Source organism: Scleropages formosus, chromosome 13 (assembly GCF_900964775.1).
Source record: "Scleropages formosus chromosome 13, fSclFor1.1, whole genome shotgun sequence".
NCBI lineage: Eukaryota > Metazoa > Chordata > Actinopteri > Osteoglossiformes > Osteoglossidae > Scleropages > Scleropages formosus.
In genome coordinates, this window is record NC_041818.1 from 17,465,780 (window position 1) to 17,536,804 (window position 71,025).

The 71,025-nt window shown below is 46.8% G+C and overlaps 3 protein-coding genes across 6 annotated transcripts; 1 reads left to right on the forward strand and 2 right to left on the reverse strand.

The window, feature by feature from the left end:
* Positions 1 to 1,248: 1,248 nt before the first annotated feature.
* On the reverse strand, positions 1,249 to 4,919 carry thg1l (tRNA-histidine guanylyltransferase 1-like). 3 transcript variants are annotated; one of them, XM_018756316.2, is made up of 7 exons: positions 4,712 to 4,919; positions 4,149 to 4,381; positions 3,698 to 3,874; positions 2,992 to 3,164; positions 2,588 to 2,676; positions 2,226 to 2,333; positions 1,251 to 2,142 (listed from the first exon to the last, which is right to left on the reverse strand). In XM_018756316.2, exons 2-7 carry the CDS (start codon positions 4,373 to 4,375, stop codon positions 1,978 to 1,980), a joined length of 939 nt encoding a protein of 312 aa, XP_018611832.1. In that variant the 5' UTR covers positions 4,376 to 4,381; positions 4,712 to 4,919; the 3' UTR covers positions 1,251 to 1,977. The 3 variants fall into 3 exon arrangements, with proteins under 3 accessions (XP_018611833.1, XP_018611832.1, XP_018611831.1); XM_018756315.2 differs by having other exon boundaries at positions 4,149 to 4,394; positions 4,712 to 4,918; XM_018756317.2 differs by lacking the exons at positions 4,149 to 4,381; positions 4,712 to 4,919 and having other exon boundaries at positions 1,249 to 2,142; positions 2,992 to 3,066; positions 3,698 to 3,764.
* Positions 4,920 to 5,027: 108 nt separating this feature from the next.
* lsm11 (LSM11, U7 small nuclear RNA associated) lies at positions 5,028 to 7,089 on the forward strand. Of its 2 annotated transcripts, XM_018756314.2 has the most exons (5): positions 5,028 to 5,623; positions 5,726 to 5,865; positions 6,168 to 6,251; positions 6,393 to 6,629; positions 6,711 to 7,089. In XM_018756314.2, the coding sequence occupies exons 1-5, from the start codon at positions 5,167 to 5,169 to the stop codon at positions 6,714 to 6,716; spliced, it is 924 nt and encodes a 307-aa protein (XP_018611830.1). In that variant the 5' UTR covers positions 5,028 to 5,166; the 3' UTR covers positions 6,717 to 7,089. The 2 variants fall into 2 exon arrangements, with proteins under 2 accessions (XP_018611830.1, XP_018611829.1); XM_018756313.2 differs by having other exon boundaries at positions 6,393 to 7,089.
* A 3,872-nt stretch (positions 7,090 to 10,961) lies between these two features.
* Positions 10,962 to 37,458, reverse strand: clint1a (clathrin interactor 1a). Its single transcript, XM_018756483.1, has 12 exons — positions 37,239 to 37,458; positions 23,462 to 23,566; positions 22,271 to 22,367; positions 20,710 to 20,818; positions 19,664 to 19,828; positions 18,763 to 18,940; positions 18,234 to 18,477; positions 17,352 to 17,448; positions 16,343 to 16,414; positions 15,208 to 15,473; positions 14,057 to 14,243; positions 10,962 to 13,066 (listed from the first exon to the last, which is right to left on the reverse strand). The coding sequence occupies exons 1-12, from the start codon at positions 37,277 to 37,279 to the stop codon at positions 12,681 to 12,683; spliced, it is 1,947 nt and encodes a 648-aa protein (XP_018611999.1). The 5' UTR covers positions 37,280 to 37,458; the 3' UTR covers positions 10,962 to 12,680.
* Between the last annotated feature and the right edge of the window lie 33,567 nt (positions 37,459 to 71,025).

Sequence of the window (71,025 nt, forward strand, 5' to 3'; positions counted from 1 at the left end):
CAAAAACCACTTTGTTACTCAAGCGCATAGGCTCTTTTTTTTTTTTTAAAGTGTGTTTTCCCCTTCCATCTCAGCTCTGCAACACTGCTGTTAAGCTACATGTAAAATTGCAGATGTACACAAACCTCCTGGCTTTTTTTTCCCTGCCCTTTTCGTTCTTGTGTTGAATTCCTGCCAAAATTTTGCTTTGGATACATCGTCACAGCACTCCTCCACATACCCAGCTGGATGCTGTTGTCAGCACTACTCATTACAGGTTTGCTTCAGCATGGTGGGATTGTGGATATGCTTATTATTGTTATTGCACTTAAACTGCCAGGTCAACATTTTAAACTCAAGACAACTTACAATTTCACTCACTTATATAGTTAGATTACCTTACTGGAACAATACTAAACATATACATTGTTCAAGAATACTATTGCAGTGCTCCTCCTGGGAGCTGAACCAGTAAACATCACGTAAAGAAGTCCTACAGTGTCCCGCTGTTCGGTTACCACCTGTTATTGCAGAGTCCATATGAGCATTCAGGGATTGCTCCAGAAAATAATTTCTTACTCTGAGGTCCTGTACTTCAATATTAAGACAATTCAAAAGTATCTCAGCTTTGATTTTACAAATGAAAAATAATTTTAATAACTGAACATTTCACATACAACAATTCACATACAGGGCAGAGCAAATGCTAGGCAGTAATGGTAACGTAATGAATAGCTTTTACCCTCCTCTGTATGATATGCAATTTTCTTATGGAAGAATTTAAATGTTCAAAGACCAACTGATATTCACTGGAAGTAGATCACTACACCGTACTGGACAATTCCCATACTGATGCACGGCCAACCAAGTTGCTGACGCATCCACAGATGCATCTTCATTTGGAAGCAGTTGGCAGTTTGATTCACTGAATCAGTTCCTCTTGCTTCCTGCTGGACCTGCACCTCTTGGCAGTGAGACCTTCGTACTTCCTGTGATTTCATGTTTCTGCAGCAGCTCTGTTAGCTTTGCATTACAGTGGAAATGGTTCAATCGTTAAACTCTGTTGCAGGATTCTATGGATGCACTGTTTTATATGATCTGATTCTCTGTGTTACACCCACTTTCATGTACTAATTGAAATCTGACACCATCTATCACTCATTAATAAACACTTCCAAAAGCAGAGGCATTTTAGCAGCCACATCTCTTTTATAAAAAAAAAAAAAAAAAAAAAAAAAGGACATTTCTCCTTAGTTCTTTACTCTGCAACAGATGGACAAATGATCTTCCCTCCAGAGGCAAACTCACCATGGATTAACTTTCCACAGAATCAGGTACAGCAGAAAACACAAGCTTTTATTAAAAAAGAAACTTGCTCCTTACATTTATTTTTGATGCCGTTTTGAAAGGTTTACTTTTGTCACACTATTTTTGATCTGCATTTTCTGAGCCTTTGTGGGTCTTCATCTAGATTACTATACATACTATGGCTAAAATTTTGTCATGCCAATTAATAAACAAAATCTATACCATTATATTCAATATAACTGAATTGTATGACATATTTGCATATAACCTGAAACTGCAGGGGAAAGTTTTTTGTTTTTACTATTCATAATTATGTCTACACTACTGTTTATTATCAGTTAAAAAAGGGAAACCAAAAGTTGACTTTTTGCTTTCCATGCCTGGTTACTTCTGCCCATTGCACATGAATTCTCCAGTGCAACTTTCAATCAGGCAGTTCCAAAAGCAACATCACTCTTAAGAGTAAACTGTCACTAAATTTTACATGCTCACTCAACAAGTCCATGTAGACAAATTTCTCCAGCTGGTTGGTGTTCTGAAGCTGATACAGAACTGCCGATGTGCAACACACCAGTGCTAAAAAGGGCACCAAAGTAATCCCCTCTCTGAGTTGTCGTGCTTCATAGTTGCCATTACACCTCTGAGTCTTGTATTTAGGTTGCCATGAAATGCTTACTGCAGTGTGTTCAGCTAGCAGCAGTCATCTTCTAGAATGTTTGGATGCTCCTCCCAGAACTCATCCCCAATGAAGTCACAGTGATGTGCAGTAATTATATTCCTAGTCCTTGTCACTGTCACCTCTTTCTCACTGTCTTCATTTGGCAGTTTTACATGTTTCGTTGTGGTTTCATTGACCTAAAGTAACGAATAAATGTGTCAGTGTTATATTATGATAATAAGTCCATCTTAAAAGGCAAAACGAGTACTTGTTTCTTTACCTTATCCCAAATGAGGACTGTGCCTTTTTTGTAAATGAGTGGCTCGTTGTTGTAGTTTATGTTGAACTCCGAGAACAATATTTCATTTTTATCTGCTGCCAGAGTGCCCTGAAAAAAAAAAAAACATATAACATCATAACACCTAAAAGCAGCAGTCAGTTTTTTCATTCTGTACCAACTGAACTGGTAATAGATGCGCTACCTACAGTGTCAGTCACCAAGCCCCCATTCAAACACCAGTGACCATGCAACAAACCGATCAAAGGTTATAAAGTGATGGTGCCGTTCACGCTGAATAAAAACTGGGTGAGATCATTTATGCAGCACCTGGTGACTCAAACCTGTCATTTGGCCGTTCTCACCTTTAATTTTTCTTCTGCTTCAGAAGTGGTCAGCCCCCCCTTCTGCACCAAATTCCAAAATACTGTATTGTACAAGTTATTAATATGGCCTGAAACATAAAACATATCACTATTTTCATCAGAGGAGAACACATCATTGGCAATGGTGTGTGTAAACTGTTCCTAAACATATACATTTTAAGAAGCCTATTAAAAGCAAACTATTATAAAAGAACATTTATTATTTTGTTACTTAACTGAGGGTTTAGCCAATTTATCTTAAAACTTTACTCACAGAGAGCTGGATATTTTACTGGAGCAATTCCATATTAAGAATATTTGCCAAGGGTTCATTACAGTACTCAGACATATCCTGAACTTGAACAGACACTAGGACCCTGAAATGATATTAACTAATCACTCACAGTCAGCCTGCCTCCAGCTCAGATAATCCCTTAGATTGCGATTGCTGGGGTAAAGGACCACCCTGCCGTCAAAACCTGGTGGGTACAGAAGCAGCTGCTCTTCCCCAAAATAATCCTTCCAGTAGAAAACGTATGCAGATGAGAACTGGGAGGCAACGTGTGTCATCAGTTTGCTGGGGGGAACAAATGGGGGGAGAGAATATGTAAATGAGGTCACCATCACCATGCAACCTTTGGCATCTGAAATTTGAGCACTTCTTTGCTTCCGTCTGTGGGTGAGATTAAAGAAATATGCAACAACCTCTGGCCATACCACACATTGGATTTTGAAAAGTCTCCTAAGGATTTCCTTCCAAGAAACACTCTATAGCAGTTACTCAAATCTGACAACCTGGATTACATGGAGGATTTGCCCCACCTCAGCAATCAAATGACTGATAAAATCAATGGACTGCATAACTTAAGTAATATTGAGCTCTTTTCCAGGAGCAAAGCTGACAGCTGTTTATGTAAACATGCATGTAAAGGAATAACAGCTAAAGAGATTACCGCTTTACTGTTATTCAAATCAACATTTACTGAACTTCATATGTGAACTTTGTTGGGAGCAAGCAGACGATATATATACTGCACTGTACATCAAATTTATCTATTATCTTTGGAATGTAGAGAGTTAGTTGTGACAATAAAGGTGCCATGTGAATACCTGGCTCTTCTCTTGAACCAATTGGAGGACCTCTTGAAGACAAAGCTATACTCATCGCTCTGCCCATATGCAATGACAATGTCCTCCAGCTCCTCCATTACTGAGCGGGCGCTGCGGGTCATGAGGCCCAGAGCTCGGTCATCGTTGGGCTTCACAAAGTTGTGCTGCTCTGCAAACCTATATGGAAAAACTACAGTCTCAGCAGAAAAGAATCTGCACCCTCAGCAGCTACTTAATCTGTCTGTCATCTGAGATGGAGTAGCTAAAACCAGGAATTCTGTAAAAGCATCACTCTATAGTGCTGTTTCCGCTTAACGATGGGATTTACTGAAAATTTTGAAGAAATTCCAGTGAGGACCCAATAAATATACTGTATAAATAAAGAGACTTCTTTACACAAAACAAAAGCTGCATCACAGCTGTACCTGTGGGGCTGAAGAATGGGTCTCACCTGTGGAAGTTACGCCCATCCAAACGGACCACGATGTAGCAGTTCCTGAGACACGTGTCGTCAGTCTCAAAATTACGAACATACTCGAACTTGCTCTTGGCCATGGCAGTCGAGGAGGAGAAACTAACTGACCCCTCGAAGGCAGACTTTGCTACAGCATCAGCTGCTCTAGAACACCGTGCGGAGAATAAAGATGCTCGGAGATGATGGGCCAGGTGCTTCAACATGGGCTGCTGTAAAGACACACTTGTTGTACAAAGCAACAGCAAGTTAAATTGCTTGTCTGTGTTATACTGCCCCAATAAATTATATTATAAAGGCAATGAATCGAATGATTATGTTATCATAGATATTAATCTAGATTTTTATCAAGTCAATGAATATAGCTACCGTCGGGAAATTCAAATTCGTATCACTGATCTTTGAGGTGCATTTCAGTTACCCACTGAAAATAAAATCACAAATTCAGACTTAAAACATCAGTTACTGTCTATATACATGATAATCATAAGTTCAAGTACAGATTTCCCACACGAAGTGTCCTGATAAAGCAAGGTACTTACCCAGAATTACAGTGAGTTAAAACACTCGGCTGTATTTAATGAGTCAAATACTATACGTCGCTTTGAATGCAGAAGTCAGACAAGAAATGAGTAAAATAATAACGCAGCCATAATAATTGCTAAATCTCATTGACTAAATATATGGCTTTGATTGAACGAGCGCCATGCTTTCATGGCGGTCCGTCTGTTTTTAGAGTCCTACTGGAAAACGAAATTTAACAGAGTGGTTCCGGGATGAAACATGTTGGTCAAAACCTATTGTAAAATGCAATAAATGCGTAACTCTTCAACTAAGTATAAATAATGTGATTATATTGACTATCTCGCTCATGAAAGCTTTAGTAAAATTCTATTTTACTGAGAGTGTTTCTAGAACGTCCTCTGGCTCCCCCTGGCGGGCAATAAAGCAGTGGCGGACCGATTTCCCATGATCCTCAGCTGCGGCTTTTTTAAACATGGATGAAGAAGAGAGAAAAATGGAAGGAAATCTGTGGACAGAGCGTGAGAAGGATAAAGAGACATCATGTGCGAGAAATCGTGATGAGGCAGATAATGCGGACATTGACTCGAAACTGGATGTGAGTTCGGATCAGTTTGACCCCCTGCTGGCGCTCTACTCCCCCGAGATCCGCCTGCCGTACCCCAACATCAGGTGCTTCAACAACATCTCCGAATATGAGAGCTTCCTCAAAGGAGGCCGCGGCAGAGCGAAGCCGCAGAACGTGGAGAAGAAGAGACGGAAGGCCCAGAAGGGCGTCGCGGACCCGGAGAGGATCGAGAGGCTGAAAAAGCTTATGGTGAACGCGGCGCCGGCGGAGGAGCAGGAGGAGGGCGAGCCGGGGGGTGGCGGCGCTAGCAGGAGGTCTGTTCGGATGAGGAAGGCGCCCAAAAACGTCCTGACGAGGATGCCGTGTATGTGAAACTTCTGATGTTTTAAGGTATAATGTTGTGTGTACTGTACGGTCAGTAATGTCTCACGCCTGGCACTGTGACTGTGTCGTTTGCTATGTGCAGTGCACACCGGAAGTCCGCTCGGCGAACTTTTCCGCTGCGTGCAGGAGAGGATCCGGGTCAAAGTTCACATCCGCACGTTCAAAGGGCTTCGCGGCGTCTGCTCGGGCTTCGTAGTGGCCTTCGACAAGTTCTGGAACTTGGTGATCCTCACATCTCACAGTTTTCCTGGTTTTCCAACCAATATCGAATATTAGAGCTTCAAGACACGATGTGCTTTTTGCCCTTTAGAGAATTCCACGTATAAGTTTTTATTTCTTTAAATTTTAACAATTATAAACAATACAAGAACATTAGTCATAAAATAATTAAACCTAGCCAGAGGGCAGCACAAATAAATAGACAATAAATTATAAAACACATCAATATAACCAAAAATATTCCAGTAATTCACAGTCTTAAGGCAGTGTAGAAGTGTGTGCTTATTCCCCACCTTACGTGGCAGGCCATGGTGGATGTAGATGAGACCTACAGGAAGCCGCTGCTGGGAGAAGCCATTCACCATGAGCGTGCGCTCACTGTCACCAGGGTAAGAGCTCCATGCTGTGCTCTGATGCCTGTCTTGGACACGTCATAAGCTGAATCAGTGTGGAATTTAATGCAAGTCATTAGCTTTTTGACACACCCTCACCACACAGCCCATTAAAGCTTTATTATTTTTTTTTTTTAGCTGTTTGACAGGTTGAAACTGCAGGAAAGCCCAGAGTTCAGGTTGGCGCAACAGAAGCAAGCCGTCCTCAGGGACACGGAGGAAAAGACCCTGGCATCTGAGACCTCCGTGCAGGAACCCATCCCTACAGATAAGCCGGGAGTGGGTGCGTTAACACCCCGCGGCCAGGGACCGAGGATGGAGGAGGTCCGCAGCTCCACGTCTAAAGAAGGACACGGAAAGATGTGCGCATCCAAGGTGGATTACCAGATGGTGCACACACGACACATAAACCAGCTATTCATCCGAGGTGAGAATGTCCTTCTCATCAATTTACAGCCGTAGGATCAGCCTCTCAGGAACACCATGCTGCTGTTCAACGGAATTTCAATAATAAGTGAGCTTCAGTAGTAAGTATCACTACTGGAGATACCCAGAAATTTAAACATTACAGAAATAAAGTGATAGATGGTCTCAAGCAATTTACCAAAGGCCTCCTGATTTCAACAAACACATATTACCCATGTAGGACACATGTATTGGTACACAGGTGGATTTTGTTATAATGAACTGTGACACTGGTTGACAGTTTACACCAGGGTGCTCCTTATGTTCTGTAGAGTAACATGTTTGATTTAAATAGACTATACACTGCTTACTTATTGCAAGTTGGTACAGCTGAGGTGATTTAGCCTTATAGTAAGCGGCACATCTTTTCAGAAATTCAGGTGTAAATCCTCCCCCCCCCCCCACTTGGAAATCACTATTTTCTGTACATCCTGCATCGGGAATAAATGCATTATTTTTATACACAGTAAAGTGAACCTATAAATACTAGTTGTTTGTGTTATTTTGTGCCTGTCTATAAGCTCTTGACTATGTGATGCTATCTTGTTGTTCAGTTGTATTCCATCCACTCAGTAACTACCGTGCAGGGCTGCTGTGGTCTCCAGTCTTTCCCATACACACAGGGCAGCCCCACACCCTAAGGAGAGTTTAGTGACCACTTTCTATTTTTCAGAAGCTGAGTGATTGTTTACAAATTCTTTTTACACATTTGTATATATGACTTACAGGCTAACAAAATGCCCAGCAGAGTGAACTTATTGCAGTGGAGTAAACCGCAAACTAAATGACTCACCGCTAGAGGGCAGCATTACAATACAGTAGGGAAACTATCCGGTTAAAGTATTTCTTTAAAGTAATATCCATAAACTACATGAGACTTCCTGTAATGCATAACTGGTAATAAGTGTTAATTTACTGAATCACCATATTAAACAAAACTGGGAAGTTACAGCAAAAGAATCTGAACGCATAGGAACCTAAATCTGACAATGCCTTAGGGCAAATCTAGGCTTAAACTTTTCCCTGTTCACACAGGCAAGTAGTGTGTAGAATGTACTAGTACTTACACTATCACTTATAGTAAAACATAGTACTTCATCAAACTGTTATATTGCATTTGCTTAGTGACTCAGGAATTGTTTCAGCCAGGGGCGCAGCATTGAAGTACAGCAGCACGAACTTCATTTCCAGCATTGTGTAACGTGGTAATTTTAGGTCAGTGTACATGTAAATGCTGCGATGGACTGGTGTCCCATTTCGGTTGTGCCCTCCTAGCCTAGCGCCCAATGATTCTGGGATGGTCTCTGGACCACCAGGACCCTCACAAGGACAAGTGGTTAACAGAAATGGGTGAGAGACGTGTAAAAGCTGAAGACGTGGCCTCACTGCCACGGAGAAGAACTCTCTCCGAGTCTGTTAATTGATAGTAAAATCATGACCCATCTTCCCCAGAACCCTTCTTGTGAGATTTAACTGGTAAAAATATATGCATTCAAAAACCAACATCAGGGGAAGGAAAGAACAACTGTCTCATTTAATTCCACCACCCATTCTGATAGACATGGCGATATGGTCCCAATGGATTTCAAAAACGCTGCATGAATTATTGAATTTTTCAAGTTCCAAGTTGCAAAAGGCATTGAGATGCCATTATTGTTCTTGACATTTCTGATTGTGATTACACTTTAATGCGTGCATTACCCATAAACACACTACTTATGCATCTCATTGAATTTTCAAAGGCTGTGCTTTCCCCTCAAAACTTTGAGGTTTCTGAGGCAGCGGCAGGCGTGTGCGAACACAAGGTTTCTCCATTAATGTCGCATCTTCTCAACCATTTTCATTCAATTTTTGGCCCTAGACAAAGTACAACTGAAAACAGCATTAACTGAAATGGTCAAAAAGGTCAACGTATGCCAGAGACACTAGACTTAAAATCAGTATAAAATAGTACGACTTTATTCAATGCAGTAGGTTATTAGCATCCATCTATTCATTCAATCATTCATTATCAGTAACTGCTTGTTCACTACAGGGTCATGGAGGTCTGGATCTGGAAGGACAGCGTATGAGGCAGTCCAGAGTGTTGCAGTGTAGGCAATGGTTGAGAGGAGACCCAGAGGTCAGCCAACCAGCACCAAGCTATGCTTAGTTCACGACCTGCTTCAGAGGAGAACTGTACCCTTAGTAAGCTTTGGGCCGGGAAGGGTAGAAGGGTTCTGCGGAGAGACCAGTGACAGTGTTCTCTGTCAAAGAAAAGAGTGAACAACATGTCTTGGGGGTGAGGGGAGTGTATAGATCAGTAGAGAGATGAGCTCTGTACCTGAACCTTGTTCAGAGTCCACACTTCAGCACATTGTAGGCCTGCTGTACAAACATTTTCTCCTGAGGCAAAAAACATGGATGTAGAAAAAGTTTATTTCAAAAGGCTCCTGTATTTCGTAAACACACCGCCGTTGCCCTTCATATTTGCATATTGCCCTTGTTGAAGGCTGCTTACACAAACTCACCTGAAACACACTCTTTGGACTGTGGGAGGAAACCAGAGCACCTGGAGGAAACTCACAAACATGGGGAGAACATCCGGACTCCACACAGACTGGGATGCGTTCGAAACCGCAGCCTCGCTGCGTTACTAAGCCATGGGAATTGGGAACGAGACTATCGCTTTTGTGGGCCATGAATGGTGCGAATCCACAGCGCCGACTTCAAACCACTACCATCTTCTTTTTCCCTGTCATCACGGGCAACGTGCAGAACGACATCTCCTGGGGCAAAATCACATTTGCACAGGTCACTGAGCAGAAAGGGCCCCGGCCTTGGGGGCCACTGCTCTTAGAGCCAGAATGCACAGAATCCCGGCAAAAAATACAGATGTCAACAGAGCAGACTGAACTAGTTGCAATGAATGCAGCGGCGTCCTCCTGTACGCAAAGGTTCCCTTTCTTCAACGCCCCTTCATTTTCACACTCATCAGTCACTTGTCCTCAACCTGAAAGAAAGGGAGAGAAAAGAAGCCAACAGGGTAGACAGACATTTGGTCCACGATTCAGAACCACAGGCATTACAGCTGAAGGATCTGGATAGGTCACCTCGTTCTTCAGACCCAACAGGTTCTGGAAGGCCTTCGTGTGTCACGTCAACAGTTGATCCGCTTCCCAAATGGCATGTGACAGCGACACATTCCGCCATGTTGCCTTGCATGTGTAACACCGCAGGCTGGAGCACTTGCCCACACCCCTTTCATTATTGATGCCCCGCTGCCTCATTAGCAAGCTGTGTGTTCAGTATGCACCCAGCAGACGAATGCAAATGTGTGTGTGTGTGTGAGAGAGGAGCGGGGCCCCCAAGGCGATGTCGACATGGACCCTCTTGCTGCTCCAGTGACGCCGGGCCGCATCGGAGCCCCTGTCCCAGGATGACGACTCAGTGGCAGAGTGGCACAGCCCCTGTGCTCTCCCATACACACACCGACAGCAGCCATCATTCACGTGACCCTTGACGTCCACGTACGGGACCAACCTGTCACCTGTCCCTCTGAGACCAAACCTCCAGCGGCGAGGCAGGAGAAACGATGTACTGGACAGAGCAGCAGAGACCATGATATTGGGCAGTGTGCGGAAAGCTTCAGGTTGAGGCTGGACATGTCGGAAACACCTGCAAGTGCAGCAGGAGAGTTTCGCAATGGAGTGTCTCACGAAACCGCTTGACCACAGGCTCCATAGCTACTGCGGAACACCCCCCCCACACACACCCACACACACACCCACACACACACACACACACACAACTCTGACCTGGGAAGTGGCACCAACAGTCATTTAGCAGGGGATCATGGTTATAAAAGCCTTGTGTTATTGTATATTAAATGTTGCCACACTTGTGAGAAAGTGAGGAGAAAAAAGGGAGAAATACAATCAGCTACATTCACTACCACTTTTTCCCTTGTTCAAATAAAACATTTGACATTAAACATCCATCCTCCTCCTTTCTAGCCACCCATCACCCTTAACTTGCCCTTGATTTAAAACACAATACAAAGGCTTGGAGCAGAAATAAATAAGACATGTTATTTCTATTGTTAACAGTTTTTCAAATTCAATCAATTTCCTCGGTCTGGAAAAACCAAGTACTATTTCCACTGAATTTTGTCACACGGTTCCATTTTCTTACCTACTGACATGATGCTCTTGAGCAGAGAATCAGAAATAAGCTTAAACCCATGTTTTAATTAAACTTTTAATGTTAAACATAAAAGATCATTATGAGTACAATCAACACAGGCTTAATGGGTTGAAAGATTTCCTTTTTGTAGGAGAGGCATTTGTTTCTTTTACAATTTGCATAATCTAATAGTGTTTTTAGTAACGATCCCTTTCCTACAGTACACACCATGGATTTTAATTGATCATACAGATTTTTTTGATTCAAATACAAGTACTGAAACAAAATAACCACACCCCTTCAGGAAAAGAAGTATTCTTAAAAAAGATAATAAAGTAAGATTTGGTCATTTATAACATAATGCCCGAGGATTTCATGGAAGGCTACTATGTGATGTAATCTGATCTGATTAAAGAACAGTAATAAAATAAAAAAAATTCCCCATAATCCCTCAGCTGACCATACAGCAGTACGTGGTGTGCGAAGCATACGCACCGTGCGGCAGCACGAAGACCACCCGAGCCGAACCTACGTACGGTAGCTTTCCACATTCGCCGCTTATGGACACACCGCCAGCAAACCCTGTGTGCAACCAGTCCCCAGACGCAGCAGGAAAGGAAAGAAACGAAGCCCCCACAAAATGTCAATCCGAAGCCGCCCTGCAGTTTAACCAAGTAGAAAGGCGCGAGAACGAACGTGCACATTTCTGTCGCTGTGTATAATGCATATTCAGCCCGGGTCTGCGTGTTACGTGTCCATGAACTTCGCCGGAACTCCTCGCGCGCCCCGTGATGAATACTGCGTTGTTCCGTCAGTCTTCACGGACGTCGTTTCCTTCGAGGAAAAGGCCATGGATTCGCCATGAGGCACCCTGTGCTGCAGTGAGACCGCAGCCCCCAGGCAGAGCTGCTCCTAACTCTACTCATAATCATATTTGGATGTAAAACTCTGATCATATTTTGCGTTAAAAAAATAAACCCTTCAGAAAGGCCATAGAGGTTGCTAGTTGTGAAAACAGCCTTTCAGTTTTTATGCATTCATTCACTCACTCACTCTTTACATGTTAATTTCTAATATTAACAAACCCCTTGTGGGAGCAGTATCTGAATAACAAGTATAAAGACTATTTTGATTATACATGGCAAAATAGGAAAAGTGGTCTGCCGGAACCGAGTCAACGACAACCCCCCCCGCAAAAAAAAAAAAAAATTAAATAAACTAATAATTAAGGTTTACCTTTTCCTTCAAAAGTTTGCTCTCCAGTCCACCGTATTGTTCAAGATGTATTTAATAAAGCAATAATTTACTTTGTCTGCACATGGGAAGGTATTTACAAATTGATCATGATTCATTTCCTAAATGTGTGAAGCTCAGGCAGCGTGAGGTAAAGTGACAGGAAACAGGGCTGGATGTGGGTGGGGCACAAAAGAAATTTCTTGTTTTCCTTCAGTTCCACAGTTTGCCATTTTTTTTGGTTAGTACTGCCAAACCCCTGCAGACATTTCTGAATATTCCATATTGCCTTACTGGAGAGAACAGCTCAATATGCCAAGATTTTCAATACATCATTCATTTCCCCATACAGCAGTCAGCCCAGGTACACTTCACTTCTCCATAAAAAAACAAAAGAAGAGATCCTTGGGTTGGACTGATGCGCGTCTATGAGGTCCAGGAAGCGGAGGGTTCGTGGCGTTGGCGTTTCTTTGTCTGCAGCTCATAGGGTCCTTCATAGTCGGACGGTCAGATCAACCACTCCCTACCCTCATACAGCCTCTCCCCTTTTCTCTCTCCCACACTTCATTTTCCAAAGTTGGTGAAGTTGGCAAAGGCATCTTGTTTTGGTGGTACGATAGAAGGGTTCATGTGAGCCACACCCATGGCAGGCATGCCCATGGTACCCGGGAGGCCCATTCCAGCAGCAGGCATGCCCATGTTCATTCCCATGTTCATGCCCATGTTCACTGCCATCATTCCTTGGCTGCCTGGCATTCCTGCTCCAGGGGTCACGCCCATGGTGCCCATTCCAAGCATACCTGTCGTCACATTGGGCGACATGCTCATTGACACCCCCCCACTCTGCATCATGGGGTTCACAGGCGCTCTGACCACGGTGGGCGTAGGCTGCATGTTCAGGTTCATTCCAGCAAAGCTCTGGGCAACCATGCCGACCTGTGGCTGGACACCTGAAAGACATGCGTAGCCAAGGATCACAAACTCATAGCTACAGAAACACTAACAGTGCAAAAACAAGGTAAATAAAATGAGGGTCTCAACAAACATGTCTTTGCTGGGAGAAGAATGTACACCGCTCATCCGGGCTATACTACTTATTTTTGCCTTGTTTCAGTTTGAGATTCCACTTACATCACATCTACTACACATATACCTTCCTTAAACAGCCTGCAAAGAAATTTTAAGAAAATTTTTAAAAGCTGGTCTTACACTATTGTTCCTGTGCAACCGAAAACCTTCCAGCTGCACCGACAGTGGCGTCTTACAAAACCTGACCGTAGGGACAACTGGTCTGGTGAGGAGGACCTTCTTTATAAAGCCTTGAATGATGTTACTGAAGGTCAGGCAGGCTTTTCAGCCTTTTTTTTTTTTTTTTTAGTTCTCTTTTTACAGAGAAAGAACAGATTACAAATGTTCCTTTTAAGAAATAATGGCATTAGGGTGTTTGGAATCAGGACATCTGTCTTATGGAGAGATTCTCAAGAATGAATTTGGTTCAGGTAAAACGAGATGGGATTTCATGGAAAAGGATCACGGATGGACAGTTTCAGATTGGTTCTGCTGGGTTCACCCCTGACCTCTGGGATTCCCTAAGGGGGGGGTGGGGAATCACCAGACATGTCTGTGTTTCCAAGAGCCCTTACTCCCCTGTGGTGGGGCTAACTCACAACTGCCTGAGAGTAGAAGGCTGTCCTGGAGCCTCCAACCCACATCACTGGAAATACCATCAGTGAATATATGGTGTATGCAATAGTCCACATGAAAATCTGCAAAAAGATTATTACATAAGGAGGACATCACCCAAGACTGATGCACTTACAGGACTTCGCTGTTTATCAGAGAGCTCAAAAATCAAACTGAACTCAAACAGATGGAGCCTGGCTCTACACGGACCCAGATGTAAAGGCCCGTTTCTGTGGTACTGGCTTGAAGCAGCTTACCTTGCTGCTGCATCATGGTGTTGAGGCTGGGCTGCGCCTGCTTGGGTGGCTGGGATCCCGGGGACAGGAAGTCGAGGCAGATGTTGACGCTGGGATCCGACCATGTGGAAGGCAGCGTGGCCTTACCAGGTGGCTTCTGGGCCCCGCCCTGCTGGGGCAGCATGGGGCTGCTGAGGTTCTGCAGAGGCTGTAGGTAGAGTGCCGAACGCAAGTGTGCATCACCATCTGCCTCCTCTGCACAAGAGCCATCGCAACTACTCTAGGACCACCTAATGCTTTTTAGACTAAAATATGTACAAACCCATAAAATGCATTATTTCAAGATTACACAATATGCAGAAAGACATTCCAAACCCATCTAATTATAGTTAATGGGGGTGAGGGTGGAGGAGGGGGGTAAACAACTTTGAAACAAAACTTGACATTTAAAGTAGGTCAAACTTTTTTTTTTTTTTTTTTAAAACATGTAAATAACATCTTTGCATCCGGTTTTTGTTATAATTTAATGCTATTCTGACAAAGATGTTTCTCCTCACTTTACCATTTGCTAGTGACAGATTTCCCCTGGGGGTGGAGATGGCGAGCATCTGGAAGTGTACTGATGCTGTATTTTAACCCTTGCTCTTCACTCATTCCTCCCTAAGCCACTGACTCCAGATCTCACACAGACAGAGCAGAGAAGTGTGTAAATCTCAAATCCACTAATATTAGGGGAGGTTGTAAAACTGGAATTCTCAGCTATAGTATGAGGAGAGCTGGGCTACTTAGTTCTTTAATTAATGAAAGAAAAAAAAAACTGTTAAAAGGGTTCAGTAGAGACTGAGTATGATGAGATGGGTCACTGTCTAGCTGGACCACACTGCACACAATCAGTGTCAGATGAGCTATGAGAGAGGAATTGGCAGTGAATGGGGTCAAGTCCCAACAGCAACTCAATGTTAATTTAAACACTGGTGGATTTACTGTGCAGTAAATGAGAGAAAATGAGAAAAGCCTAATAAAGCGTAAATGGTTTTGCGCATGAATCAATGTTCAAAATAATTACAGAACTCGAGCCACAAGTTTGTGTCACACCAAATGAGCAAATGGTTACTGACAGCTGTGCCTGTAAGAGTCTTTTTTTTTGAGGGACACTGAAAGGGAACTGGTACCTGTGATTTGGACACAGTGAGCCCAGGATTAGTGCCCATGCTCTGGGAACTGCTCATGGTGAAAGTCATGCTTTGTGAGGAGCTCAGGGTGGGCTGGGAGGGCGCCATCAAGTCAAAGAGGTCGGCGGAGAGTGGAGCAGGCGCCGGGGCGGCTGCTGGGGTGGGCTGTACGCCGGCAAACAGATCCGTCCCTGTGGGGGCCCCTGGCTGGCTGCTGGGGAAGGCATTCCAGTCCCCAAAGTCGCTGCTCCCACTGGGCACCGTGGCTGCATTGGGGAAAGAGTCAAGGAGTCGGTTACAGAGCCGGCACGGGGAATGCAGACATCACACAAGATGATCGTGGCTAAACTACCCCTCCCCAGCGGCCAAATGCCACGGAGAAGCCCTTATTTTCTCCGGCTCAATCTGAGCCAACGTTAAGGGAAAACAAGGACGTGAGAAACAAGTCCTGTTATCGGTTGAGGAAGCACCCAAAGGTCCGGCCGACAGCAGAAGAACAGGGCCCATAACCCTGGCACACCGCTGCGGAGCCCAAAGCCCAACCAGGGTAAGAGTATTCTTAGGGTACAGGGCATACAGATCCAGGGTCCAAGGGCAAGAGATCATTAATGAGGGAGTGACAACGTCATTAGGTTGTCTCAAGGCAGCTGCTTGGAGAGCACGGGAACGGGACTATGGGATTGGCTGCTCTGCGCCTGCTGGAGTGCTCCTCCCCCTACACGGTACAAGGTTTGGTCAATCATGTCTAACGGGATCTGAAATGTGTCTGTCCTCATTACCCTCTGCAGGTAGTGTCTCCACGGGGGACTACACCCCCTCCCCCTCAGTCCCTCATTCATATTTCAGTGCTTTTCTCAGGGTGGCCACGTAAACAGCAGGCATGTGTCCAGGGAGGTGGGAGGACATGTTCCAGTCCACCTTCACCTCCCCAAACGCCACCCAGCAATCTCACCTATGCTTCACCTCATTCTGTGGCCGTAATCGACTTTGACAATTGTTCTGTGTCTCACACCCGCTGGTGTGTTAGGTATGTGTAAGCACGTTGTCTTTTTTCATTGCGCAAGACCCCGTTTAACAAGGAACAGTGGTGATAATGAGGGCGCTGCAGTGGGGGGGGGGGGGGGGTCACACCTACCGGCTGCTGCTGGGAGGCTGGCCGAAGCTGCGGGAGACGAAAAGTCAGCAAAGCCGCCAACGAGCTCTGAACCTGGGGGGATGGAAACACACAGCAGAACCCCGGTGAACTATGGCGTGATCAGCTCCAAACACCCTTATGTTCAGTGTGACACACAGCTTCATCTTCACACACACACAAAATGCAACGTAACAGGAAAGCAGATGTGCCTTCTTTGGTATTCGCCCCTCCTAGCGCTGGTCAAGACAATTTGGGGATGAGCAGGGCTTTAGGGCCAGATCGGGGGAGACATTACACAGCTGTCCCGACTGCTGCTGAGGCAAGGATCCGACATGGTGGGCCGCCAACATCTGCTCGGCACTCCACATCCGCAAGGGACTGCTTTAACATCTGGTCCGTGTGGCTAAATGGCCTCCTAGCTGTGACACACGAGGCCCCATCTGGAGCACTTAGCGCCCCCCCCCCACCCATTCGCCTGGCTCGCTTCAGGAGTCCAGGCCACCAGAACCACTAGTCGACGCCTGGGGATCGTCAAGCTTTCTGCTGTGTCGGATTTATTTACATATTTATCTATCCAGCCCCTTTCCACAAAACCAGCTAATCGCTGTTCCAAAGGCTTGTGTCTGGACTCAGTACATTCATCTGCACCACCGTCAACGGAATGCATTCCTGTGCGCTGTTAAACGCTCAAACCATTTGATAGATGATGTAATAACACTTTGGCTGTCCCTGGGATTAAATTCATTCCATCTACATTTGTACTCAACACTCTACTCTCCACAAAAGGACCTTTAATTTTGCTGCTTCCTGCAAGACAAGACAGTGCCAAAAAAAAAAAAAAAAAAAAAACCATTTCAAATAATTTCATAATATATCATTTCCACTCAAACGATCAGCAGAGTAATTCAGAGGAAGAACACCCAGCGGTAACCCAGTTCCCACCCTGCGTGTCTCTCAACGCTGACGACCGTGGATGACGCACGGGTACGAGCTCAGCGGGTGCTCTCACCTGCAGATGCTGTCTGACTGGACCCAGTGTCCACCATGAACAGGTCCACCAGTCCACCACCAGAAGGCTGACTGGTTTCTGTGGCTGTCGTATGGACCTGTGAACAGCATGGAGGGAGAAGCCGCCGAGCGGCACTGTCAGCCGCTTAGTCCGAGTCGTACGACCGAGGCAGCACAGGAATTTGGTGCGTTTGCTTAGAAAAACAGCCACCAGGTGGCATCATACACTTTATCTATGACATCTTAGGCACATCTAGGGGCATAAGAATGGTATTAAAAATCTAAAGACAACAATCATCATTAATATTTCACTTTTCAGAATTAAAAAAAAGCAGAAATCTACACTTTATAATGCAAATTTAACATTCACAGCACAGTATAGCTGATGCATTTCTCACTAGTAGCAATACATTTACATTTATCCATTTACAAGACTCTTTTATCCAGCGGCGTACATCTCAGAACAATACAAAGAGTGCTTTGCATCTGAAATACAACAGAACCATAACAAGTTAAAACGGTCAATATCTTAATTTCAGCAATACCAACAGCAACTTTTCTTTTGGCTTACAGCTACTGAGAAAATGGCCTGCTGGTTCTGGGAACAGCGGAGAAATGAAAACGAGAACGTATGCTGACCGTACTCTTCGTATCACCCTTGAGAAAGAAAACTAACTCAATCACATCTGGCCCTCAGTACCATCTCTAAAAGGCTGCTTAGCGATTCTAATGGGTGGTTATGTTCACTAGGTGCCCAGCACACCGGAACAAATGGTCTAATTTTCTGCTTGAGTAGACGTGGATGGGGAGGGGGTGGAGACGAGTTTTTCCTTTACTATGGTCCTCTGAGAATTTACGGCAGAGGGGCCCTAGGGGAGCTTACCTTGTTACTGCGAGTGCTTGGGCTGCCCTTGTCCCCTGTATAGTGTGCGGCAGCCCCCAGATCCACTGTCTTGGATGGGATGGCTCCTCGCTTGCGCGTGGCTGTGGTCTCCGTGGACTGCATGATCTGAACGCTCTTGGTCGTCACCGTCTCCTCCTCGTCTTTGAACTCAGGTTTACTGGGCCGGCCGTTACGAGCTCCTCTGTCTTGGTCTCTTTCTCTATCCTGCTCGTCCTCATTGTCGCTGCGGGTAGGAAAAGAGATGTACCGCACTCGGGTGTCTGCCCTCTCCACGAGGACCTATTGGGATGCTGCCCTTACAGGTCAACAGGTACCTTCATCATCACACACTCCTAGTGTCGATTAGCGGTCAGCAGCTTAGCCCTCAGAGGCCACAGGGTTAACTGGCCGTATGATTTCTCACCTCTTAATTGTTTCACTGAATTTAAGTGATTTGACCAGGACAGCAGAGGTCACACTGACATCTAGACGACTTAAAGCTCCCTCCTCCTCAACCTAGCCTTAGTACCTGAAGTGATCGGGTGAGTCGTCCCGGTCCTTCTTGCGGAACTTATTGATGGTGTCATCAATGGTGCTGCCGATCTTGTCGCTGATCTCACCCAGCTTCTCACTGAAGGGGAAGGACCCCTTTCCCCTGTCCCAGTCCTCATCCCACTTAGACCGGGGCTCTGAATCATACTGGTCTCCTGTAGCAAGGGTAGGTGCAGCGCATGTGTAAGGGTGTGAACAACATGTCAGTCGGCTCTCAACTATTCATGTTTTTCCACTCATACACGATGCTTCACTATGTTCTCATTTGAAAGCTGCAGTATGGCTTCAATCATCTGAAGAAACAATGTAAAGAAAGTTCGCAATGCAAAGTAATAAAAGATCAGAACTGTCCCATTCATGCAGTTGAACTTTTTACTGGAGCAACTTCAATGAGCTTCTGAAATGTTTCTTCACGTGTGACCACGTTGACAAGAGAGCTTAAAACTGCTGCCGTAAACCCTGTTGAGTGCCAAACACACAAAGACATAAGTGTAGTAGTACGGCTGCTGTCAAACTTGACAAATCAGAGAATGGAGCAGCATGCAGACCACCTAACAGAGCTGCCCTGAGAAGGGAAACAGCACCTGACCTCAAACAGCATCTTGTAAATTTATCATAACCGACACCCGCTATGGCAGTGCTGGAAAGCCTCCTCCCCGATTTGGGTGTTCTGTCGCATGTCACTCCTCAGCCACAATGCCAATCTTGGACCCGAGTCCCCCCTCAACGTGAAAGTCTAGAGCTGCTGTCGTCCTGCACGTCTCATTCCTGCTTGTATTCTGCCACCTGTCCACATTCGCTCTCCTCAAGCTTCCCCTAGCACATCAGCGGTAGATGCACTTTATGTGAACTCAGCCTTTCCATCCATGGCAACGTACTGTATCTGTAGCCGCCCATGCTGTCGGAAGACACGCCAATGTATTTGTCCTTGTTCTTTTTCGCCTTCTTCCTCTCTTCCCGTAGGCGGTCATCATCCTGCACAAACTCGACTATCTCCTTCACCTTCTGCCGCACGTTGATGCCCTGGTCTTTGCCATTCTCATCTGGAGGTAGGGGTGATGGGGACAGCAAACACAGTAAAGTCAACACAATCACATATTAATATTGATTCTTGCCACCTTTCTCCAAACATTTTCCCAGATATCAGATTTCCACTTCAACAGTTGTTGCTGCTGTTGTACCGAGGTCCGAGTCACGTTGTAAACAGGCAGGCATTAAGCTCAGATACAGTGAAAATGCAGGCTCAGCATTATCAGAAGCCACCGTGGAGTTCCCTGTGGACTCAAGCAGCTTTGTAGTGGTCCCAAAACATTGTTGTATGAGGCCTAAGCAGGATGGAAACACTGGGGCCATTGTTTTCATTCCACTGTGCTGGGGACACTACTGCCTATCCGTACAAGCCCTTCCCATGTCACGTATGCAATCATCAGAAGACAAAATACCAATATGCTGACTTTACAATAGACATACTGTAAATATAAGTGGTTTTGCACATACTGCTCTTGCAGTCTGCTGAATGTACTGTGAAGGATCCCGAAGAAGAAGGTTCAGTGACAGCATTCTGCTTTGCGCTCTCTCAGTACTGACACAGCCCAAGCACTGAGTTTGGTTCAGCAACCTGAGCCCCATCCTACCACAGCGAATAAACGTCCCCTTGGGAAATGCAAATAAGCCAGAAAATCTGAACTCACATCAAGTAACACACTTCCCCTCCACAAAGTCACACTCAGAGTGAGTCAGCTCTCCAGTCTTCCACGCACAGATGAAGCTCCACTAATTAGCACTCTGGGGCCCACGATGGAGGAAGGAGAACGCATGCTCTCCGCGCAGCTGATGGCACGGCAGCAGGCGTGCGACGGGTGGCAAGGGTGGCTGACAGGACAGGCCAGTGCCAGTGTCTTCTCTGGGGTATCCTCTCACTTACCTACAAAGTGGTAGTTTTCAACTGAGCGCAGGTCATAGATGTGCTCTCTGGCGCTTGTGACGACGCGTTCGGACCCGTTTCTGATGAGGTACGCCAGCAGAAGCAAAGCCTGGGAGCAAAGAGAACGGCATTACCGAGGGGCTACACACCCATGTGTCCGAGGGGACAAGACCCCTGCTAATGCGGAAGAGCGACACCCTTCCTTTCTCTGCAACTGGACTGTACACTCACACGTGCAGGGTTAGTGTCCGTGTCCTCTTATACGACCCTCCCGCTTTCTGACCCACGGCGGCAAGCGACTCCACCCTCACCACGAGCTAAACACAACCACACCCAGCTGTCCACAGCAAGCGAGGACAGCTGTTCACAAAATTGTGCAGCTACTGCAACCACCATCTGGCTCTTTTCATCAGCTCACATACGGGAAGTGAAAGTCACCTCTGACCCCAAATACCGGGGTGCCACAGAGAGCCACGCTGACACAGGGGGCCTTATTCCTGTCACTATAACTCTGGTGGACCAATCAATCCATTCTCTTCCTTCACTCTAAGAGTTCTGGGTGCATTTTACTTATGACATTTCATTAAGTACAGCTGGTCCCAATATTTACAAACTTAATTGGGACAAGAGATGGTTTCTTACTCAAACTGTTTAAAGGGCAGTTTTAATGGACAGCTGGTAGCGTAATGGTTAGAGCGGAGGCCTTTGGATCAAAAGGTTACAAGTTCAAATCTCATCTCCAGGTGTAGTACCCCTAAGCAAGGTGCTTACCCTATATCGCTTCAGTAAGAAAAGAAAAAAAAAATTACCCAGCTGTACAAATGGGTAATTAACTAAGTAGCTTAACATTGTAAGTCGCGTTAAGAGAAAAGCATCAGCAAAATAAATAAATGTAAAGTCATGGTGTGGGCCAGCGGTGCCTTACCAATTCTACACAGTATATTATCCACAGTCGTGTGAAAAACAAAGTGCACATACTGAGCAATATGCTTTTTAAAAATTTTTTCTTGGTGTTTAAAGTCATCCTACCGTTACCAGGTCTTAAAATTTATGCACGGCTCTCTTAAGGCCCTGCGACAGCATTTTAGTGGGGTTGAGGTGTGGACTTTCTCTTGGCCATTCCAACACCTTCATTCTTTTTGAGCCATTCGGTTTTAGATTTGCTGGTGTGCTTACAATCATTATCCTGCAGCATGACACAGCTCTGGCTAAGATTTAGCTGTTGGACAGATGGCCCTGAATTTGCCTCTAGGATACTTCAGTATACCGAACCATTCACGGTCGACTCTGACTACAAGGTGCAAAGGCCCTGTGGCTGCAGAACAAGCACAAATCATCTACTAAATCAAGGACACTGTGGAGTGTGTTTGTCACAAGACTGCCACCAGCAACCAGCTGAGAGGTTCTACACTCTGTCTGGTCATCGAAGAAGGTGAAAAGGGCAACTCAAATATCGAGTAGCGTTTTATCGTTTTACTGATGAAGCCTAAATTGAGAAATCCACCTGCAATGTTTAATTGGAACAGCAACAACACAGAGGCTGAATGCAACAGTCTCAGACCTTGTAAACTCTCCTCCAGTTCTTCTTGTTGTCCTTCAGCATCCTAGTCCATAGCATGTTCATCACTTCTGGGAACTGCTCGTACATGAAGGTGGATCTGTGCCGGAGGGAGAGCGAGAGAGACACACACACACACACACACACGTTTCACAGCACTGAGCACAGTAACAACAATTAAGTAGATGGAGGCGGATGCCTGGTGAGGCCACGTGCAGTCAGGCTAAGATGCACTTCAAAAGGCAAAAACTGAGACAAACAGAACTGAGATCACTGCTGTCAAAGAACAATGAACGGCTCCTGACTGCAAGTATTCAGTACACTTGTTTTCCTGACATTAAAAAGTTTACATGGCAGACAATGGAATAATCTTGCTGGTCCAATGGCATTTCTGTGTTCTTAGGATGCTTAATAATGCAGAATTATCCATTTGATCAGTTCCATGTACAGATCATTAATTTGTCCATTAGCACTGAGTGCATGTCAAGTGTACTGTTGCAGTGGTCCAGAGCCTGTCCCAGAAGGATGCGGAAAGATGGGAGACCAGTCCATTGCAGGAGAATCACATATACATCCTTATTTACTCTCTCTCTCACTCACACAAAGGGCAATTCACGGTCACCAGTTTACCCAAAACACACCATTTTGGCCGTGAGGGTAAACTGGAGCGCTAGGACAACACAGGAAGAACATGCAAGCTTCACACACAGAGGTCATTTCCAAGCAATGTCCAAACGCATAACCCAGAAGCGGTAAGGCACCAGTGTTACCGCTGTGCTACTGTGCTGCCCTAGTGTCATGTAAGCACATAAATCCTAGATCTAAGCACACCCCTTAGTTTTCTTACATGCGTCCTAAGGTCAACAGGAACACATTTCTTTGGTAATCTGCTATCATGTACTACATTCAGCTCTTATCCTGCAAAGGCCATTCTACCAAGTAGATTGCAAGTTTGCAAAAGAATTAAAGGCCAAAATCAGCATGATACAAGGGGAATGCTGCTTTGGTACGTAATCCCTTGGTCCAACAACATTTTACTTGACAACAGGCACTGTCAACCCTGGCTGCATATACAAACTAGAACTCTTGTATAAGATCAATATCCGGACCGCTTTTCAAATTGTAGTTTTCCACATTTCAGGTTACAAATGTCTGTTTCCCCCTCTGAGACACAGCCTCACATACTGCACTCACCTAGCGATCTCCCCCATCAGCTGTCCAGAGGGACCCCAGGGGTCATCGTTGGTGGCTTCTCGAACCTTGGATTCAATCTCCGAATAGTTCATAACCACATTGGTGCTGTCAAAGCAGAACACAATGTAATAAGAGACATGCATCACATTTATATTTCATGAAGTTTTAAAAAGATCCCTTAAATCAAGAACCCACGAAACAAAAAAAAATTAACAAGCAAATGGTTCTGAGAAAGTGATGAATTCCCAAGATGGTCATTGTATCTTAGTGTTTCGACCATCTGGGTGTTGGGTTCCAACACGGTCCCGTTTGGGACCGGACCGGGTCCTGAAGGGGCTTTAATGCAGTCCATCTGTCCCAGAGCCTGGCCAAGCCAGGCTCGATGTAATGGAGATTGTCAATTTCCTGTCAGGGTTCATTTTGCTTAAGCTCCCCATTTCGAGGCCTGTCAATCAAGTTAGAAGTGCTTGGAAACAGCTGGGCTGGGAAGTTTTTAAAACCAGAGAGTTGCGCCGGCGGGGTTTGAAACGACAGCCATTAAACTGGAAGCAAGGGCAAAAAAGTTCAACATATGGTCTTTTTCTTCACGAGCAGAATACTACAAGGAGCAGCCTTTCCATTCAAAAGGATTTAAAACATAGAGACACATCAGTCCCCAACACTCAGATGAATCAGCACCACCGGGGTTGAATGCATAAATCCTGGTGAGGAAATAAAGAATCCAAACAAGGAAGATTTGTATCCTGCCAAGTCGGACACCGCAGCACGTTCCACAACCACATTTTCAGATGAAGGATCATTTTACCCCACTTTCCCCTGGACTGCAATGTTCAGGTGACAAGTATATCATTTGACCCGTGCCCTCATACAAAGCTTCTGAGCCAACTGGAGCATGTTACAGAAACAGGTCCAACTGAGAGGCTACGAGACAGACTTAGGAGCTCTTAAACAGAACAGGTACGTTGGATCACCTTAATCCGACTCACTTCCACAAGGTCCATGAGTGGTGGTGGCGATCAACAGCAAGATGACAAATGTTGCACAAGGTTATGGGATGAATTGGTCAACAATCAAAGTGCAGTAGGAAGTTGCAGAGATGAACCTTATTCAGCACATCTTCATCTTGGGTTTTTACAGAATAAGACAAGAGATGTCAAGACTTTTCTTTGCATGTGACTTAGTGACAAGTGCGACTTTGGATTTACAAACAACGTTCCAAACAGACTTCTGGAACCAACTGTGCTCAAAAGGTGAAAAGAGTGTATAATGCATGGCTTATTAAACTCACGAAAGTTGCACAGCAGATATGGGCTTCTTCCACTGATAAGACTAAGGCCACATGTGGACACTGCAGAGTAAGATTCTGTAAAACAAGGACAGCATGCAGAAGTCTTCCTGCTCGCATCGCTGGCATCACACTTGTACCTCTGCACAAATTCATTTGTGCCACCACTGAATCACGAAAAAACACACTATTCGCATTTGAAACACACACATTCAATGCGATGTTTGTGAAAAATATGTTGTTAGTGCCATCCAACAAACTGCACTATCTAAAAACACAGTACTGGGCTGGGGGGGGACTTTGTTGCGTGAACATGTGAAATGTACCAGAGTTACTTGGCAGTGGTCTCAGGATCAGACCACACACATTTATAAGCATCCTTGTACATTTCTAAAATAACACTGCAGTGAATGCATATCCTCAGATGTTTATTCAACTCCCATGGGAATAAAACCAAAAAAAAAAAAGAAAAAAAAAAGAAGATAATCCATGAAAAATCCATATGTAACAGCTAGCAAGATGTCTTCAAGATGGCAAGAGGAGATGGGGAGAAGTCACACAGAAAGGCCTCCCACCTCATGATAAATCCTAGCAGACATGAGTCCAGCCCAAGCTTCACTTCCTATGCAGCTGCAAGCGCTTTCACAAACATTGTCAGACAGCGAAAAGCCCATCCAAGATGGTCCTGCTCTCATGGTCAAAATTCATCACAGATACGTCAAGTACAGCTCCCTCTGGAAGTGATTCTTGGAAGAATTAGCCATCCTGCAGGACAATCCCAAGCCACACCTTGGAGAGAAGCAGCGTCCTGCAGCTCAGTGTAAACCACCTTCTCTGGGCAGAAGGTTTTTGGAACAATCCTGAGACACTTCTGCAAGTCAACCTAAGAAAACAAATGGTACCAAGTTCAAACTGCAGATTACAAATTTCCAGAAAAAAAAAAGTATTTTCCAAAACTTTACTGGACATACCTCACACACACACACACACAATTTTTTTTTTTTGGCAAATCAGCTATATAACACACCTACCTGCGGCCCTCTCACCAGTAATCCTTTGTGGTTTTCACACACCCCTCCCACTGCTCACCTAACAGGCTGGGACATCATATTTTACAACAGCATCCCATCATGCCCTAATCCTAACAGTCAGCTTGCAAACAAGCATTTTTACATCCACCCCGTCCGCTCGTATACCTGTATTCTTGCATAACGCTGATGACTCAGCTCCGAATAATAATGGGAAATAACTTCTGAAAACTTGCTTGGCTACGGAAGACCTGAAAAAGACCTTCCTTTCAACCATAGGCACTTGGGGCAGGAGGGTCTTTTTTTTGATTAGCGGTAGCTTTGTGGAGTGGCACCAGTGACCCTGTAGGTCAGCGGGTCACTGAGCGTGAACGGTTCCCTTTGTAAAGGGCGGTTTGGCCCAGCTAGCGAGGCACACGCTGGGGTCGCCCTGGTCAGAGGCGGATCGCACATAACACTTGTACCGAACCGCGGTGAATCGGACACATCCGCTACAGGGACTCTCAGACACCGCTCGGTGTTTTACTGCGCCTTTCCAGTACCTACCCAATCGCAGCTTTACGGCATCATTGTGGTCACTTGGTTCATGGCTGAGCTCTTCTGTGAAACACCAGCAATGTGACCACTGGCCTGCTGAGTTCCCAACTGCGGTAAAACATCTGCTGTAGCGGCAAACTTGTGGAAAGGCGGTACACGTAAGACTCGCTGCAGGAGTGTGCGAGTACTTGAAGAAGCGTTGAGCGAAACCTCTCGATACGAAACCATGCAGGCCAGTTCAGGACGGGGAGAGAGAAGAACTGAGCAAGGGAAAAAAATTCTAACCACTTTCTGATAACTCCTTTCAAAGCTTTCCTCGTTCCTGCTGGATGGGAAGCGACAAGAATGCTACACTTATGAGTGCAAATTTCTCTCTGCATGGACTACGCAGCTAGCTATAGGTTGACCATCTCTGGCGACGAGGAGAGAGAGGCGAGCGTCATTCCCACAACACAACAACAAGAGAGCTGCTCAGACAAAGAAAGCCTTCACAGCAAGCCGGATCAATATTACAGCACCGTCGCAGGCTGATGAATAATAGATGCTGCTATAAAACAAATGTCCCAACATTCACACAAAGCATGGGCACATTTTAAGCAGAAACAATGCGGCTCAGAGGAGGGAGGAGGTGCGAGGGAGGGGAACGAAGAGGAGGCGCGACACAGCTCGGGGAGCTGTGGGAGTGCCGCTTTGTTCCTCAGCCCACCCGCTCCGGATGGGACTACTTTACACATTCCCGGTAAGCTTGGGCTCATCAGCCGGCAGAGATGAAACAGTGTCACCCCGCCCCTCTTCCCCACTCCCCAGATGAGCACGAACTGCCCGTCGCCTACCACTTCTAAGGAATCCCGGGTTTTGGGCTGCAGACAATGAGGATGAAGAAGGGGCACGATGGCGGGTGGAAGAGGAAGGTAAGCACCTACTGCAGATGGTTAGGAGTGCACGTGTCTCATCGGAAGGTCCCTTGGGGATGCGCGTGGCCCGGCCAGCACCGGGAATCCTTTGCTCGCTGCAGTTCTTGCACTGAATGCATTACAACCGTAGTTACACGCTGTACATACACACAAACAAACACGGGACTGCATATGAATTCCTGGAGTTTGAGGCCTGTATGGATACAGTAGTGGTGAGAGTATGAAAAGTTGCTGTAACCCACGGCTCCTTAAACACTCCAGCATCCACAGGTTTGACCACACGACACCCTGTAAGAGTTCCCGGGGCTACGTGGGCCTGGGCCTAGGGCTCGATGGCGGGTAGCTTCCCTCTCATGCCATGACGAAGCGCTGCAGCCAGAATAGAGCAAGTCTGAAATGTTGAGCAGCAGCGCCTTTGTGAAACAGGACACATTAACTGAGAGCTTTGACACGGCTCACTGTTACGCAACGGTAAGGACTTCTTGTAATGGTTCCATTGCAGAAACGCGTACTTTAAGTACTACTTGCACAATGAATGGGTGGATCAGGGCTGGCCCACCGTGAGACAAGGTGGGGTAGGGACAGTCACAGCTGTGTGTAGAACATCAGGCACGGACTAAGAGGAGCACAGGAGGCCACGGCTCAAAGCCAGAAGCATCCTGGCATTGGTTCACACAATGTTCACACCTCTCTCCTTCACCCTGGGGGAGGGGTGGATTAAAAATAAAAACCACTAAGCAAATAAATCCAAAACCTTCTGAAGGAAGAAAAAAAAAAAAAAAAAAAAAAAAAAAAAAACAAGCATATTTAACGTCCCCTTCTGGATTTCTTATGATCTAAATTAATTGTTTCTGGTATTAAAAATTGAGACCTGCACCATCTGAATGTACCGCTAAGCACGGTTAACCCCAGCTCAACTACAACCGATCCTTGCCAGTAACATGTCTCACTGCATTGTGTCTGGACATAACAGCAAGAGTAATCTCCCTTAAGCTAGAGCTGACCCAACAAGAGCGCAAAACTGGTCAAGGAGCGATAGAAACCCGCCCAAGCAGAGCTCTGCTTATCACACATGGGTGTACTCTGTGGATATCGAGGTGAAACACTGCTTGTTAAGTATCTCTTCAATGTCTCTCTCAATTTGGAACCTATCAATTTATACTTCATATACATGTATGACAAATGAAAGATGGGCAGCAATTACATAATGCTGTAAGCCCTCCTTCAATAACTTAACTCCTGTTTGCCATAATAAAATCTTATATACCATTGTATATGTTGTAAATTAATGTACATATTAATTTCCTCAACAAGGACTATTCACAGTGCACCAGTATAAATTCCTTTTCCTGGGTTGTCTATGAAGTGTTTATACAGGGTGTTAATGTTCAGTGCTGAATTGCTAGCTAAGCAGTTACAACATAGAATTAAAACATGACACAAACTTCTCCAACTGATATCATTTACCTCCTTAAAGAGTAATATCCAAAATACACTACATTTATTCAGCGTTTTAGCAACCTACAGTTATTTACACCTATTTAGATAGCTGTGTAATTTTTACTGGAGCAATTCGTGGTAAATACATTACTTAAGCATACCCACAGCAGGTGGTGGGATTTGAACCTACAACTTGAGCCCAAAAGTGGAAGATGCAAGCAATATGCTACACACTGCCTCAGTGACATCTACTTTTTCTTTTACCCAAAAAACATTTACATTTATTTAGCAGACGCTTTTCTCCAAAGCGACTTCCAATGATCTCTATGTAGTGTTATCAGCCCACACACCTTATTCACTGCGGTGACTTACACTGCTAGATACACTACGTACACTGGGTCACTCATCCATACACCAGTGGAACACTCTCTCTGTCACTCACACACTACGGGGGAACCTGAACAGCATGTCTTTGAACTGTGGGAGGAAACCAGAGCACCCAGAGGAAACTCATGCAGACACAAAGAGAACATGTAAACGCCACACAGACTGAGCGGGGATCAAACCCACGTCCTAACGCACCACCCAGGTGCTGTGCCACTGTGGCTGTTTTTCATTCTGAAACATTCAAGTCTTCCAACGGTGGAGTTGTGCAAATATTTTCATGCATCAGACACCCTGAGAAAACCTAAATATGGCATTTTGTAGAAGAATCAGTGCCGGCTGATCTGTCATACACCGATGTTATCAAACTGTGAATTATAATTCTAAATAAATTAGCAGCTGCACCAAAGGGCTACCTACACAGATCAGTTTCAGCTTAAGATTAGATTTGTTTGTCTTCCACTGTAGCCAATACTGCAGTTGGACACATCAGGTTTTGTTTTTCAAGGGATGCTGTGGTTTCACGTTGAGGGAAATGTGGCTTCCTTACCTGCTGGGAAAACAAAATCCAGTAAAAATGGGTTTTTTTTGTTTTTGTTAGAACGTTTTATCCGTTACTTAATTATCTGCAACCTCATACTGGGTGGGGTTAGACTTCATGGACAAAGACAGAGGCTCCCGTGCCAATGGCATCAGTTCATGACAGCACAGGCAGTTAGGAGGCACTTGCAAGACAGAATGGGATGTATGACATTCTTTCATTTTCTTAAACTGTCAACTTGTCCGTTTATAAAAAAAAAGCGCCAGAAAACACATTTTTCAACATGTAAGGCAAAAGAAACATTAAAACAGTAACACTTACTGCTCAAACTAACAGATGTATTTGCTCATTTGAAAGGGACCATTTTAAACGAAAACTTGTGAATACCTGGAAAACTTTAAATAACTGGTAAATGGTTATGTGACACTGTAAAATCAAGTGTGACTGCAGCAGCGGTAGCCGAGCTGCTGATTTAGGGGCCCCTCCCAACCACCCCCTTCACCGGCGTGGCCCGGCCCCCATCCGCCACGCTGGCATGTTGCAAGAGGCAGGAGGGTGTCCAGAACAGAGCTGGTTTGAGCACAGGATCGGGGAGGAGGACGGGCTCTCCTTCATGCGCTACAATCGGTTTTCCCCCCAGTCTAATCTTAAAGGATTAACGTGAGAAGCAACACAGGTTACAGAGAGAAAAATGTGTTTATATTTTAAAAAAACGCAGATAGAGATGCGGAAAAACCAGACATTTACATTTATTCATTTAGCAGACGCTCTCCTCCAAAGCGACGTACATCTTGTAGAAAATACAATGTGTGCATTACATTAGGAGAACGACACATTGCTGCAGATGTCTGGCTCTTAAGTAGTTTGTTTCCTTCATCATACGCACTGACATTCATCACACAAGTAATGAAGACAATATGAAATTAAAAAAGGATGTAAAATATTATGTTTTCTTAAAATCCTTAAAAATTTGCTTCTGCACCAAATGTGTAAATCAGTTCATGGAGTCAAAGATTTTTTTGCATGGTGTCAGTTCTACATCTTAAACACAAAAAAGTTATCACTTTATCTGCTGATGTTTAGATATTCTACAATCCTTGGTACCAGTTCCACAAAAAACGGGAACAGGTTCAAAGAAGCTGTATTTCGTGAAATGCGGAGTTAAAACGAAACAGAAGGGTCATTTTAAAGCTGATGGATAGTGCCACGTCATCTGCTGCAGCACCTCAACGTAACCAGGAACATCACACAGGAAACCATCATTAACATATTTACGTTTATTCATTTAGGTGACGCTTTTCTCCAAATTGACTTACAGTGTTGAGGTTACAATTATTTATGCATTTATACAGCTGGGTAATATTACTGGAGCAATTTGGGGTAAGTACCTTGCTCAAGGGTACTACAGTTGGAGGTGAGGCTCGAAGCGGCGACCTTTGGATCCAAAGGCAGTAGCTCTAACCACTACGCTACCAGCTGTCCCATATGAAGGCAAAAACTCTGATCCTACATGTATGGAGCATGGGAGCTTTTGTTTATATCTGCATTATAGCACAACGGAGTCGCACCCCCTTTTCCCTTGAAAGACACCGCACTCCCTCTGTTGAGGTGAAAGAGTTGGAAAGTGGTACGTGCTGTGCAGGGAAAAAAAGACATCTCCTCCTAAAAAAAAAAAAAGACCCAGTGAAAAGCCAAAAATGGTGTGTCCACAAGTGTTCTCTCAGAATATTTAAAGAAATAACTTTCAGCCTGAGAACTTTCCAAAATGGTGCCTTTCATTAAGTACCGCTGCTATTTGACAGGAAAGTAAGGGTGTTAGTGGCCTCTGATGGCCTGAACTCTCATCTGGAGTGTAGCCTGCCTCTTACCCTGTGCTTGCATCCTGCTCTGGACAAGCAGTTATTGATAACGGATGGAGGAGCCAATGGAAGTTTGATTATGTACAAGAGAGACTATCAAGGAACAAGAGACAGTGGGGATGCAAGACGGGTCCTTGAAAAGACAAAAGAATATATAAAAGTATAAATATATGTGCTTCAATGACTACAGCTAGGCCTTTGCATAAATCCTGCAAAGCTCTGGGCCACACTAAGAGCATGGATTTACCAGAATGCCTAATGGTTCTCACGCTCAACCTGTACACAATCCAAGAAACAACCATTTGAATGGAAAATAGAGAAATGAATTGTTTAAACTAGTCAAAGTGGGATAACAAGGCTGTATATTTTCCCCATATCTCTGCAAATTTGTTCACAGAATAAATCAGAAGAGGAGGACTGTATGAAGAACACCAAGGTGTGCAAACTGCTGGTAAACTCAATCATCTTCACTATGCTGATGATACTTTGCTGGCTGAAAGTGAAGACGATCAGAAGCATATGCTTATCAAGATCAAAGAACATAGTCTCAAATAAACTTCTACCTTAGTGTGAAGAACACAGATCCTAACAACTGGTAAAATCAATTTAGTTGGTTGAGGGTGAAGACAGAGAAACAGACAACTTCAGGTTGCTTGAGTCAATACCAAAGATGAATGGACAAGCTGTTAGAAAATCTGATGACGTATCAATCTTAACAAAACAGCTACGAAGGACCTTGACAAAATCTTGGAGCAATATCCCTGCAATAAAAGTCTTCCAAGCTGTGGTACTCTTCGTAAAATCATATGGAAGCAATATTTGGACTGTGAAGAAAACGTAAGCCTTTCAATTAGTATTGGCAAAGAATACTGCACATTTTGTAGGCTGCCTGAAGAACGCATCAATCATGCTGGGGGCTATCAAACTTCAGCTTCCCCAGAAGCTCAAATAAAGTTGACTTTCATACTATGGACAGATCACGCAGAGATAGATTATTAGAAAAACCTATCATGCTTAGAAAGGTTGAAGGTCAACACAAAAAACCAGCAATTCAACGGGCCAACAAGATAACAGGTATTGGCACCACTTTACGAATGATTAGCTGTCTGACTGAATAGCAAACAGTTTAGAACAACTATCTACAGGGTCACCATAAGTTGTCATTGACTTGGCAGCACAGAGGTGATTAGGCAGTATATGTGTTGCACAGTGATTAATAAAGACAATGTTCAGCAGAGGTATTTTTGACCATAAAACAGCACAAACTTGCAAATAAAAAGAGTGAACTGGCTTTAGTCACCAAGTAAAAATCAGCAGAACCCCTCTGAGTGTAAGAACTGCCCTAGTCCCAAAGACACGGTTGGGCTCCACTCTGTACTGGTTTGAGAGGCACAGCTGTGCGTCAGCACAGGACTCGTTCATCTTTACGTAGGCCTGCTTAACCGGTGGAGTCGGGTTCAGCCTCCATTACTGTTACATACACCAGATTAACAGGGAAGACTGGTTTTGATGTACAACTCCGAAATGGTCCTAAACAATGCTCACCAGGGCAGAAGAGAAATTAAAAGCTGGAAACAACTGCTCCATTTCAAACGAGCAGGTGTATAACAGCACAGAAAAAACAAATAGTCTGTCTGCAGCTCAGAGAAATGCAAAGTTTCACTAGAGTTGAAAAACCTACAGCAGTAAACCTCCAGCAAAACCAGAATTTGCAAAGATAAAGCAGAAAACGAAAACAAAAAACATCAGCAATTTCACAAGACAACTCTTTGTTTTAATGCACATTATTACTTAGAGGAGCTATAAAAATCCTAAAAATGAGCAGACAACTCTGCTTAAAACAGTTGCCACAATAAAAATCAACCCAAATCAACATGACTATGAAAACAGAACTCCATCCCTCTTACATGGCCTCCAAAGCTCCAGCTATTTTACTGAAGCCAGAATTTCCAAAGAAGCAGAACACAGTGTGAACTATGGAACTGACGCACTTAATCATCAGCTCGAGAACTGTTTCTGTCCCTTAAAACTCTCATGGTTAAAGTTTCAGGAAACAAATGCAGAAAAGAACTGAGTGTGTGTTGCAGCTATGAGCTTCTCACTCCAGGAGTGTTTCTAATCGTCAGGAATTTGTCTATAGCCTCTCCTTATACATTTTTAACTGAACTTGCTAGACTGAGTTTGTGAGGGTCCAGACTTGGTTTTTTCTTCTCTCTGCTTTGCTTGGTACCACATATGCCCAAAGACAGTTACTTCTGTGAAAAGTCAAAAAAGCCATTAAAACTACTGAGTAAATTTTTTTTTTTTTTTAAAAAAAGCCACAACTGGCTCTGATCTACACATTTATTGTTTGAAATGTGTAAAAAAAAATTTAAACACAAAGCTGACCTCCAGAATTCAGTTTTTGAAATTTCTCTGGACAGCAAGACGGGAAAACCACATTCAAACAAAGTTGCTCAGGGTCAAGCTTTAACTGGTCACAAAATTAAAAACTGGTCTGAGTCAAACAAGTAGGATATATATATATGCATACACACACACTTCTCTGATGACATGTCTAGTCTTGATTTCATGCCTCCCTCTGTCAAACCAAGTGATCTCATACGCTACTATATAACAGTGTAACACCCTAAATGCTACACTACTCAGGAGCCTTAACCTGAGCAATGGACAAGAAACATGTCAGTTGAAAGTGCTCTTTGACTTTCAGTTCTCCTAGTGTGTGCCTGTGAACATGTGCTGCAGCATTAGTACACGTCTAAGACTTGATGCGGGAGCGGGACACTGCACAGTAGGTCTGCGCCTGTGGCACTAACGGAGTTTTAAACTTGGCTAATGTATAATGTGTCCACAATCTCTTTACTGGATGTTGTCATTTAAAGTTACACATCTATTAACCGTGGGCTGTGGGAATATACAGCAATTTTTTCAAACATTAACTCTTATCGAGAATCAGTAAGTGTAGGCCAAACTCAAGAGACAGGTGTCAGGGTATACCACCCCAGACTATAAACAAGTAAATAGATTTCTTTTAAGTCTTTCAAAGGCGCAGCATTGACGATGTCACAAGCTTACTTTATCTGAAACGCACTGCATTGACAGATCAGGTTAGTATTGTTTCTTACTGATATTTAAATGTTATTTCAACCAAACTGTAAACGCAGTTTAGAGTGAAGAACACAAATCTGGAAAAGCCTTCAGGTGCTTGTTTGTGTTGGGTTTTACATCTCAGGGCACCAAACAAAAGTGCTTATGAAACCATGGCTGACCTTCCTGTAGCGCTGACTAAAGCATCTTGCACAAGACGACCCAAAAAAAGTTACTTTCACCGCAAACATCTCAGAATAAAAGGCTTGCGTCTTACAAATTTTAAAATCAATAAATAAGCCAAAGGTCAGGTTGCCAAATATGGTAAACGCACACGGTGGATGTCACCTGCAGTGTATTCTCTAAAACAGAGCAAGCCCTTATCAGAAAATCCAAAAGGGAAGAAACTAGAACTATAAATCAGTCAATAGCTACATTGATGATGCAGAGCTGTCCAATCACAGAGCAGTGACACAAAGCTAATAGTCAACTGAAATATCCTGTTCTAGCAATTTGACTAGGCACGTTTAAATTCCTCAAAGTACTGTCAATGCGAGTAAAAGAACTACTACTAAAAAAAAAAAAAAAAGCACCAATAACCGCAAAAGAAAATTAAAAATTCACCAACACTTCTTAAATGGGCTACAAACACACAATAATCATCATATTCTTATTTTTCTCATGAGGTCCAGGAGTTACATTTTTTGTAATTTACACAGTTTTATAATAAAAGAGTTTAGATGCAATTTATTTCTGAAGAAATGGAAAAACAGTTTTTAAAAAAAAAAAAAAAAAAAAAAAAAAAAAAAGAAAAGATCAGGCCGGAACTCCTATTCACACTACGATACGTGGTCAGGAAGCATTTGGCATAGAACTGACAGACACAGCAATTTATTTATTTATTTAAGAGAAAAAAAAAAACCAGTACTGAAGGCCTTAATGCAATCACCTTACAATCAAAAGGTTCTGGGTTTGAATCCCGTTCCTGTTGCAGTACTCGATCAAGGTAACTTATCCTGAAGTGATACAGTAAGACTACCCTGCTGTGCATATGGGAAATCGTTGTGTAGCTGGTTATTTGAGCATTACGAGACTCCTTGGACAACACTGTCCACAAAGTGGGCAGTATAGCAGTGCAGGGAAGAGTGCTGCTGTCTTACAGCACCCGGGCAGTGCGAGAGGAAGCGGGTTTGATCGCTGCTCAGCCTTTGTGGAGTCTGCACTTTCGGCCTGTGTTCGTGTAGGTTTCTTCCAGGCGCTCAGGTTTCCTCCCATGCGTTTCAGGGGAAACGGTCACACTAGAATTGCCAACAGTCTGTATGTGTGTGACGTGGCTCTGGCGTACAGATGAGTGGCTGACTGCACATAGCGAAGTGCATCTAGTAAGTCACCTTGGATGAAAACGGCGTCTGCAAAACACTACACTGTACTCATTGCAAGTCGACCGGGGGAAAGGTGTCTGCCTCTGGAAAGTGGTTCACAAATGGGGGTCTGCAAAAATGCAGCGGTTAGAGGGCAGAGAAAAGTTTCTCAAGTACTGTCTAGGAGAAACTCCAGGGAAAATCTGAACAAATTTCAACAGTTAAGGGGGGGGGGTACTGACACTCAAAACACTTTGCTTTTACCACTAACACTCATTGAGATGAAGGGTAAATAACTTTACAATGAGTGATTTGCCATGATGAGTTACACAGTGCTGTGTCCTTACTGTGTCAGCTGGTGTCCTGTACGTGGGACGAGGGCAATAGAGCAGAAGACAGACTGGCACTGGGGACTTTTGGGTGACAAGACACCGGCTTACCGCCACAGCAGAAGCGTAACAGTAAAACCAGGTAGCCATGCTGGAGACCGCACTCCTCCTGTGTTTCGTGGAAAATAAAAGTGCAGAAAGGGACAAATGGCCCCGGTGTCCTCTGGCTTTGTGGGACACTGGGAAGTGAGAGGCAGACAAAGCAAAAATCACTTCCAATTTTCACAGCACGAGAAGTGACAGACGCGCACGGGCCGTATTCTCTCCCTCTTTGAGTCTTTCCGCAGTTTCTCCACCCGGAAGCTGCTCGCGCTCACAGCTCTGACTCTGACACACACACACGTCTTTACTTTCACTTTAAAGTGTGGTAAATAAACAGAGACAACAGAGAAACGCGTCTTCAACACCCGCTCGTCGAGTCGAGTGTTATTAACGTAACCGACTTACACAGTCTGAGCTTCTTACTAACTTGTGCTCCGTGTTACTCCACGAAAATAACTAAGCAAACATTACAAGACAAGTAGCCGGGCTTATAAAGGCTTATGTTGGCGATTCTGGGAACAGCTAAATAAGTCGCCAGAGGGGATGACAAAGTCATAAGAATAAATAGTTGTGTTTTGTTCGAGTTTGGGAAACCGTTCAGCTAGCTTGCTAGCAGGACTATGTGGACCATGATCTTGAGTCGCACGCCACAGCAGTGAGAAGGTATAAAAGGACGGCCGACAGCGCGGCGAAGGAGGCCGAATGACAGAAAAGTTCTTATATCGTTTTTTTAACACCATTATGGCGGCACTTCTCGACCGACGCGACGGGCCGCCAGGAGGCCGCGAAGGGCCGGTTGCCCCGTGACGTCACGCGCCGGGTACGTGTCCCTCGCGCAGGTAGCACCCCCCTGGGCCTGCCCGCTTTCGACCGCTGCACGTTCGCCTCGAACGCCGCCGTGAATACTCACGCTTTATCCACCAGCTCCCTCACTTTCCACATATTCAGCATCTTGGCTCTTCCGGAGAGAGAGCTTCTCCGCCTCAGCGATCTGCCGTCCGGCCAGTTACCAATATTAATTAAAAAAAAAAAAAAAAAACCCCACCGAGTTACTGGATTTCCGTCACCGGAAACCTGTGTAACCAACTCCGACGAAACTCCCTGGCTCTCACAGCGGCAGGCAGCGAACGGCCGGGCGGGTTACTACTGAGACGTCCTTGAGACGTCATCGGCGCAGGGTACGTTTCGTTTCGACCGCAGGGGATTGTGGGATATGCAGTTCACTGTTTTCTGACTATTGTACAGTGCAGTACCGAGACCATCGCGTTATGCCCGGTTATTTCTTAGAAAACCAGTTTTTTTCTTATTCGCAAAGTAGGAATAAATACTTTTTTCTTCTTAGACACTTAGTAGCCGTCTCTGTTTATGTTCAAAGTATGAATAAACTTAGAAGGCTGTGAAGAGTCTAGGGGAAAACAAAACTTTTCCAAGAATTATGACATGTTCCTGTTTTAAAACATGATCTCACTAAGACGAGTCAGACATTGGGCTCTAGTATTATGATTATTAATAAATATCACTGTTACTGCATAGTGGGGCATAAGAAATGTATACACCCTTCAAAGTCCAAGTAGTGTATATAATACTCGTACTTTTGTGTATACTAGTAGTGTATATACATGTTCATGTATGAACACATCTAGTAGTGGTTAGAGCTACTTACTGCCTTTGGATCCAAAGGTCACGGGTTCCATCCCCATCTCCCACTATAGCACCCTTGAGGAATGCAATTACCCTCAAATTGCTCCAGTAAAATTACCCAGCTGGATAAATGGGTAAATAATTGTAACCTTAATGTTGTAAGTCGCTTTGGAGAAAAGTGTCAGCTAAATGAATGAATGTAGAACATACTGTTAAAATTGTGAAGGAATGATGCTCACTACCATGCTGGCATGTTGTGTCATACACTATATATCCCAAACCTGAGGTTGTTGTTGTATCTCAGAGACAGCAGTAATGTTCTAAATAGCTGCTTGAGTTTGCTTCTGTTAGCTGTTACTACTGGTACTCTTCTTCTATGTAGAATTCCCCAGAGGGGTGGGCAACCTCTGGCACTGGACCTCCAGAGGTTTATTTTTCTCCCTTGCCTTTTCATTGGGAGTTGTTTTGTTTTCCTTTCCTCTGCGGCCAATTGGCTTACTGTAGAGCTTTACTACCTAGTATAGTTCTTGTAGTAGTTAAATGTATAGTTAATCCTTTGTTTATGTTTGTTGTTTTGTACCTTTCTTGTTTTGTACCTTTCTTGTAGTCGGAGGTGCAGCAGCGCTGCTCAAGCGCTCCAGGCGCTCCAAGACGCGCAAGCGCGGAAAGCGAGCCGGCGCGCTTGTCAAGCTCCGAAAGCGCGGCTTTAGAACAGCGCTGCCTAGTATCCATCTGGCGAACCTCCGCTCCTTTTCTCCTTTCTACAAAAACTGGTGTTGGACTACCTGAAAGACATCACTGGACCCTTGCTGGACCCCCTGCAGTTTGCTTACCGAGCAAACAGGTCTGTGGATGATGCAGTCAACATGGGACTGCACTACATTCTGCAACATCTGGACAAACCAGGGACTTATGCGAGAATCCTGTTCGTGGACTTCAGCTCAGCCTTCAACACCATCATCCCACACCTCCTCCTGTCCAAATTAACCCAACTCTCCGTGCCCACCTCCATCTGTCAGTGGATCACCAACTTTCTGACAGACAGGCAGCAGATAGTGAGGCTGGGAAAATTCTCATCCGAAACTCGCACAATCAGTACTGGAGCCCCCCAGGGATGTGTGCTCTCCCCACTGCTCTTCTCCCTGTACACCAACGACTGCACCGCGAAGGACCCCTCTGTCAAACTCCTGAAGTTTGCAGACGACACCACACTCATCGGCCTCATCCGGAATGGCGACGAGTCTGCCTATAGACAGGAGGTCCAAGAGCTGGCTGTCTGGTGCAGTCATAACAACCTGGAGCTGAACACGCTCAAAACAGTGGAGATGATCGTAGACTTCAGGAGAAACACCTCAGCATTATCCCCACTCACCATCATGAACAGCACTGTGGCAACAGTGGAGTCATTCAGGTTCCTGGGCACCACCATCTCACAGGACCTGAAGTGGGAGCCCCACATAGACTCCATTGTGAAGAAGGCCCAGCAGAGGTTGTACTTCCTTCGTCAGCTGAGGAAGTTCAACCTGCCACAGGAGCTACTGCTGCAATTCTACTCTGCAGTCATTGAGTCCGTCCTCTGCACCTCTATAACTGTCTGGTTCGGCTCAGCTACGAAGTCAGACATCAGAAGACTGCAGCGGATAGTTTGGACTGCTGGAAGAATCATCGGCACATCCCCCCCAACTCTCCAAGAACTGCACTCGTCCAGAGTCAGTAAAAGGGCGAGCAAAATCATTCTAGACCCCTCACATCCAGGCCACTTCCTCTTCGAACCCTTGCCATCTGGCCGGCGCTACAGAGCACTGTGCACCGGGACAGCCAGGCATAAGAAAAGTTTCTTTCCTCAGGCCATCTACCTCATGAACACCTAAATCTCTCCCCTAGAGAGTAAACCGTGCAATACATAATGCTATTTATATTTATAACTATTTATCACATTTCTCTTACACTCCCTTGCATTTGTATCTAGCGACTATTTTTGTACTATTTTTGTATATTGGGTACTTTATATTTTTTAAATATTTTTTATCCCTTGCTCACATACTCTATCTTCTCATCTGTGTCCTGTCACTGTCATTCTGTCTGTGCTGTGGTAGTTCCTGTCACCAAGACAAATTCCTTGTATGTGCGAACATACTTGGCAATAAAGCTCGTTCTGATTCTGATTCTGATTCTGATTCTTTAAGAGATCCTTTGTTCAGCTGTCTATGTCATTGTGTGAAAAGACCATTTCTATAAAGATAAACTGAATGGAATTGAACTCAGAAGCACATAGTGGTTATACATAATCATTTTGTTTTTTAGAAAAAATATGTTAAACTCACTGGAGCTATTGGACTGTTATTTTTTTTGTCACATTAGCTTTATTATAATACACTCAAGAAATCCTAGGTTACAAGTAACCCATGCTGGGTCTGTATGGAACAGAGCACACACTGCACTACATTGCACTGCATCCCAACCTCACTTTCTGGGTTATAAGTATCCACCCACCCTTTATCCAAAAACAGCTTGCTAATGCTGATTCGTAGTATTCCAGGGCCTCTCCCAGAAGCATAATGCATGAGGCTGCGTACTCCCTCCATAGGATACCTGGTGGTATATAGGTATGACCCTGCATAACAGAATATGTTCTCAATTACTGTAATTCAAAAAATTCTACAATGATAATGTCAAATCAAAAATGTAACACACTTATAACTAGAAGCAAAGCAAGCTGGGTTGAATCAACCCACTATGTGTTCTGTGTCTTGTTGGCTGAGCACTGGCTACATTTAACCTAGCAATTTTAGAGTTTATGGCTGCCGAACCCTGAAGCCACAATCCTGCCAGATGTTCCGGTTAAAATACTGTACTTGATTCCCCTAATCATTGTCTTGGTAGTACTGACCTTGATCCAATTTTTATTTGCACTTAGCCACGGGTGGTTGTTACCCTGTAGCCTTGTGAGCACTTGTGTATTGTACAAACGTAACACTGTAACTCGCTTTGACAAAAGAGTCAAACAAACAAAACATTTCCCTCAAGCTGAAATCTTTGCCAGATTTATAGATGTAAATTTTTAAAATATGCTCCTTGGTGAGGTTGTAGCATAATAGGTTTTAACTGACTTTACGGTAAGAGAGGCTCCGAGTCCCGAATTCTGGATTCGGTATTCGGTCTCTGTGGATGCACTTTTTTGATAACGGAACATTCTGTCATGTGCAAGCTAACCAGTTACAACTAGATGCAAAGTGCAGTAAAACAAAAGTGGGAAGGAAATCATTACTCAGATAAATTGGAGCAGTCCATTAGTTTCAATGGAGAGGATACAAGATCAGGGCACAATCTGTTGCTTCAATTTACTGGCTTCAGATTTCTTTACACCGCTCAAATGTGACTGCAACGCAAGTGTGGAACTTCTGGCAGAACCAGTAGGGCCAAGAGAAACCAAAGAAAAGAAGCTAAAATAAGTAATGCAAAAACCATCACAGCATCAAAACAGCCCAACTTTGTTCTCCTTCCAACAAATCAAACGTGGCAGTGGCATCAAGCCCCCTCCAGCAAGTATGACTGTTGCAGTGCACTTTGTCAAGGCGAATCAATCACGCCTTCCTCACGGACGGGCAGACACCCAGGTCGCCGGGTGTCAGGTCTGATTCTTGGTCCATTTCTCAGGAGTGATGGCTCCCACATGGAAAGCGCAGTTTCGCTGAGGGCTCCGGGGCTAGAGGCTGGGGGTGACGGCGGGTGAAAATGCTCCATTGCTGTCCTCAGGGAGCAGGAACTGACTCAGACCGAGTACAAGCTGTCCCCCGTCCCCGCACCTTCCCGCCCACACATTGAAAAAAAAAAATAAATGGAAAAAGATAACAATGCAAAAAATACACAAGGCAAGGGGGGAGGGGACCCCATTTGAGTGAAAACGCAGCGTGACAAGAGACAGCACTTAACATCCCCAAATGCATGCTACCCAAGGGAGTCCCCTCAATTATGATTGCACGTCCGATGAAGCAAGCCACGGATGAAGTGGATGTGGAGATGCTGGAGCACCTGGGAGTGACGGCGCCTGATAATAAGATCCTTCAGAAACAATTTAGCTTCTTGACACTGAGTAATGGCAATGATTGATGTGTACCGTCGTACAAAACTGTTCTGGGCTCCCGATGAAGTATTCAAAAGTGCTGAGGCCATCAGGAGGAGTTTAAGTAGCAAACAATGTCTCTCGGACACACTTTATTCAACAGGGTGCTGTCGGTACGAGCGAGGCCTGGGCCTGGCTCTTGAAAGGTGCATCAGACGTGCTTCCACGTCTGTCTCCTATCTGAAGGAAATGCCTTAGCCCGCTCTGACTCAGTCATAATAAAAATTCTGCAGGCACAGACTCATGCACACCTCTTGCACAATTTTGAGAGTTCATTTCTAATATTCTGCAAAATTAATTTTACGTGCACGTTATACCATTAATTTGCCAATTTGTGACCTTCACTAGGAAACTTTTGCCTTCTCAGATTAAAAGGGAAATAAAATGTATAACAAAAAAGAGTATAAAGAATGCACAAAATGTCCCACAGCAATGTTTAATTTCTTTTTTTTTTTCTGGCCCTAGATCAAGAGCTGTCAAAAAATAAGGAAAGAACCGTAGACAAAGTTCATGTTACATAAATAAAAACACTAGTCATCTTGACATCCCGGTCACAGTTTTTAGGAAAAATGTTTTCCAAAATATTACAGAAATGTAACAATTTTTACATTTTATGGTTTTATGTATGAGATTCAAATAAACAGTTGTGTAAGATGTTTTGCCCTTCTGTAGAGCCTGCACTGAGTTTCCAGTTTATTAACATTCTCGTTAGTTTTCCACAGGTTATATGCTGTAAAAAAAAAAAAAGAAGCAATGGAAAAAAAGGTCAAGCGTGTACAAAATGCACATCGGCTGAAGCCGCTTGTCCCATACGGGGTCGCGGGGACCTGGAGCTTAACCCGGCAACGCGGTGCGTGGGGCTGGAGGGGGAGGGGACACACCCAGGACGGGACGCCAGTCCATTGCAAGGCACCCCAGGTGGGACACGAGCCCTGGACCCACCGGAGAGCAAGACCACCGAGCACCCCCCCCCCCGTGTACAAAGTGAAGTAAGTTTATTAATTTATGGGGCTTCTGGTGGTGTACTAGTTAGTATTAGTGCCCAACAACCTGAAGTTTCAGAGTACAAATTCCATATTTGATTACTATACTATAATACCGTACTATACTTAGTACTGACTGTTCAGCAAGTGATAGGGTAAGAACATCCAGTTGTCACAATTGTGAAATCAGTGTAAAGCTGGTCACTTGACATGCTGTGGACAAAGCTGTGAAGCCAGTAATGTACATGATCATAATAATAAAGTAAGAGAAATAATTTGCTCAAGTGCAGAATTGTGCCAGGCAAGATGATGCGCCCTGCCAAGAGTCCTTCACTCCATCTGCAGGTAAGGCGGGGTATCGGCAACACACGTACTGCAGGCGCTGTACCCGACGGCCACGCAAGAACACGGACATATTTGCCTGTCATACATTTCGAGGAGTATCGCAGTTTTATCCGAGTGTCGCTGGTGAAGAATTCATAGCAGTGAGGAGTTCAGATTTGCGGAAGGCGCGATTTCGCGTTCGATGCCTGATGAAATGTGGACGAGCTCACGGTAGGGGGCGCTGTGGCCCCGCAAAAGGGCTCATCGCACCCAGCGCTGCGATGCGCGTAAATATGCTGAATTGGAAATAAGTTTTTGTTTTCTTTCTCGTTCTTCATCGTGCAGATACTCTATTTATTATTATAACTAGTAGTAGCAGTTGCAATATCCTTCTTCTGCTGTAATACCCTTGAGCAAGGTACTTGCCCTGAATTGCTATGGTAAAAAAAAAAAAAAAAAAAAAAAACAAACCCAGCTGTGTAAATGGGTAAATAATTGCAAGGAGCTTAGAATACAAACCTAACACTGTACATCACTTTGGAGAAATGTGTCAGCTAAGGTAATAAATAAAAGGAATAATGAATTAATATATTACAATCGGCGCTGTCAGCGGTAAGCAGTGCTAGTGGTGCCGGTACAGCATACTGTTAAATCAGAACCCCTGTATTTGGGTCCCCTGGCGTTTGATGTGACTGCAGTGTCCAAAAAAGCTGGCACGCTCAATGCCGCCCTGGGTCTTTTTTCCTCCCGTGAATCAGTTCCATTCCTGTGTGGGGAAGCAACACGTAGAGTGACTTGGAGAAAAAGCGAAGTAGTATGAGAAGAGACTTGACATGCCAAAAAGCGGGTCAGATGATGTATGACATGTGGGTGGTTATCTCACTTGGGAAACGGACCCAAGGTCTGATTGTGGTCTGTGGCGCAGCCAACAATAACATCCCTAAATAAAACAGCTCAGAACGAGAGAAACACCCTGGGCCAACTGTGGGATTATGGACCTGAGAACTGAGTCGTGGGCACATATCTTTAATGCTGTAAAATTAGAGCTCAGCAAAGGAACAAAGAACATTGTTTTCTAATGGCATTGTAAAGGAAAAACAACCAAAAAAGAAAGGAAAAAAAATGCTTCGTAGTGTTTTAGTAATTGGAAGCATATGCGAGAGGAAAGAGCAAAGGCACATTTGGACTGTTGCATTTCGTTCTTTTTTTAATCTCACGGAGAAAAGCTGGACTGCATTTTTCGTGACCGCAGATGATGATCTGACCGCATTTGTCATGGGAAATTCAGCTGCGTAAACAGGGCCGCTCTGCTGGCTGTCATGGAAATCGACAAGCGAAGGCTCTCAAGGCTCGCGCTGCCCCCCTCCGCTCCCACCCCACCCATCTGCGCACCACGACTTCGCTTCAGCCCGTGGAGCCGGCGGCCTGGGAGCCGAGCTGCGCGGGGGGATGGTTCTTACATGCCCGCGGCTTCTGGCTCCAGGTGCGAGGCCGCACACCCCGGGCTGCGTCTGAATCAAACGCTGAGGGGGTGGTTCGGGGAATTTGACTCGATACTCAGTTGGACACGAGAAACCCACTGAACTCCATCAGCATCTCCGGTGGGTAGAAGCTGCGGTACTGCCCTTACGGGCGCCGCTGTTGTGCGTAAGCTGCCGAATGCATACAGTGTTTGTTATTCGTCTGGAAAACCTTATCTGATGCCTCGATTGTTTTTAATCCCCTTAACATGCATTACTGTTTCTTCTGGTTCCCCAAACCGCTGTAAACAGTGCTTTATGTACAATAATGTTTGTGTGCGCCCCCGCTGCAGATGAGGCCCACATTCCTCGAGCTAAACAACAGCGTATGATGTTGCGGGCCTTTCTTTTATTGTGGTGGAGCGATGCTGTCACATTTCAGCGGATGATAAAAAGAGAGTAGCGAGGAAGGGATAAATGTGTGTCTTCTTCACCCAGAGTGCGGGGCCACAACAAAGAGGAGGGCGGCCGCAGAGAGCCTTGTAATCAGCGCCGCGTCGCCGCGATCCCGCCGGCCCGCTTACGCGCCGGGCTGCTGCGTTCCTTCGGCGGCAGCGGCGTTTACGGAAACACCCTCGTTTACGGTCACAATCGAACCCTCGTTTCGTTTTCTGCGCATAAAACTAAGGCGTTCCAGGACGACAACAAAGCGATGTGGGTCTGAAATAATGGGCACTTTGCTTCGATGTGGCCTGTGATATAGAAGCCAAGACGCTGACTGCTGGCTCATCACATTAACACTGCAAAGTCAGTAGAAAGAAATTAAAGACCCGTTCAGCCGGACCGTGGCCATCGTATCGGCCAGTCGCATCTGTATCCGTAGGACCTTCCAAGGCTCCTGGGCTCTGGAGGACACCGCGACAGGACCGCCCAGGATACCAGAAGCACTTCAGGTGCTTGGAACGCTTCTTGCTAAGAAACTGGGAGAGAAGAGGTTAACTGGGTACTCTTTACTACAGGCAGATATGACCGTCATCCTCCCGTCTGCCCGTCCTGACACATAACGCTCTGGGAAGGAAAGCATCTGCTGTTTTATGGCCAGATTCAATTAACAATTTAGTTGAATTAGAAAAAAAGAGAAGAAGAAAAAAACATCTGGAGTCGTTAACAGTTAATGTGATAAATGGAGAGAAGGAGGACTTTCAAGGACAAAGGGCCCCCGCATGGTCTGCCGACGCCCCGTGTGCCGAACCGCGGCGGCGTTCCACCGTAACGCTGCATGGCCTGGCCGGTGAGTCGGGACGCATCACGTTCGGGGTCGACCGACAGCCGAGCTCCTGAAGCCATTTGGATCACGAAAGGAGAGGCACTTGTACAGGAAGTTCTGACAAGCGTCTTACGAAAGCGCTCTGTGATCGCCGGCTGTCCGAAGGGAGTTCGCGTCAGCGTTCGGAAGACAATACAAAATCTGATAGTAATTACCGTCGGGCGGAGATACATGACCGTTAAGTGCTCGGAGCCTGAGGGAGGGGGGACGTAAGAGCTTAACAGCTGGAGGAGTATGAGAAAAGTATTCCTTTTATTCTTTCAGATTTTTGAAAGGTTGCGTATTTAATTGCTTTTCATAAACTGGAGCAAAAAATTGCTTTAAAAGACAGGGACGAAAGGGACAGAAAAGAGTAAGCATGTCAAACGTTGCCCACAGCGAACGGCGAAACGGGGCCTGTCGGTCCTCGGGTTTCTTGGTTTCCTTCACAATTTAAGTCCATGCCAAAAATTAATTTGCGCATAACAACAAACACAACATCATGTAAAGTTTCATGTGAAAAATAATGGAATGTTCTAATTGCCCTGGCAAAACAAAGCAAGACACCCGGCTGCCAACAGCAAGACAGCGGGAATTGCCAAGAGCTAAATCTGGAGATGGTTTTTCAATAATCCCCACAAAAGACGCAATTGTTACTGGTGATATTTTGCTGCGTGCAGCGTTGAGCAACATCTCAAATCCAAACAATAAAAAGGATCAAGAAGAGAAAGGGCCAAAAAAAAAAAAAAAGAAAGTGTAGGCCCACTTCTGCCTGTCCCAGATGTGCGGGAGCGTGGGTTTCGCCTGGCGTTTCCTCCCCGACTGCGTGGACGAGAGTTTGAGCTCACCTTTCCTCTCCCCCCCCCCCACCCGCCACCGCTCCCATTTCAATTTCCCACATTGTTATACGCACCTCGTTATGAAACCAGACCTCTTGGCTCTCGCAGGCGGTTTAAATGGGTGGTGAAACGCGCTGTCAGAAAACATCTGGATGAAATATGAAGGTCTGGGTTGATATCCATTAGGCTGTAAACCATTCCGCTCCAGCCGCTTGTGAAGAGGGAAGGTTGTAGGTCGCTATTAGTTTTAACCGAAACGCCACGGCCTAATCAGGTAGCGAGATGCGTGAGGATGTGCAAATGAATTGTTGTGTGTATAGGAAAGCCCGACGCGCGGCTGAGTCAGAGCTGTTTCGGACCTTCCTTACTTTATCGCGTTTCGATCGAGACAGGCGCGCGGAAGTTCGGGATATACGTCGGAATACGGGTCCTTGCTGGATATGTTAAACTGCGGTCTGAGGTTGAAGCATTGCTCTGTTTTTGGCCGAAAGCATCCGTTAAATTGCACACTCGCTCTCAAGCGTGCGCACGCAAGCGAGAATGCCCTTGAAAAAATTATAAATTTATCATCGTGTATTTGCTTAACAAAGAAACTTTTATTTTCAGCTTTTTTTTTTTTTTTTTAAACTCCTCGGTCATTCAAGAGGACGTAGACATGTCCGTCGGTGCGGGGTAACAACGATCCCAGTAACTGTCTGCGTGTCAAGCAATCGTATATGTGACAGAAGCTGAAATTTGTATCAAAGCGCGGTAATTTTTACATGGATTTATTATGGATGTTGGAATTTTGCATTTCACTCATTTTTCATATGGAAATCCGGCTGCAGATTTGCGTGCAAAGCACTTTGCGGAAGTCAGCAGCAGTAACCGGGGCATTAAACTTGTTTCACCACGGCACGTTATCAACGTGTCTTGTTTATTAAGTCATTTAAACGTTTTTCTTGACATCCCGTGTGCACCGTGCCGCAGTCAGCTCTAAAGCGCTTTCCGACCCGGTAAGATTTACATCAGGAAGTCTGCCTTGCAGTCACGGCAGGGTCAGATGTGGCGTCCTGCTCCACTTGGGGGGTGCGCGGACTCACCTTGACACCCCGCGGTAACACGATCCCCGGGCCGCAACGGCGAGATGTCGAGGCCCGAGGTTCGCCTGCCTTCTGCTTGTATTTTGTCTGCGTTTTGCCAGCATGTTGCCTGTGGGCCGGGCTCTGCCCCTGCGCTGGACGAGAGCCTCCGAGAGCCGAGTTAAAACAAATATTATCGCATTGTAGGAGAGAGCGGATGAGAGACGGGTCCAAAAGGGTGCGAACTGTTTCGAGCTAGTCGGCTTTAAAACACGCAAACCGAGCGAGCGTGTGTTTGCGCGTTTAAATCAAACCTCAACGCATCGGAGGGAGCCCACTGCCGTTTACCCAGGGAATATAAAGAGCCTGCGCAGAGTCACGGGTTGTAATAATTCAAACCTTACGACCAGCTGGAATATTTGGACCCACCCCCATTGTCACAAAATACAAGTGGAGAAAAAAAAAAGAGCAATCAATAGAGGGACTGTTAGAAAGAGAAGAAGAAAGGAAAACATTCCTGTAGAACTGAGGCATAAGAGAAAATGAGTCACAGCTGTTGCAAGGAAGTGCTGTCAAGGTCTTAAAAATGTCTTTCTAAATGAATTCAGTATTTCTGATAAGGCCAGAGAGGAACGCTGTGGGGAGGAGGGGGGGGGGGGGGGGGGGCAGAAGGGGAGAAAGTAAAGGTCACCGGGAGTGTGATGGTATGGACACCAGCCGGGCAGATCTTGGCAGCGTAGCACATCGGGACATCCTGTGGAACAGTGACCATGGCAACAGATGCGAGACAGGCTGGGGACGCAGCACAGAGGCCCATTGTGGTCCAGCGCAGCGGGACCCGGAGCGCAGGAAAAGGCACGGCGGGGATCTGTCCAGTGCCGAGACCTGGGCGTGTTCGGGCTCCTGGGGAAACTGGATCGGCTGGTGGAATGGAAACCACGCGTCTCACCACGGAGGGAACAATAGACGGAGCCAGAATAATACTGCGTGGGAAGGTTCGAGGAAACACTTCTAATTAAAACAAGCTCGGAATAGACAAAAGTGTTACTGCCTCTCGAATCTTGTCGAGATTTCGGGACGAGAAAGTCTACATTTTTCTAAAAAAAAAAAAAAAAAAAAACACTTAAAGCTTAACTTGACATCTTTCGTACGGGGCAAGAATGAAATGCAACACATTGCGTCTTCAACGTGTTTTTACGCAAACTGGACTCCAAATGCTTACCTCCTGAGCTCTAAAGTTTAATTTGCATCACATAATGGACAAAATGATACTGCCAAACAAAGCAGTCAGATGACGATAATCAGCATAACTGCGGTCGTTATCTAAATTATATTATCTTTGTCAAGTGCTTTGGGTGTCTGCTTTTAGGATGTGTGAAAGTGAGCAACGTCAGCATATTTCTCATGATCCAAATGTTGAAGGACTGCAGATGAGATCCCCAACAAGTCTCCGCTGCTCTCGCTCCGGCGTGTATTCATAAGTGCGTGCACCATCGCAGCAGCGATAAACACAATAAACACAAACTGCTCAGCTGGGGGGGGCTGCTGGATTATACAGGCCATGCGCGCTGCACATCGCTTCTGAAGGCTCTCCTCGCTTTCCCTCCAGACTGCTGAATCCTGAATTTGGACCTGCCAGCCTAAACACTCGAGCCTTCGTTCCCGGTCGCCCCCTCGCTACGGACACGCTGGGAGCCTCCGCAGGATGATCTTTACTTTTGTTCCTTGCAGAACGATCTTCTCGAAGCTTCGAAGTCATGTTGACCCCAGCAGTCTGATGCAGCATGTGGAATATTTGCTCTGCGGAAGACCGGCGTCGGCTGCCTGGTTGCTTGTGCCGGAGGTCACGTGCCGTGTGTTTAAATGCCCTGGATGTGCAGTAGCAGACTAGGTCCAGCAGGTGGTGTGCTGTCCTTTACGGAGCAGACCTGAAGTGGGCCGAGCGGCGCGGCGAGCGGAGCGCAGCCCTCGCTGCCAAACCGTAACCCTAACCACACACCAAACATGGGACGACGCGAAATTCATGAAATCGTTATCAATGGAGTCAAATACCTGTGATCGCCGTCTTTCAGTGAGTTCACTTTCGTTATAACAGCAACTCTACCTGCAGCGGGGCATTATCCCGGCACTGGGAACAGCACATGGCCTGGTTCTTCTGGCTTCGGCTGAGCTCGGATTCCGAGGTTACTGTCTCTCTAAACATTTTTTCTTCCGCCCCAAGCGCGCACCGTGACTGATCAGGAAGACAGCCCGTGATCTTGGCCCGCTGTTGGTGTAAAGGGAGTGTGGTGCAGGTAAGCTCAGCCCAACCCAGCCAAACCAGCTGTGCAAAACCCATAAAATCCAGTCAAGCTCAACCCAGTCGAGTTCAGCCCAGCCCACTGTCCCCGTTCCCTAGAGATAAGGTCCCGGAGACCCAACGCTGACAGGTGGCCCTGGGGAAGGGAGCGAAATGTCCCTCTGAAATGTAACCACACAAAAGAGAGTGACAGCGAACAGAGGCAAGGTGTCCCCCAACGAGGGATATCCCTTTTCAAGAAAAGCAGAGGTCCAAACACAAGGGCCCGGAGGGGTGGTGCTGGGAGGTGGTCCAACGAACACACTGACTCGGCAGGCTTCGGACGGGATACTTGTGCTGCAGCCCCCCCACCCCTGGGAATGCCTTTTTCATGCTAAGTTTAAAGACCTTGATTGCCAGCGACATCTCTTTCCCCCCTCTGCAAATAAACTTTGACACGCCAGATAGGAAACAGTTGAACATGGGGATAATGCCTCCAGGCCAAGCGGTAACACTGCCATGCTGGTTGTTCACCTGCCACACTGAATCAGCCTTCCAGCATGGTGCGTATGTGTATGTGTGTGTGTGAGAGATCGGTAGGTGTATTGGTATGGAAAAGCCACTATGTCTTTAAATGGGATACTGTAACCGGGGTGCGATGTGCGTACATGTCGCTTTGCGTGTCTCGCGCGATTGTAAATCCGTCCTCTGTTTGCATGGTGTTTGGTAGAAGCTGGCTTTGGGTGGTGGTTATACACGGACGTGTGGAGCAGCACGCGTCAAGCAGGAGGTGGAGAAGAGAACCAAGTCTGTATGTGTTTGCAGAATATTATTGGTGGTATTGGATCAAGTCTGGGAGACTTCTTGCTGTTCCTGGGTTTATTACTTATTCATGCAGCTGATGCCAATCTCCAAAGCAACTTAAAAATTTAGGGTTTTTGCTTAGAATGACTCGTCCATTCATCCAGAAAGAGATCAAGGGAACTACGGTGGGAAAAAAGATTTGAACCCAGAACTTTTGATCGCAAGGCAACGGCCCGAAACCACAACGCTACCTGCATTTCCCAGCAGAGCTGCCTGATCCCTCTGCAGTGTCGATGTAACACATTAAACTGTCGTGCGTGGCTTCTAAGGGTTCGGTTTCGCGTTTGATTTAAGGGCATTAAATTTTGCGCACTTTGGGTGTAGCGCTTTGCACGGTGCGGTGTCTGCGGTCAGTGCCTAACGCTGCTGCACCGCGTGCTCGGCTCTCTGGCGCGTGCCAAGAGGTACGCGTGGTGCGACGGCCATAGGTGGAATCACGATCCATGCGCAACACGCGTTGAGCTTTCCGATCCCACCCTGACAGCATCTGAGAGCCATTATGTGTTCATTATCGACCGCATAACCACTCGTCCCAGACTCCCTCTTTGCGCCCCCACCTCTCTCACATTGCTGATAGGATGAGTAATGATTTGAGAACGGAAACGTTGAGTTCACATTAGTGGCATCTCAACCGAAGTCACCCCCCATCCCTGCCGGCGCTCCAGCCCTCACTCCAGTTTCCCCACAGCTTCGGTGTCATTGTCTGAAGCTTGAATGACGCCTGAAGATGATATTAAATATTTTCTTCTAGACTGGCTTGCTGAGCTGTGTTTAAAGAGAAAACATAATAATTCAAGGCTCCGTTGCAGTGACAGATCTGTCTGACATGTGTAACGTGTTCCGCCACTGGGTGTTTCCTGTGCATATCCAACGCTCGCGATTGAATTTAGCGGTACTTGCAATACGAGAGCTGCGCCAGGTTGGAATCGGCGTCGATCAGAAGACCGCCCAGATGATGCATAGGTCAAGAGGAAGGCCGGATTGTCAGCAGAACATTTTGCTTTGACATTTGCAGCAGAGGTGGAATTACACATTTGCTGAAGAAACAGAACATTGTACTGAAGATAGAGTGGATAAATATTTATATATACACACACACTTTCAGAACCGCTTGTCCCATACAGGGTCACAGAGAACCGGAGCCAACCCGGTGACACAGGGCGTAAGGCCAGAGGGGGAAGGGACACACCCAGGACGGGACGCCAGTCCGCCGCAAGGCACCCCAAGCGGGACTCGAACCCCAGACCCACCGGAGAGCAGGACTGCGGTCAAACCCACTGCACCACCGCACCCCAATATTTATATATCCTAATGAAATGTGTGTTATTCTGTTGTGTAATTCATTCCTTAATACATGCTTTTCATGGAACCACTGTGCTGTTGTGAAAAATAATTACCATTATTGGATGCTTTTACATGATGAAATATGTAGAGTATGAAATTACTTTCAATGTTGCAAGGGAAGCTGGAGATAGAAGCCAAGATAGTCGAGTATCAAGTTTTTTTAATTTAAAACATTTAGTTATTATCTTTATTATCCCCAGACCACTTGCATAAAATAATTCCTTACAAACAGCTCAGACAATATATCTCAGTTTATATTTTGATGATCCAAAAAATGGTGGCTGCGATTACGCGAGCTGCAAAGCAAGTTCGTGCAAAACGAGTAAACGGCGTTCTTCCTCAAGCGTGTGGAGTTAAATGCGGTTTCGATTACGGCTGTGAAACACCCACTCGCAGCTCCAGCAGCAAGGGAACCAGGTTTCATTGCGAAAGGTTTATTAGGTCTGCTTTGCCAGAGCGCAATTAGAGACGGTTGTGTTTGGAAGGAATTAGGGAAACAGTGAGCGCAAGCACATTTATTTTAAATATTCATTTTGTTCCGGTGCACGTATAAAGTCACAGGTTGGCTAGCAGGCAGAAAAAGCCACATAAATGTTACAACATCTGTTTCTTACATTATGGGCTCAATAAATTAGCTCTGCAATTTGTTCGAGTTAGTCAGACTCTGAGACATTATTCGATGTGGAATACAACTGCAGCCTGAAGTCTATTAGGACTGAATAAATCTGGATCCGCAAGACGTGTAAATCAGCCTTTTTAAACTTTGCTTTCCCTCCCCAACATTTTTCTCTTGTTCTGAGCCATAGGTGTGAGCAGCTGAACGAAGCATCCGGAAGCTTCCGTCGCTCCTCTTCGGCGTTCCTGCCCTTTCGCGAGACACGAATCGCTTGCCGCTTTTTAAAAATGTCGCCGCTCACGAAAACACGAGAATATACAGCAGGCCTCAGTCACGCTCCCGTCGTGTCGGCGCGCTTCTCCCGCTGCTGGCTGGGGGGACGCGAGAGGTGCTTGCGCGAAAGAGGCGAACCGGATCGCCAACGTAAGGCCGAGACGGAGGCCGCGAGGGATCGAGACGCGGCCGTCCGCCCTCCTCTTTGCTGCAGGAGAAAAGAGAAGGTGACGGAGGGCTCGCGAGCGCGACCTGTAACGTGATAACCGTGTCGTCCAACTGCGGCGGGGTTTTTCGCAAGTAATAAGCTGCACCCGGACGGACGAGAAAGGAAACCGGAACCCCGAACGCGCAGCGTTAATCTTTCATTCAGCATCGGCATCTGCTGTCTGTTGCAACTGGCGTGCCCCTGCGAGACGAGGGTACTGTCGTTGGAAGAGACGCCCCGTCTCCCGCGCACCGCTCTGCCAACAAAGGTAGCACCCTCGCTACGGGGTGTGGGGGAGGGGGGCCGAGTAGCGGGAAGGGGGGGTGGCGGTTGCGGCCGCTACCCGGAGCACCATCAACGGTAATTACAGCTAATTATCAGAAGAAAACAATTAGAGCGAATGTGCTGAGGAAATCCACTGGCTCCCACGTCAGCGCAGATGGGGCCCGCCACCCCCCTCCCCCCTCCCCCACGGACCCAACGCCACCGTCCCTCTCCTTCACTGGAAACTTATGAAGACTCCAAAGCTGATTAGCACAGCTCTAATGACAAAGATGGATGACAGCTCTCAAACCTCCCCCCCAGCCCACCGCTTGCCCCCCAGTCGCCAGTCCCCCTTATCTACTTCACTATCGCCTCCCCTCTCGCTTCGCATGGCGGGACAGCATCTTGGCGGCTGCTCGTCGTAAGGATTCGTGACGGGGCCGTGCGGTTTCAGTTGGGCAGGAGGAAGCGTGATTTCCTGTGCACCGGCGTCCTCGCTGTCAGCTCCATTATTCAGAGCTCAGTCAGCAGGGCTCATAGGGCGTGTTTCCTGGCAGAGAGGAGCGGGCGCGTGCCAGGCTGTGCGCGCATGCTGGAGCGTGAGGAGATCTGCGGTCGAAGGGATCCTCCTGTCAGGCAGGGAAGGAGGCCTCTGCAACAATGTAGGGGGGAGTGCTAGAGGGGGACTGTGGGTCACAGGGGTCAGGGTGCAGGTGAAGAGGTGCCTTGCACTTGACTGGCGGATTTTGCCGAAGCGCAGGGAGGCGGGGGGCAGCGGGGGGCAGCGGGGGGCAGCGGGGGGCCCCAGCGATCCCGACAATAGCCGCATCAGGGAGTGGAAGCTATATGTGTAGCGCACCGGACACCTGGCACCACCTGCGGACAGAGAGCTTGCTTCTGCATCTCTGTCCTGTGTTCTTACTGCTGCGGCGGCACCCCGACTCATCTTCCCTCCTCCTCCTACCGCTGCTGCTGGGCTGAGGGCTGTTGGACGCTGCACTCAACACCAAACCATGCGTACATGACATTTATTTGTTTACCCGATGTCTTCCTCCAAAGCAACTTACAGGGATAAGCTGCTTTCTATGATTACTATGATTCACCCATTTCTTCAGCTGGGTAATTTTTGCTGTATAAATTCAGGCAAAGTACTTCGCTTAAGGGTGCTACGGCAGGGCGTGGGATTCGAACCTGGACCTTGGAAGCGCAAGGCGACAGCTCTAGCCATTACATTCCTGCCACTTACACCTGTACACATTTACATGCATGTACTTTTACATTTTGTGATTAGAGCCACTGCATTTGGACCCAAAGGTCACGGGTTCGATTGTCACCTCCATCTGTAGTACCCTTGAGCAGGGTACATAAATTAAACCTAAATTGCTCCAGTTAAACAACCCGGCTTTATAAATGGGTAAATAATTGTTAGTTGCTTTGGAGAAAAGCGTCAGCTAGATGAATAAATGTAAGACAGGTGAATGACTGATTTCACCATAATGTTCAATGGCAAACATACATCATGTGTAATGCCAACAAGTGGGGAGTTTGCTCTGTTCCGCAGTCTTTGTCCGGCTAACGACACTTCGCATGACTACGTGTCGTACTTCAGCGAAACCCACTCCCCGAGCACCGCGGGGACAGCGGTGTCAGCCCCGAGGCCGGGAGGAGACGGCGGTTTCGCTAATTCACACTTGATAGCGTAATGTCCCCATGATGGTCCAATGTGGATGCCGGTGCACGAGGGGCTCATCTGTGGCCGCGGGGCTCCTCGACCGCATAACTGCTTCGCGGCTCAGGCCGGAGATGCCGCGAAGGACCAACCAGACCGCCGTCCCATTCGCACTCCGGAGCTTTTAAATTCCCATCCCTTTTAGGGCAAGTGGGAGAACGAAATGACCCACCTCAACACGCTCGGTCCCGTTCCTTCTTTCAAAAGGACGGGGCGCGTGTGTTCAAACCGCGCTCCTTCGAGCGGGACAAAAGGCAATTCATAAGGGATATTCATAAGGACCGCCTCCCGTGGAGCCCGCTCCCATTTCCGCTGACCCGAACGCAAAAATCCAGCGCACGCGTCTCTGACAGGCCCTCGGTTCTCGCCCCGCGGCCCTTGCTCCCGTGCAGAGCGGCTCCGCCCTCCCCTGTCTCGTCGAGGTGGGGAGGCCGGCCGATGTTCCACGGGTACCCTTCGGGACGCCGCGCCGGGGCGGCGGCCTCGCTTCATAAAAGGAGAATGGCGTTTGCGAAGTAAATTAAAAGAGAGCGGGGTTTGAATAATGGCATAATTTGAGCTCTCCCTGACAAGAGGAAGAGAGGAGGTTCGTCCCATAAGTAATAACGAGTAAAATGGAATCGGGGGACACTTCCACACTAGTTTCATTTTCCTCGACTTAATGATGGACTAATAGGCTTCCTAGATGGCTCGTTGTTATTGGAAGTTATCTCTTAAGACGAACGTTTTAATACTCATCGCGAAATCTTTAAAGTCGCTCCGCATCAACAGCCACTGTGCGTTATTCCGCGCTTTAATTATTTCGGTCCTGTGATGTGAACGCTGCTCGCTCTCCTGTTGGTCTTGTCAGCAGTAATGAACTCCATAACTTATTGCTTGGAGCTAGAAAAATGGCAGCGTTAGCTCAATTTTGCTCGACGCTCCAAGGGCAGATGCGAAGTAAAGCGAGTTCACGAATTTCAGATCTGCGAACGAGAAGAAAAGCGCTGAATAACCGATCCTGACGTTTTGAAATTAAGAATACGCGGGACGCACTGGTTCTTTTCTCCCTCTTTCATACGCTCTGACACAATCGTGTCTTCGGTTTTAATCGGTTTCACGTCGGGGGTTTTTCGATCAAAACATTTTTACGATATTTTCCTCATCGAGCACGAGCAGTTTCTCCACATCTGTTCTGCGTCAGGAAATTTGGGCAAAGGCTTGTTTTGTAGGGCAAGGCTTTCTCGTGAAACGCAGCATCTTAAATGCCCGACAAAAACAGGAAGTCGTCTCAAGGTGTCGGCGGCGGCGCCAATATGCGGCTTCATCCTGTGCATCCAGCGCGATGCGTCGTTTTGCATTTTCTTTCTGCGGTACCATCTGCCGGCTGTCAGAAATTCTATAAATTCACTTGTGTTACTATGGCTGCAAGTTAAACAAACACAGAATCAAATCTGCTTTCAGACTTGTATGAGTATTCCCTCCATCCATTCTCGGAGAACTGCTTGTCCGATACTGGGTGCTTTGGAGCCAATATGGGAGGCACATGGCTCAGGGCCAGGTACACGCTGGACAGGACAGCAGGCCATCACAGGGCAATCGCACACACACACACACACACACACACACACACACACACTCACTCATTCACTCGCACAGTCACACGCTCGGGACACTTTAGAGTCCCCGGTTCAGCCTGAACAGATGTCTTTGGCCTTGTGGTGGAAACCAGAGCTCCTGAAGGGAACCCGTGCGAACACGGGAAGCCGTGCAAGCGTCCCCATCATCCGTATACATCTCAATATACTATACTTGTCTCGGTACGAACGCCCGCTTTGCCCGTGCATCGACGTTTCTGGAAGGTCCTGCATCACGTGAACTCGGTAACGTTTGCAGCGAGCGCAGGTTCGTGTGCTACTCGCGGTTGAGTGACACGGTGGGAGGCGCGAGGGTAACGTAGCGCATCTGTCCTGCAGCTGAGCTGCGAGCCCCCGGCCGCCCCTGCTGGACCCGAGCCCAGTCTGTACCAGGGAGGACAGGCGGGGTTAAACAGTGACTCCCCGAGAAGTGCTGACGCACGGGGACCGTGCCAGAGCCCCAGACGGGAGACGGCCTGGGGGACGTTCTAATTACTGTGGCAATTAAGCTCAAATCCTGGGATGGGAGACGGGCACAGACCCAGGATGCAAACGTGTCCTGGGGGTACACGTGGGACTCATCTGCGCCTCAGGGTCCAGGGCTTCGGGGGTCTGGCCCCAAGTGCCAGCTTGGTGGGGCTGGCCGAAGATGACGTAACGCAGTTTTTGGGGGCCTAGTGGGACTAATAAGCAGGAAGAACAAGGACTACAAGTGAGTAGAAATGTTACCTGCCAAAAGTCCTTGAGAGGTACAGGTGGGGTGCAGCTCTAGTCATACAAAGGGACGGGTAGAGTGATCAAAAGCTCACTTTACTTTTTTTGTAGTTCCCCAGATCTAGTCATGTGGGTTAGCGGTTCCTTCCAGGAGGAACGCTAAGGTTCGAAGGGCCTTTCTCCTGGAATCGGTACTTGCAGAACTCAAGGAACTAAGTAACAGAACTCTCATGATCGATACTTGCGGAACTGATGCTGAAACCAATCCCTTTATGTCGAAAGGGTGTGGCTGCCGGCCACGAGAAACGAAATGTGCGGAGTCAATAAGCACCACTGGCGACCACAGGACAGCGTCGCGCGTTCCCCACCACCCCCTCGTGGAACGTGGACGCTCCTCGTGCCAGCGGTCAAATGGTTGGCCACGGTCGGCATTCCCCTTGCCCGTCATGGTGGAAGAACCGCTCGGTGTGACTAGGAGGTGTGTGAATTTATTAGTCCTGGATGGGTTCCTGTCAGCTCCTCCATGTTAGTCAGAGCTGGGGTGGTGAGGGAGGGGGTGGCGGAGGAGAGCTCTGACTCGGGCTGGGCGGGCTTGGACCAGGACCAGCTGGACTGATGTCAACACACATGGCTTGTCTTTTTTTTCCCAGGAATAGACAGCTTGAGAGTAATGGCCTGGTTCGAAATGATGTTCAAGCCAGTGCATGTGAGAATAAATCAGCACCTTGCCAAGGCTGGCAAGTGGATAACACTGCTAATGAAATGGGCCGTCAGTGGGCTCCGCGGGAGCTGGAACACGGACACTCTGTAGGTGGCTTTTCATTGTTTTCGTTTCATGGGGGGCTGGGAAGTTGGGGAGGCGCAGACAGGGGGGGGATCATACTTCAAAACGCGTAACACGCGAAATACGCGGCGAGCGAAATCACAGCTGGGGCAGCGGAGGCTAGCGCGGGTACCGCTCGGAAAGGACGGCGTGGCAGACGGTGAATTCGCGGTAAGGACTCGCCTCCGATGGACCTCCGGTACCTGCCTCCCTGCGGGGCGGCACCGCGCAGATGGCTGTTCCCGCAAGCGCCCGGGTCCCTTCCGCCCCTCTCGGCAAAGTTCACCGCTCACCGGGGGGAATTGGAGCTCTTCAATTAGAGGGCTGTTGTGACAGGCACAGATGGAATTATCGGAGATGAAAGGACAGATTCTGGCAGCGGCCCGTCGCGCCTCAGCGTCGCACCCGCTACGGAACCGGCGCGGTTCGAACGGCGGAGTCGTTGGCGGGGCGACTCCGGGGCGCAGTGACCGAGGGGTGCTTGGCTCAGCCGCCGCTGTGATCCGCTGACCACCTGGACAATGGAGAAGGGCGCAGCCCGAATGTGAACCCCGTAGCGAGTCCCCCGGGGACGGCCTTTCAAGAGCTTCAAGTGCTACGTAAACAATGTCCACGCGTGTCCCGGCGATTTTAGTACCGAAAATGCGATTGTATAGTCGTCTTCTGCGTTTTTGCTCACCTTTGGCCCAAGCTCTCCCCGAAAGGAACTAGCTGCTCTGTACCACGGACGACAAACTTGACAGATTACGCCTCTTCTGCAGCAGATCCAGGAGACGTAGGGCGCTTGCACGTTGCTTTGCTTTCGTCCTTCTGTCCGCTTTGCCCCATACCGGTATGGCCCAGGTGTCCCCAGACTTCACGCTGGTGCTGTACTAGAGGTTCCCTTAAATAAGCTGACGGAAACAACGGTGTCAGTGGGCCTAACGCGGGCTCGGGTCAAAAAGGGTAGTAGTTTAACATCTTTAACATGTGAGAAAAGAGCTCCGTGCGGTCTGACAAGTCTCCGGACCGGCCCCGCAGCATCGCTCTAGACCAGCGGTTGCAGGAAGCTGCCAGGCGCGCCGTGCACATCAATCGGCTCGGCTCCGACGAGGCCGCGGCGCAACGCTCGCTCTCCCGCGCAAATCCCAAGCTCCCACCTCATCAGGAAGCACTTCCTGCAGGCGCTCCTCGTCCAACTTTTATAATCACTTTGTTACCATTAGTCCATCCATTTCTCCCCGCATGTATTTTTTATATTCCAAACACCTCTGTACTCCACCCCCAACGGAATATCTGTCTCCATCAGCTCGTTTTCCCTGACATCGCTAAAACAGCTGTCAGTCTCCGCAAAACGTCTCCTCCGACAGAGGGAGGGGGGTGAATTTAAATGTTCCCAGCGGCATAAGCACTCGTCCTTCACAGCTAATCCATTGTCCGCCATTACGGTGAGAAGTACTGGCTTATTAATAAATGAACTGAAGCAATTTCGTATATATTATTCAGACCCTGGGTTTTGGGGACTCTAACGAAATGTGTGGCTGTTAAAGGGGAGGATTATGAGTTCTGCTTTACCTTTAACTACTTGGCAATAAGCGCCAGAGGGTACCGGCGCTGGTACTGCACGTGTGTGTGTGAGCTTGTGGGGGTGTGCATGCGAGCGCATATGTATACGTGTGCATGTTGCACGAGCGCTGCGTGCGCGTGTAGTACGGCTGCACGGAGGGTGTGCGACGCTCGATTCCGATCCGGCAGCCATCACCTGAGAGAACCCTCGGCACAAAACCGAATAGCAACCGTTCTACATAAGCGCACTAATGGAATAATTTATAGACGGGCTCTCGTCACTGTGCCTGGAGGGGTCCCCGCGGCTGGTTCCCAGGGCTGCGCCGGCGCACGTCGACTCCACGCGTAGTCACGGCGGTATGAGCGAGCACCCCATCCTGAAGGAACCAGGGCCTCCCCGTGAGGGTTCCCGCCTGGGCCCCATCCGGCAATTCCAGTGCGACTCGCCTACGCATCTGGAAAAGGTGGACGTCGTGCTACAAATGGCACGAGGCAGTTTGAATAAAATATGGTGCCGAAAACCTTCAGGAAACAATGCAAATTAAATGTCTGAAACGGAGCCAGTGAAGACGCATCGGTATGTTGCCGTACGCAGAATGAAATGCACTGCTTACGCATCCGGGGAAGAGTTTCCAGGTGTAGAACTGCCTTGAAGTTATTATAATCGTAAACACCTCTGTATAGGTCAAGGTGAAGGAAGAGAAAACCTGAGGAGGATTTTATTAAATAGAGATTATAAGTAATTAGAATGCAAATGTGTCATCATGACTTATATTTAGAATGCAGAGACATCTTTCTAGGGAGCACATCACAGGTCTTCCTAGATCTCGGCGACAACATCTCCTAATTCACCCCCCATGCGATTACCCCCCCCCCCCCCCCCAACTGTTTCCGCTTTAGGAACTGCTTGCTGCCTTGCGTCCGCGCACGCCATCGTTTCATTATCCCAACACAGTTTTAAAAAGTCATTGGAAACGAACCAGACCAAAATGAAATAATTAGCTCATATTTAAAAGAAAAAGTATTTCCTCCTGGGGTTTGTTAACATTTCATAGGCATAATAATATGCTAAATCATTTTGCATGTTTATGCTATTCAAAACATGCCGGGCACACAAATTGCCTTTCAGGCTTTTACTGGAGTCAGATTTTAATGTTAAACCATAATGGCAAATGACCATAACTGGCTTCCAGAGAGAGTTGTGCGATTCTCCCGTGCACTTGTACCACGGGAAGATGACTGCAATCATGTCAGAACGAGACTGAATGATGGGCCGCTTGTTTACAATTGTTCCGACCGTGCATTACCATCCCAGATGCGAAAACTTGTTGAAAGCTGGAGTCCACGTTTCCCTCCTGCGGATCCCGAAAGGAAAGTCATTTCTTCTGTGTAATGCTGGGTTGTGCAATGGCACTCCGTGAGATCATTGACAAGGATAAGGCGTCTTTCCTCTCCGCCTTGGAAAACTCCCAGTTTTCCCTGGAAGTCACAGTGTTCATGTGAGCTCGCTCGCCTGTTTCCGGAAACAAATTACCCCTGTTTCTTTTCTCCGTACACTTTGTGACAGGAGGAATTCTTACTTTGCTCAAGCCAAGGTTACCGGACGAAGACGAGCGTTGACACGTGACACCATCCGCCTGGGCTGTTTTTTTCCCCCATCCAGGGTCAAGGCTGTGCTTTAGGGCAAAGGCCTGAAATCCAACTTTCTGGAGCTCCTGAGTCTCCAGGCCTGTGACGTCATCACTCCTCTCATCTTACCGTTCCACATTGTGCCCTTGACAGCCAGACGGATGCTCTGCTCCGCAGCCACAGGCAGTCGCAGGACCTCTCCCAGGACTGGCCTCGTTCCCTTTCACCGCTCCTCGCGCCGTGCAGAGATGTGGAGCTCGCTGGATGCTGATGGCAAAAGCGGGACGCCTCAAGCGCGTGCACGTGCAAATTTGGTCTAAAATCTGCGCACTACAGCTCCGAGAAGTTACCTGTCCCATCTCGTCCATCTCTGAGAAATATAGCTGACGGGGCAGCCCTCTATGATGGTTCACCCATGGAAGACATGACCCTCGGCGGCACGTCGCACAGCCCGCGCGCTCCTCCGTAACACACCCGTCACCTGTCACAGTCACCCCGGTCAGCGAGGACTGACGCTTGTTTGCTGGTGCACTCCCTTCCGGGGGGGCAGGGGGATGGTTCCCATGGGATGGCGCCTGATGGATTCCATGGTCCCGCGTGGTCTGTCTACCCTATGGTGCCCTTGAGAAAGACAGAAATCACCGCAGAATTCCTGATGTCCCCCGACATCTCCTGGAAGTCACCGTCTCTGCCCTTACAAACACGTACTGTAGCGTCCCAGTGGGTCGCACCCCCACCCCAGTTCTTTCCCTTCACTGGCAGAACACAGTTGCCAGTTGCCACAGTTTCCAACCGAATTGCAAGAAACTCTGAAATCGGGAAATCGAAGAAAGGGCCAGCCAAAAATGCGCTATCGCTGATTCTCAAACGTGTATTAAGTGCATGTTTAGTTATTTGTGGGAAGCACAGCCAAAACTAACCACAAAGGAACGCTGCAGTCTCACTTGTATTTTTTCTCAAGTGTTTGTTGGAGAGCAACAGTTCTCCCCGCGTTAAATTTGCTCAACATCAAAGCGCAGCTTCATAGTGCCTGTGTATGACATCATAGACACAATTACCACTCAAATAAAAAGCCATTCACAAGGACGACGCTAATGAGTGTCATTATTTCAGACCCTTTTCCCAGAAAATCTGGACAAAAAAATGATCTCAAAGTCAAATTTAGAGGGAAACGACTCTTTGCAATGAGCTGTGCTCCGTGGCAGATGAACCGCATGTTTCCGTTTCTCCTTTCAATGTCTAATAAATGGGGGAAAAAGCACACAATTAGCTATAAAAAGAGAGAAAAGACTGTTGAATTTCCCCAAAGGGCATTGTGAGGGATTTTTCACTTAGACCATTACCACGGTGCGAGGTCTCCCTGAACTGCTTCAGCCTTCCTGTGGGCCTGCTGTTGTTGTTGAGGGGCCCACCTGGGTTCTGCACTCCTACCGCCAACTCGTGCCCCTTCCCCCCGGCGGCCTGCACAACAAGAAACGCTCACAATAAACCGCGCGGTTTGCTAATCGCGCCCGAGCCCACCTCAACCGCGCAACGGCAACAAAGACGCCAACCGCAAGCAGCGCGGAAGCGGCGCGAGATCGGGGCAAAGGAAGACACGCTCATTTGCTTGCCTTCCACAGGTGCTTCTGGGACTTGCTCTAATGAAGACTTTACATTATTACCGGCGCCGCTTTAATTGCTTTTTGTATATTAAAGAAAAAAAAAAGGGGTGAGGGAAGAGGCGACGTGCTCGTTTGTGTTGCATCGGGTTCCTCCGCGCATCCCTCCTCGCGGGTTGATTCGGAGAGGAACGCTTCCACCGCTCTATCATTTTCTTTGCAAAGGAAGAGTTTGCTCCCCATTACAGAATGGTCCCGTTGCCTATTGGACCGCTGGGGTTCGAACAAAAAGTCCCAGTCTGTCCTGCCGGCCGTGTTTGCGATCCACTGTCGTTAGACAGACCCTCTTCCTCTGCCGCATTTTATTCCGTTGACTTGTAGAAAATGGGTTCGTTGACCCGCTCAGCATTAGGTTTGAAGCGAGAGGTCTTTTTATTACTTCCTGTTGCAATAAGGCACACAGAGAGGTGGTTCAGACAGGGGTGCTGAGACACTGCGGAGAAATGGCCGGAGAAGAGAGGACTCAATGTCCCGCGTGGCTGAGCTTGCGTCTCCTGCTTCACCGGGCCACCGATGAGCTCCACAGCAGACGGGAGTCTTTTTCAGCAAGCTAGATGGCGCCATTGTCCCAAGAGAGTCCCTTCTGTCGGGGGCAGTGGCGCCGAGCGGGTCTGTGCCTCGCCTCTCCGTACGCACCAGAAAGCACCGCTTCCCTAAGAAGCCCAGCACAGGAATCGAGGGCTGCCGCTCAGGGGGAGGGCGGATTGCCGAAACCAACGAGGGGGCCTTAACCGACCCTTAGGTCGACATTCTCAGGACTACGGACGGGACCTGGAAGGATGCGGCTGAATGCGCTCGTGAGCCTTCGGGCTTGGTTTGGTGTGAATGGATTTTCAGAACACCGCCCCCCCACCCCCTGGCACCCCTGCTCCGTCTTTGCTGTGCTAACCATTCATTACACGGGCCTTGGCCCTCATCTCTGCATGTCATGATTTCAGATGTGCTTCGCGGTGACCTTCGCAAACTCTCTGAAATACGGGCCAACATCCTCCGCCGCTTTTCAGCAGGTCTGTGCTGCAGCAGCCAAGGCAAACTGTTGCACGGAGCCAAAAGCTCCCACAAATGAATTACACGTCCAAGATCCTGTACACAGGAGAGCTTCTCTATCTCTACGAATCCTCTTTGCTAACAGATTATTGGTTCCTCTCCAAAACTTAATCAGACCTGAACGATATATAATGCAGCTGTACTGACAAAAGAGAGGAAAAGGATCACGAATTAGACTCTAGATTGACTACCGTGCTGCCGTTCGTTATATATTTAATAATATGATGAAAAAATTGCCACCGCGGGCATTAACGTACACCTTTCAAGTGATGGAAAGATGAGGTCGGCATCATTTGTAAACTGCAAACAATGTGTCGTATTGATGATGTAATTTCTAACGGGCTTAATTACGACATGAAGAGAGAGATCAGGCTATTCCCCCAGCGTTTTGAACATGGCTTTTGGAACCTCTGGCATTCTTTGAAGGGGCGTCTCTCTTCGCCGACCGCGCTGAGCGGCTTCCTTTCACGCCCGCGTCGACGCGCGGAGCTCTCCTTGGACGGCGCCACGGAAAAAAAGTTTCCCGTCGGAAACAAGGAGATGCTGGTGGACTTTCATGTGGAGAGGGTGCCCAGAAACGAGCGCGATTCCTGCATTCATCTACCCAATGAGGCTCCCCCGAGACCGTCGGCATCAGGATCTGCAGAATGCCGCTCAGAGGAGTCTTTCTAAGCAGCCTTCAAAGGCCTTCGCCTTTCAGAGCTGTCACTCTGTCTGTGTCTCAGTCAATCAATACAACGGCCTCTCAATGCGCCTGTTTACAGATAATGGATTGTAAGCGCAAACATACAGACGGCTTTATAACTTCATTATAAATAGTCGGAAGTGTTTTTCAATAGCCGCTTACGCTTAATTCTTGTGCCGCACCCGGCTTACGTTACGCAGAGAGGTGTCAATCACGGGACTACGTTGCTCGCTGTGTCTCGAAAGATTTAATCAGAACCATGAACTGCGCGTGCGGAAAAAATAAAATAAAAAAAAAATCTATTTTAGTCTGAATTATGCAAAGACTTATCCCTTATTTAGTGTGTACCCGTTCAGACCCTTTCCAGATCTTAAGTTTGGCATTTAGTGAGATTTGGGTATTTATATTTAATTTTTTAACAAATGACTCAGTGTCACACGTTACAGGGAAGTACCCAGAGGCAAATGCGCTCAGTTGCGAGAATATGTATCATCACGTGCTTTTTTCTATTTGTCATTCGCAGAAAACAACGGCACGGGCGCGCACACACACACACACACACACACACACACACACACAAACACAAACCTATCCAGACATCTGTGGGGTCCATGAACAGACATCTGTGAGGTTGTTTTGGGGTTTCTCCTCTATTATTGCGGGCCAGCGGAGGTGCGGTGCGCAAGGAAGGATGGGGCTGGTGGCGTAGGGGGGCTCAGCACCTGGAGAGCAGCAGAGTGAGGAGCCGTAGATTTCCCCCTGGAACGTACTTCAAATGACTTATTTATGAACTGACGAACTGGGAGACCACCTAGGGTGTGCGTCGCCACACCGCACCGTGCGCCAGACTGCCACGCAGGCTCACACTAATTATGCTCCCCCGTCTTCCCTCCTAATTGCTCTTATCAAATTAAAAATCCCGGTATTAACCCAGATGCCAGGTTTTTTAAATTAAAGTAAACATTCGGCGACGAATTAGCTCTCATTTTCTCGATGGTATTTGTCATTTCCTCAAGCAGGCCGCGCACGGAGCGGAACGTTCCTCTTTTGTTTGCCGACACCGAGGCGTTTTCTCGACAAATGAACACCCCAAACAGAAAACAGAGCGCTCGCAGATGAGCGTCAGTGAGGTCTTCAACACGTTCAACACAAATTATTTCTCTTTTCCTGACAATTTCCATCTGGCATTCTCTTGTACGATGACATACCACGCCGCAGGATTTGCACTTTTACTGAAACTGCTGTGGGCCGGTATAAATGCATACACCGTTCTCGTTTTTACAGAACTTGCTTTTTTTTTTTATTGCTTTTGCGGTTTTATCGCTCTTCAAAATTTGGGGAAGTTCTGAAGGATTTACTAAGTGTCATAATGAGCCCAAATACTCTCATATCCTTCAAACATGAGTTAGGGCTTACAAGTAAAGCTATGAAATGGAATTAAAGAAAAAAGTTTTCGGAAAGCAAAACACCGCAGGGCCCTAAAAATGGTTTGTTAGGAATTCTGCGTGAAAAGACATGTATAAGCTTTCCTCTGTCCGGAAGAAGCGGATGGCAGAGAGGTTTGAGAGCCATAATCTTTGAATCGGAAGGTTCTTGGTTTGAATCCCACCCCCGCTGCAGTAAAGGTGTGTATCCTGAGTTGATACAGTGATAACATCCTGCTGTAAAAATGGGAAAGTCATTGCAAAGTTGCACATCTAACGCTGTATGTCACCGTGGGCAAAAGCATCGACTAAATTATCTATATAAATATTGGGTTTATGTTCAGACTCTTGACTGCCGAAGGGGGAGCCGTGCACAGAGATGGTGATGGAGGTGGTCCAACGGAAGACCTGTCTCTTCAAGGGCCTTTGCGTACTAAGCTTTCGAAACGTCTTCAGACCGTGGTTAAGCAGTGTACTGTGTTACACAAGCAGACCCCAACGTGATACATAGCGACTATCGCAGCGGTTATGCCGCGTTTCCTCAACTTTTATTACTTTGGATGAATAAGAGATAACAGATTCAGTAAAAAAAATTTCCCAGCGGGCACATTCAGCTGCGCAACAAGTCAGAAAACTTCATTTGCTGCAATGAACTATTCATTATATGTGACACTTTTGATATCTGACCCACATGAGCTTGAATCCTTCAGTCATAATCTGAATCGCCGTGGTGCTGTCACAGTGTCAAGTGCCTTTTATCCACCGGTAATCTGAACCGGTGTGTGATTGCTGCACTTACACACACTACTGTTTTCCAGGAATTCACTCAACTGCTTTATTTAAAAAGGGTTAGGGGATTTCAGTTTTTCCATTCCCCCTGGAAAAAAAAAAAAGCGGTCTAGCTCTTTGTGGCACGATGCTTGTGAAAATGTGTTCAGCCTTATACTAATTAAATTTTCACCGACTCGCTGATTTTTGATTGGCCGGATAAGAGGGGCAAAAAATCTGACGCGTGTTTTTTCGGGAAAAGAGGACCGACAATTAGGGCTGTGTGTCGCGCTCAACAACCGAAAGGCTAAACAAACTATATGGGTAATTTACAAGAGCCTGGAATGTCTCTATAACCTCCCGCAACAGTCAGGAGGCACGCGCGATTAGACGGACACAAACAGTCTCTGAACGGCGGAGCCTCTCTGCGGCCATGAATAAAACATGAGCCCCTGTTGATCTGTGCCGACTGCACGGGTGCAATAACAAGCCCAGGAACTGACGCCTACCATTAAGTTACTCAAATGATTTAACCTGATCCGCAGCAAAAACAAACAGGGAGACGGAGCCCCGCAGCTCTCTCCTTCCCCTTGCCCTCCTCCTCCTCCTCAGCTCTCCCCCCGATGCGGCGCAAAAATATCTCCTGCCTGTCAAATGACACCGATGCCTTGGGAACGGGGCCGGGATCATGTCCGGAGTCCTTGGTTTCCGTGGCGAATGTTTGCATCCTTGATTCCCCACCACCCCCCCCCCCCCCGTGTCGCCAGGCTGGTGATGAGATCTGAATCCCCCTTAACGATCACATCCGCAGCCCCCCTCGGCTTGCTCTCAACAGCCACGTGTACCCGCGTTCCCGGTGACAACGGAAGTTCTTTAAATTGTCCATCAGGAATAGCCCGTTTTAACCCCAGTTTTGGGAATCCAAGCTGGGCTAATGGGTAGGTAGAGAGGCCACTCGGGCTGAACCGTGTCTCAAAGTGTCACGCGTGTGCAACTTGACACACAAAGAGAAAATTAAGACCAAAGAATGTATTACAGAATATTTAGAGAGAACAAAAATAAAAAAAAAAAAAAGAAAAAGGAGAACTGGGCTCTTTTATGAAAATAGAGTCACGCAACAAAGGAAACAAAACAGGCGCTAACAGTTCAGCAGAACTGGCAGAGTGAGGGAGCTCTGAGTTGGCAGTTCTGTGCAAGTCGGTTCAGCCGATGGAGACTCACTCCGAGGCGGAGAGCCGTTGATGAGCAACTCAGCGGAAGACGAAAGCCCTGCAACACCCCCAGCGAACAAGCCCCGAGATGACAGTCCCTCCACTATTACAGAGGAAGATGCCCTTGGGGAAAATGGCGCTTGACAGGGGGAGGGGGGCACATCCAAGGACCCCGGGCTGCTTTCTTCCGGGGGACGACGGGTCCGGATCACGGGTGGCACGGGGAAACGCGGCACGACAGGCCGACGTATAGAGGCAGGCAGCCACGCGGTGCCGAAAGCGCGGGAGGAAGCGTGCGCTCCCCGTGTCGCGCCCCTCCCTTTCATCGCATGGGATCCACACGAAGAGGCCTTCCTTTGAGTGACAGGTGCGGGAGCAAATGGGATCCGCAGGACATTTTGACCTCGAGCAGGAATAAGAATGCAAGCAGCCCAGGCCTAACTGTATCTTACGACTACTTGACATCTTCTGCATCTGTAAGAAGTTGCATTTGTTCTTCACAGATCCCATTTCTGCACTTTTCATGCATTTTGAAACCCACGTGGGACATAATTTGCATTAGAAAGGGGAATACAATCGCTTTAATTTTTAACAAGGCAATTTAAATCAGCCACAAAGATTTCAACAATTGACAGAACCTGGAATTATGCAGAGTATAAAAGGGAAGCTATGTTAATATGCTGGTGACATCAATCAAATGAAAATGTAGGGCACAAAAGAGGATATCCATGTTTTTTTCTAAAAATAATAAAATTTCAGAAATCCACCGCACGACACGTAAATTGATTAAGGTCTTATTAATTAATCATGGGATGAGCTCAACCTGCTCAGCCGAATTATTCAAACTCCAGTTGCTACAGTTAATACTCACATAATTATTGTTATTGTGAGTTGGAGCTGTAAAAGTTGTAATGCTGAGTGGTTGCACTGAAAGTCTATTAATTGCATTAGTTAATATTTTTATGTTTGAATATTTAAATAAATATTTTATTTAGTGGATATTTCTTTAAAGCAACATGCAATGTTAGATTTCTCTACAAAGCTATTTCTTCTTCTTCTTCTTCTTTTTCTTATTATTATTATTATTATAGGCTCTGAAACCACCATGACCCTGTTAAAGACAAGTGGCTGTTGAACATATAAAATGGAAATTCTCACTATATTTACTTAAATCAGCGCAGTATTCAACAATCTCCCTCTGACTATACGACGTGTGTTACAGTTTGTCATTCTTATCCTGTTACACTGCTGGATATTTACTGAAAAATGTCAGTTTTGGCACCTTTTTCAAAAGTACAACAGCTGGGCCCATCTTGAACAATTCATTTTTTTTAGTCTGTGCTTCATGTATTTCAGCTCTGGTGGGAGGGGCTCCACGCTGGAAGATCCAGCTCTGTGGCTGGGGAAAGCATCCAGCCCAGGCCCCACGCTAGGAGGAGCCTTCCTGGGAGGGGAGCGGCACACAGCTCAATCACAGCTTAAATGACGCTCAGTGCCGAGCGGTGGCAATAGTGATAATGTTTACAGCATGAGAGCAACCCAGATATGTCACTGCACATTTAGCAGCACTGAGAGCGAACGTGAAAAAACACAGACAAATAGTTATATTACACAGAAGAAGACACGCACTCTCTGAGACACGCAAGCACACATGATCTTTTTCTTTCACGCACCGCTGTTTAGACCAGCTGAAAGTCTCCACGGAGAAAACTTGCTCTCTGACACACAAGGCAGTGAGATATGTTGCAGCTGTGTGACAGTTTAAAGCCCACGTTGAGACTTGCGTTCGCCGGGGTCGGTTCAAGAACCCTCAAGATAGCGATCACGTAGATCAAATGGCCAGGCGAAGAAGAAGGTGTGTAAGACCTGCCAGAGATGTGCTGCAGTAGAAGGATCGCACTCCAGGAGATAGGCCTTCCTCGAGGTCCTCTTCCGATAGAATCAGACGTCCTCCTTCTCCTCGTCACGTGGTCAGAACATCCATCGCGTTTTTACCTGGTTTGCACGGCAAATACAGGGCAGATAAAATTTCAGATGGCTGCGGAGCTGTGTGTCACCCTCACTGCTTCGAGCTGCCAGTTCAAATCCCACTCACCGCTCCTGCTCTAGTACCCTTCATCAAAGCACTTATAATGAATTGCTCCAGTAAAAATTACCCAGCTGTATAAATGGGTCACACACTGTAAGCCACTCTGAATAAAAAGCATCAGCTAAGCAAGAAAATTGTAGTATTAACAATAATTTCGCACACTGTTTTCAGC

Excerpts from the sequence above, each read along its gene's own strand:
- clint1a (XM_018756483.1), bottom strand. The coding sequence starts at position 37,279 with ATGCTGAATATGTGGAAAGTGAGGGAGCTGGTGGATAAAGC. Across the intron at positions 17,449-18,233 it reads CAAGCACTCGCAGTAACAAG|GTCCATACGACAGCCACAGA; the intron begins GTAAGCTCCCCT and ends TGCTGTTCACAG. Across the intron at positions 16,415-17,351 it reads CAGTCAGACAGCATCTGCAG|GTTCAGAGCTCGTTGGCGGC; the intron begins GTGAGAGCACCC and ends CCATCCCCCCAG.
- thg1l (XM_018756316.2), bottom strand. The coding sequence starts at position 4,375 with ATGTTGAAGCACCTGGCCCATCATCTCCGAGCATCTTTATTCTCCGCA. Across the intron at positions 3,875-4,148 it reads GATGGGCGTAACTTCCACAG|GTTTGCAGAGCAGCACAACT; the intron begins GTGAGACCCATT and ends TTTTCCATATAG. Across the intron at positions 2,143-2,225 it reads CAGTCCTCATTTGGGATAAG|GTCAATGAAACCACAACGAA; the intron begins GTAAAGAAACAA and ends TCGTTACTTTAG.
- lsm11 (XM_018756313.2), top strand. The coding sequence starts at position 5,167 with ATGGATGAAGAAGAGAGAAAAATGGAAGGAAATCTGTGGACAGAGCGT. Across the intron at positions 5,866-6,167 it reads TCGACAAGTTCTGGAACTTG|GCCATGGTGGATGTAGATGA; the intron begins GTGATCCTCACA and ends CTTACGTGGCAG. Across the intron at positions 6,252-6,392 it reads GTGCGCTCACTGTCACCAGG|CTGTTTGACAGGTTGAAACT; the intron begins GTAAGAGCTCCA and ends TTTTTTTTTTAG.